The following is a 72,089-nucleotide window of genomic DNA, read 5'->3' as shown; positions in this document are numbered from 1 at the left end:
AGCTTGTGTCCTCCTGCCCCGCCTAGAGCAGTACAGTTCTCAGAGCAGGCAGGGATAATTAAAGTTGGAGCACCTGGGTGGCTTAATCAGTTAAGCATCTGCCTTCAGCTCAGGTCATGATCTTGGGGTTCTGGGATTGAGTCCCATGTCAGGCTTCCTGATTAGTGGGGAGCCTGTTTCTCCCTTCCCCTGTTCCTCCCCGGGCTGATATGCGCTCTCTCTCTTTCTCAAATAAGTAAATAAAATCCTAAAAAAAAAAAAAAAAATAGGTAGGGGTAGAGGTATACAGTCCCAGTTTGAAAATGAAGAGGGTTGCAGTGGCAGAGAGGCAAGCCAGGATCTCATTTCCTTATTTCACTCTTTCTGGAATTTTCATCCTGTCTCGGCAGTTGGTTAATTCTTGCCCATGTTTCCATAATGGTGGTGCTAGGCCAAAGGCTGGTGTGTGTCTGAGGGGCAACACTTGTTAGGTGGGTGCCCTGCAGGGCTGAGGTCTTCCACAGGGGCTGGACAAGCCGAACAACACTGAGCTCTCCAATTGAACTCACACCCACAAGAAGTCTTGGGATGGATGGACTCACCAGGCTTAATAGCATGGGGCTGGGATAACAAGAGCTCCTGGGAGCTGGGGACAGCCCTTTACCTAGTAACCCTTACTTCATTTAACTTGATCTACTTGTTGAGCCGAAATGAAGATTGTACTTGGAAAATTGTTCAAAGCTGCAGAGCTAGGATTCAAACCAGAACCGGTCTCACTTGAAAGTCTGTGATCTTTTCCTATGTTGTCCTGTATTGGGTCTCACTTAGCTCTGCCACTCGCTTGTCCATGTCACCTAGTCTTTACATTTCCGTGTTCTCATTCAGTGAGAGGAACAGACTGGATAAATTATCAAGATCCCAAGCCCTAGAACTAGAAGTTGAAACCTTATGCCTACCCGATCACCCCATCTGGTATTGTGCTGCTCTCTAGAGAGCTTAGGAAGAACTTCTCTCTAGTCATGTATGGGATATTGCTTGTTTCAGTAAATCTGTTGTCATGAAACAAACTTCCCCTAACTTGAGGATGGAAAGCAACATTCTATCATCTTAGGTATATGTATGCTGTGGTCCAGGATAAGGACACAGGCACAGTGAGAAGACTTGTCTCCATTGGACAATGTTTGCCTCCACCTGGAGAGTGCAGCACTATCCGTGCCCTCCCTGTGGGGTTTCTTCTTGCAGGGTGGTGATGGGCTTCAAGAGGGAGTGTCCCAGTGGGTCGCAAGAGAGTCAGACAAAGTGGTGTGGCTTCTTCTGACCCAGCCTTGGAAGCCACAACTCACCTTCCCATGCTCTGTTGGCCAAATAGTTACAACCCACCCAGATTCAAGTCGAGGGACACAGATCCCACCCCTTGTTGGGAGGAATGTCAAAGAATTGCAGGGCCCCATTTTATGCTGTAATATAAAGTGGTAAAGGCACACACTACACTCATGTACTCATGTCACTGTGATCTTAGTCGTTGACTTGCAGGGGGCAAGGACATCAAATGGACTTCATGTAAGTTTAGTCATGTTGTCTCTCACTTGGTCCTGAGCAATCCTGCAGGTACGTGAACTTGGTATTGGGTTTGCTGGAGAGGTGCTTCAGCATCCCCTAGAAGGCTTATTGACGCACAGATTCCTGATCTCACCTCCAGAATTTCTGACTCAATGGGTCTGAGATGGAGCTTGAGAATGTCCACTTCTGAGATGTTTCCAGGAGAGGCTGATCCTGCTGGTCTCGGGACAGCCCTGAGAACTACTGAGAACCAGCTATCGATGACCACCCAGGCCTCAGGACTTTGGAGGCTCCAATGATTAGAACAATGGTCTGCATGCATATTAACCATGCCCCATCAGTTAAAGAAATTGAGAACAACCCAGATATATACATTTTTAAAGTTACACCTGAGCGTAATCACATATTAAATATGATATTTACATATCACATATTTACATTTATATATTGCATTTACATATTACATCTACAGTTACATATTAAATATTAAATTATTAATATAATTAATCACATATTAAATATTAATGAAACCTAATACACATATCTTATGTTATCAGTTTAAAATATATGTGAATAAAAAAGTTCTAGTATTTTCTTCCTGTATTCTAGGGCATGGCTTGGGAGCCTGCTGAGTGTCACAGCCTATACTGGAATCTCTTGGGCAGAGCACAGTAAGTGTCTTCAAGGCCCGAAGGTTCTTAGTGCTCAAGCACAGAATTTGTCATTGTAGCTCATGAATATTCATTGAACACTGCATCTATGGAAGGCAGTAGGTCAGCACAATAAAACATTCAAAGGAAGCAAAAAATTAATCTCACAACCTAGTTGCTACTTTTGAGTATTTTTTGTCTTGTTTCAAAGCAGACTTAAGGCAGCAGAACAAACTAGTTAGAAAGCTTATTAGTCCATAGACAGATAAGCTATAAGATCGCATGAATGGTTCAAATGCCAATTCAGCATTTATAAGCTGCATGGCTTAGTGAGCTGTTATGGGCTGGACCATGTGCCCGCCAAGTTCCTAGGTTGAGGGCCTAACCCTCAGGACCTCAGAATGTGAGGTCTTCAAAGAGGTGACTAAGTTTAAACGAGATCACTAGGGTGGGCTGTTGTCAGATCTGACTGGTGTCCTTTAAGAAGATGAGATGAAGGAAGTGCCTGGTTAGCTTAGTCAGTTACATATCCAACTCCTGATTTCAGCCTAGATCATGATCTCAGGGTCCTGGGATCGAGCCCCACGGGGCTGTGCACTCAGTAGGGAGTCTGCTTGAGATTCTCTCTCTCCCTCTGCCTCTGGCCCCCTTCCTGCCCACTGCCCACATGTGCATGTACTCTTTCTCTTTATCAAACAAATAAATAAACCTTAAAAAGAAAAAAAAGAAGAAGAAGAAGAAGAAGAAGAGATTAGGACAGAGACACACACAGAAGGAAGACCACGTAGAGACACAGGGAGAAGGAGGCCATCCGCAAGCCAGGGAGAGAGGCTTCAGGAGAAACTAGCCCCGCCAACACCTTCAGCGTGGACTTGTGGCCTCTAGAAGTGTGAGGAAATTAATTTCCATTGTTTAAGCTCCTCCATCTCTTGTACTTTGTTATGGCAGGCTGAGCAGACTCACACCCATTCACATCCATTTAGGCATAGAAAGCATTTTCATTGTTCTTGTGACTGGGAGGCTCAGGACTGGGTCTGGAGGTCACAGCATCCACTGCAAGGATGTTGTCAGGCTCTGTCTTGCCCTCTCTCTACCCAGGCTTCTTCTCGGTCTGGCTGCTTCCCCACCTGCTATGGCTGCCACACATTTCCCAAGAGTCTGTTCCCACCTTCCACGTGGCTGTGCTGTGAAGGATCTGATGGCCGCCCCTGGAGGCAGAGCCCCCTACAGACCCACGACTGTGTGCCCCTGCAGGTTGTGAGGGCCCATGTCTGTGTGCAGCCGCTGCAAGGGTGGGGCGCTGCTGAGTGAGGGATGGAGGCCACAGACCAAGCTACAGTCATGTGGCCAGACAACAGAATCTGGGAAATAGTTTATATTATTTGCTAATTAAATGTTACTTAGTGATTAGGAGTGTAATATATCACAGTGCAGAGCAACCCTAAATTATCCAACGAAGGGTTTAATATTCCAGGTTGATTTTCAGTACTTTGGGGAGATTTTAACAAGTGCCACCCACACCAAAAGGTCCCATAGGGGCGCCTGGGCGGCTCAGTCATTAAGCATCTGGCTTCAAGCTCAGGTCATGATCCCAGGGTTCTGGGATGGAGCCCCACAGCGGGCTCCCTGCTCATCAGAGAGCCTGCTTCTCCCACTCCCACTCACCCCTGCTTGTGTTCCCTCTCTCACTGCGTCACTCTCTGTCAAATAAAGAAATAAAATCTTAAACAAAAAAATTTAAAAAAGAAAAAAAAAGTGTCTTGTAGTTAAATATGTTTGGAAAATCATCATCAACCTCCTTCCTGAAAATTCAAAATGAATATTCCCGAATTGAAGGCCCTGAGAATTCCACTTTGAAAGAAAACTCTTTTACACAGTTTCAGCCCAAGTTTCCCATGTTCCTCACCCTCCCCTACCTGCTTCTAGAAAGCAACAGCCTGAAGGATGGAACTAGTGCTCCTGGAAGCTTTCTTCCAGAGGAACACAGGCTCGCACACACCTGCAGATCTCTGCAGTCATGGGTGGCAAGGGGGTCTCTATTTCAGAGCTATGGAAACCAAGGCTGATGGAAAAAGCCATGTGCCTAAGATTTCCCAGTGGGTGAGGCCTGTGGCCAACTTCAACTCCAGGAGTCCTACTGCCAACCTTGTTCTCTTTCCACTAAGTCCTGCAGGAGCTACAGCTTCCATTATGCCTGCTTCCTTCCCCAACTCACACACAGTGCAGGGAGAAGGAGTTGGGGCTGGTACTTCAGTGAGAGGTTGTCTCCCTGTCCCTCTCCTTGTGGCCTTTGGTGTCTTCTTCCAGCTTGAAGTTTCCTCCTGAAGTGCTGCCTGGCAGTGCTGACCACAGCCACATCCGGCTCCTGACTGCCTCTGAGGTGAGGTCCCTGGTGAAGAAACATGGTGTTGAGCCAGAGGTCCTCAGTCCCAGCCCTGCGTCCCAATCAAGATGTCATGGGAGACAGAATCCTTTCTTCCCTTTTAAATCCTCACAACTGTTTAGAAAGGCTTTCAGACATTTCAGGATGCCTGCTATGCAGATCCTTCTGCTTCTACAGGCCCCTTTGGCCTTCGGGTGTCCCCGCTGCACAAACTGAGTGGGGGGTGGCGGGCGCGGGGGCAGCCCTGGTCTTTTGCAGTCCTAGGGCGGTTGTTCCCGACAGCCTGCCCAGTGTCTCCCAGGCCCTGGGGTGGTTCTCTCTCTCCGCTTTCAGAAATGATTTCTCACTTCCCACTGGTCGCATGCCATCCCAGTTTCACAAAGCCCTTTAGTTTTACATCTGAGGGGGAGATCTAAGCATCTGGAGTCAGTGGCAGGTAGAAGAGGTGAAGCAGGCTAGGTGGAAAACGCGTCATGTTGAGCAACTCCTTCACCTGTGAAAGGAGCGGATTCCCTGAAAGCATCCGCTCCGATGATGATAGCCCTCAGAAATGACCCCCTGGCATCCGCCGCGGAAGTACAATACTTCTAGAAGGATGGGCGCAGCAGCCACTCTCCTCTGTCTACAGAGTCATCCCCACATGTCCTGCCACCCCAGCCACAGCCTCTCACACCTCAGGACCCTGGCCTCTAATTTCAAAGCGAGAGTGGGCTCCAGCCTTGTAGCTTTTGGGTTTCTGCCTGAACCTGGAGCCAACAGCAAATCACACAGGGTAGTTATTAATGGACAAGGCTGTGGAGATAGGGATATCAACTAAATGAAAGCTAGCTCTGCCGTACACTGAGGTCATTAGTTCTGTCAGTGACATGCTTCTGTTCCAGGCCTGCTTCTGGTTCAGGAGCTGGCTCTCAGACGCTCAGTGTCTTTGATTTCCCAGAGTTGAGCCGATTTGGAAGTGCTCACTCACACTGGCAAAACTCATGTGAGATAGATGTATAAATCAGAGGGTCAGTTTGCTAATTTTCCAGGTGAAGTGAGAAATTCTCAGTAGACCAAATTTCTTTGTCTGCCAACACCTTCTCCCATGGCAAGTGATGTAGGAAACTGAAGTTTGAGTTGAAGCCTTTTTGATGAGCATAAAAACAGCACAGGGAGCGATTATATGTTTTGAATGTTCACTAACAGTAAGCCGTTGTCATTCATCCTGATGTATCCATCTACACAGCAAGTTCAGCTCATTAGGAAGTAAGACCATAACACTTGAAATGTATTGCTTGAGATCTCTAGGCTGAAAGTATAGAACACCCCCACACGATACTCCATTTTCTGTGTTGTGTGGCTGAGTCCCTCCCCAGCTACACATGTGACAAACAGCTACCATCCATTTTCCCCATCTTCCTTTTAATAATGGAAGCCCTGAGTTTTTGTCCAGTGTGTAACCACCCATTAAATATTGGTCCTGTGACCTGCTTCCCACCAACAAGATGTGAGCAGGTGTGCAAAGCTTCAGTCATTGGCATTTAAAATGGAATTCCGTGTGCCCCACTTTTCTTCCCTTCTCACCAGCTCAGATGTGGCTAAAACGGCATAAGGCAGCTTTGTCATGCCATATCATGAAGACAACACTGAGAAGCAATGTTTGTGTTCTTGGTACTCTAACGTGCACACACTTTCACTACACAGCTGTGTACATCACTTCCTCACCACCAACTTGTAGACTTCTATCCCGCCTAAGAAGCCCATGTTCCATTTCCATGACATTTTTTGAAAACCTCTCCTATTCTTTTGATGCAGGAACATCTTTCTCTACTTCTTTACTCTGGGCCAATTTTATGCCTTTATTCTCTTTTTCTCCCCCAAATATGTCTGCTTGTGTTTGGGGCAGATGGGGGACAGGACATGCAGGGGACACTATGGTTGGAACAACCTTTGGCCCTGGCCTGGTCCTCTTTCCCAGGACAGACCCTGGCAGATATGGGTGAGCCCTGGGGTGAACGTGTTCCAGGAGAGTCTCTCCTGTGGCAGAGCCTGGCGACTGCTGGCATCTCTTGTGGACATCAGTCAATGCCCAGGGCTCCTCCCAATCCCCACCGGACTAGCCTACCCACTCAGCTCAGTTGGCTTCCCCTGGCCCTGGGAGAGGCTTGCTCTCTACCTAGGCCCCTTCCCCAAGGAACTAGAGGGAAGAAAGGTTTTAGATAATTACCTTTTACACACAAGATAGTTCCTGTTTGTCAGAATCTTAGTTGGTCACCAAAGCAGTAACTCATGGAGACAGGAGTTTCTGTCCCCTGGTTCTGAGATGAGCTGGGGGTTGGTTCCCTGTCCTTGTCTCTGGGTAATTTAGGCCAACAGCCTGAGGGTGGGAGAGAGAAAGCCATAAAGACTGTGTAATTAGTTTTCTTTATCTTTGTAAAGGCCCAGCTCATCACAAATCTTTCTTGGCCTCTCAACTTCAAAGCCAGATCCTATCACCATTCTTCCTTACCTTTATTTTTTCCTTATTCCTTTATACCAGGTCAAGTTCAGGCTTTGAAAAAAGGAGCAAAGCTGGGTATGCTTCCTAGTTTCATAAATAAGAAGTAAAACCAGGCCACTCACTTTTCAAATTCCCTTATGTGAGACAAAAGTGTCCCTGAAAACTGGCAGGATAATAAAAAAAGAAAATGTTGGTTTAACTTTTATTTATTTATTTATTTATTTATTTTAATATTCTGGTGGGCAGGTGGAGTTGGAGTGGACGGCAAGCCATACTTGACCTCTGTCTGGTGTTGGGCCGGGACATGGCAAAGGGGCCCTAATTCTTAAGAACTGTAAAGTGCTCACAGCCCTGTGGGGTCAGCTTCCTCATCCCTAATCTCAGTTGCAGTTAAGTCACTCACCTCAAATCCTCCTGCAGAGACTCAGGTTGACCTGGCCCACACCCACTGAGGGCCAAGGGACAGCTTCAGACCTGGAACCATTTTATGGTGCCTCCTTTGCTTTTACTGAGGAAGGCATGGACCCCCGAGCTCAGGGATGTGGTAGGACTTCGGGCTCTCCAGAGGACAGGCTCTTGTGGCTCAGGGCTCTGGTGGTGTTCTGCCTGAGACTCTGTGCCCTGCACGTCACCCCCTAGGGTCCTCCTCTGCTGCGGGATGGGAGAACCCTGTGAGTCCACAGCCCTCCCCCCCTGCTCTGTCTCTTTCCAATGCTGGGGGGCCTACCCCGTGTGGGGTCATATGTCAGAGCTGGTGCACCCAGCAGAAGTGTGGGTGTACTCCCTGCTCTATGGCATTTGGAAAATTGCATTTCCATCTGTAAAATAGTGAAGTTGTACTCTTAATTTATACCATATGCAATAAACTAAAAAGGAACCAATTACCTTTAACAAAAAAGCAAAATAACATAACTGTTATTTAAGCAATCTACTGTCTCCCGTCTGTGTCTGGTCCCTGGGAGGCTCTGTGGTCCTTGAAGGGACACCTCCTCTCACCCCTCCACCCCTACCCCCTGGTTTTAACCACACTGGTCTCTTCTCACTGAGTTCTGACTCTTCCAGAAAGGTTGGCTTAGAATCAAGGGGTGTGAAGTACACCAAAGATAGTGAGAGGGATTCCTTTGAGAACATTAAAGGGGACTTGAGCTTGCAACTGAATTTAATTTCAATCCATTAAAACCAGGATGAGGTGGGGGTTTTGCTGCTTAGATTTTGTTCTTAATGCACAGGGAGGCGAGTGGTCTTGTCTCTTTATCTGAAGCACTGCAGAAAGTTTCCTGGAACGCAAACAAATGTGAATGAAAAACGGATGTTCCCATGGTTGATCCAGCAGAGCCTTTGATCAGTTTGCTGCAAGGGACAGAGGGAAGGAGAAGGGGAAGCAGGATCCATCCCAGGCTGCTTGCAAGCACACCAGGGTAAGCAGAGATGGATGGCCGTGCTGTGGCCTCCAGGGAGGTCCTACTCTGGCTCATCAGAAAGATTCAGGGCTATGCTGCTGTCCGCATGATGGTTCTTATGAACATGTGGTCATTACCACCTTCCCCCTCTTTGCCCAATTTTATACTGTAGGCATCGATTGGCTGATGGATTTGTATTTTTCCAAAGATTCTGTTTCCCTCTGCTCAGTGTTGATTCCACCTGGAACAGTGGTGGTTCCAGGTTCCACGGGCACCGGGCTTTTGGTGGGGGGATGTTCACTTCACCATATGTCTGGCCTGCTAGGGAGCCATGTGGGTGATTATTTAGGGTCCAGAAGAAGAGAAGAGAAGACATGCTGTGAGGTGTGGGGAGAGGGAAGGGAATGGAGGATTTGGCAGGGGAGGTTTGAGGGAGGTGTCTCTGCCAACATGGAGACTCTGGGCAGCACCAAAACTTGCTTTCACTCTCTTGTTTGAAAAGGGTGTAGCCTGGAGCCAAGGCATTAGAGTGTGTTTGCAAGTAAGGAGAACCCAGAGGCTCTATGGTGGCCATTGCCCTCAAAGTGTTGGGTCTCTTTCCTTATCTATGAAAGGAGGATATATATTCTTACTTCACAGAGATTTAAAGTAACTGTGTCATATCTACTTTAATATTTATTCCCCTTGAAACTGTTGGATAGCAGGTCGGGAGAGGGGCTGTCCCTGAAACAGGCAGAGGCACTTGCCCAGTCTGCGGGTCCCCCATCTCGATTCCAGGCACAGGATTGTTATTGCCTGAGTAGCTGCCCACCCCAGGGGGCATTAACTGTTCCCCAGCAGAGGGCATCCAGCTGCCCTTTCTGGCTGACTTGTCCCACACAGCCTTCTTGGGGCATTTCAGTTATCGAAGTGGGAATTATCTGCAGTTACGGTGCAGGGAGTGCCCTTGGCCGCCCAGTGTCAGCATCTGACAAAGCAGGCAAAGGTGCCTGTCACCGTTTGGACTCGGGTGTGTGTGTGGGGAGGTCCTCAGAGCCTCCTTCCACTCACTTCTCTATGGGGTGTGACTTTGGGGGCTCAGGAGGCTGCAACGTGACCCCAGGACAGCCCTCTCCACAGGAGTTCCATGGGGTCTTCTTTCCTATTCTTTTTCTTTCTTTCTTTCTTTCTTTCTTTCTTTCTTTCTTTCTTTCTTTCTTTCTTTCACTGGAAGAGGTTCTACTGATGCTCAGCAGTCAGGTGGCAGGGTGGGTGGCACACAGCAGAGGTGAGAGAAAAAGAAATAAGGATGGAATAACTGGCATGCCCACGCATTGAATATTCAGGAAGGGCATGTTGATCACTGAGCTGCTGATGGAATCACTTGCAGATAACTAAGCAGACCCATGGGTAGGGGATGGACAGATGGGCTTAAATGCCCCCTCCCACTATGGTGACTCTTCCCTCTTGCCCTCTAGAGAAGCACTGTTCAAAGAGGGATATGGCAGCTAACTCTGTGGGGGAGCTACCAGTCGCCCTCCTGCCTCCCCTGTGGCTCCTTTTCCAGACGGTTCCTGCTGCTTGTCATCCCCACAGGGATCTGCCTGAGTGCTAAGGAAGCAATGGGAACTGTCCTGGGAGGTGTCTGGCCACCTGGGCTTGGGTGGGAGCCAGGATCTCAGGAACATGTGGGTGGACTCCTTTTGGTCTGTTTAATTGTCCTGCCCCTAAGTGACATTTGATCCTGTAGGAGAGGTCTGGCTGTAGCTTTAGGCTGGAGCAAAGGTGGGACTTTCATGGAGACTGTAGTGGGGAGAAACAGGCCAGGATATACAGAGCCACGGCCTGTTCCCCCAAACCCTTCAATGTTCAAGGAGACTCCTCCTCTTTAGGGAGAAGCAGTAGGTACATTAGGGAAGCATTAGGGGCTGCAGAAAGTTTTATTTGGATGGGTCAACAGTTCCAATAAAATAAGCAGAGGAGTTTAGCACTTGGGTGCCAGAATAGTTGGAAATTCCTTTAACAAGAAGCAGTCAGTTGAAAAGTCAACACAAATTCAATGTGGCAGGTGAGAGCCTTACCCGAGAACCGCCAGCCACAGCTGCCATGAAATTCTGGGGGGAGGAGACAGTGCTGACCAGGAGGTAGCAGCTGGGCGAGGTGCTGCCCTGCCCCAAGGTCTGGGAAGCCTGGGGTACTGAGCTTGTGGGAAGGGACCCAATGAATACTGCAGAATTCATGAGATGAGACAGGCCTCCTGGGGACACAGGGCTCTGCAGGACACACCTGCTTTCTGTCTGGTTGACTCCCTAACTTCTCCATGACACACTGCTACGCAACAAGGTTGCGTCAGTGGACGGCCGCACCCTGGGGTCCAGCTCAGGATGACCCAGGTGCTCCCTTTGCAGCTCGTACTGTGCTGTTGGTGGGTGCTCACATCAGGCATGAGCCTGAAACCCCACAATGCTCAAAGCAAACCCAAAGCTGGCTCCCCAGCTCTCCCAGGAGATGCTGTTCAGGAATGTCCTCCTGGATTCTAAGAAAAAGAGGAAGCTATGAGTGACCTGGCTGCGTGGGTCCTGTTTTGGGGGTACCCAGACTCAGATCCCCAGATGGCCTTGCCTATGGACTGCTGTCTTTAGTCTTTCTGCGAGCTCATGGGAGCCTTGAGCCCCTTGTTGGCTCTGGCTTCACGGACCCCATTTTCCTACCTGTGGTTTCTCTTTGGCAGCCAGGGATGTGCTCCCCATGTCTCTTTATTCCCTCGAGGCGAGACACCACACCTCTTCCGTCCACAACTTCATGGATCAGAAGTCACACACACCTCACACTTTGCTGCTACATTTAAGACAGAGTTGCTATTTTCTCTCTTGCAAAGGTGCATGTGGAATCTGTGGGTTTCTATGCCGGGGACTTGCCCTAGGAGCAGGTTGGCACAGCCCTCCTCCTGTGTGGCCATTGGTGTGAGGACCCTCATCCAAAGATGGGGGAGACAATGGTCAAAAGTGAGGATGGGCAAGAGAGAGTCCTGGGGCTGCAGAGCTCAGGATGGCTGCGTTGTTTACAGGAGAAGGAGCAAAACGGCCTTCAGTCAAGAAGGTCTGGAGTGCAGGCAGTGAGAGAGTCATGTGTGCAAGAAAGTGACACACCCCAGCCTTGGAAATGCAGCTGCTTGGGTTCCCAAGTAAGAAAGGGCACTTATAGACATATGTAGGGTACATAATTAATTATGTAACTAGAATAATGATCGGATCAGGATTCGTCTTGTAAGGTGCTGGAAGAAGCAGGAAGTGCCACAGACTTGTCAAAGTCACCCCAGTGGGCACAGGGACTATGGGCTTGTTTCTGCTTCCCACTTTCCAGAGCTCAGCTTGACCTTAGGCGCTTTGGCCAGTTCCTGCCCTCGGCTCTCTGCCCCCGGTTTTCCGTGAACATGTGTTCCTGCTGTCCCCAGACTCCCACCCCCATCTCCAGGCATCCTGCTTGTTCAGAGCCTCCCACACAGAATCTGTACTAGCTCCTTTCTGAAAGGCGAACATGGATACAGACAGAGCACCTGACTCCCTTTAGGACATGGTCTTCCCTGGGAAGCTGTGATGACCCCCACTCTGCTCTGGCCCTCTGAAACAGGTCTGGTCCAGGGGGTTCAGCCAGCCTGTACCCTGAGCTTCCAGGCATTCTTGAATCTGTCCTGCCCTGCCTTTGTGTTCCACGGTGCCCCCAACAGGCTTTGCACACATATGTGGATTGAATGCACACAGTAAAGAGTGAATGATGGTCTAGGGTGAGGAGGGCCTCAGAAACTGGCAGGATCTCAAGTTGGGGGAAACCTTGTAATGTGCTCCCTGGAATCCCTCTGCACGATGGGGTCCCTCTGCCCACATTTGCTCTGAGGATGGGGCTGAGCGTATGCCTAGTGTCAGCTGGCGTGTAGGGCAGACAGGCATGTGGGTGGGGCAGACAGACATCTTGCTGACTGCAGACATTCAGCGGCGCCTCAACCCCCACTGACTGGAGGGCCTCGCTGCTCCCCCATGTCCTCAGCCTGTCACTCCGTCTTCCCAGATCCACATAACGGATGACTAATAGGCTCATTTCTCATCTCTTCTTCCGGAAATGGTTTCAGACCTGGGGGGAGGGTTGGGGTGGATCCCACGGGCACAAATGTGCGTTGCTTTCCTTCCACGTGTGCTGCTGGCTGTGTCTGAGGCTGCCCATTTCTAGTACCAAGACAGACGGCAGAGAGTCAGACATTTCCCTTGGCAAGTGTTGTGGTTGTTTGGAATTTAGTTCTACACTGGGTGGTGTGTCTGGCCAACTGTTCAGAACTCTAAGACCTTCAAGGCCCTACACTAGATCAATCAGCAGAGCCTTCTGGAAGCTTGGGGGCTGAAGTCACTTTACGCACCCTTTCTCTTGGAAATCTGAGAGCCAGAGAGTTGGAGCTCTCCATGGGGCCTGTTTGTATGTTTGGCCACTTGCAAATTTAGTGAATGGTGTGAACTGGAATATTTCATTTAATAAACTGTAGGATTGTTTATTTCTGTGCCATTCTGAGCCCAAAATATCGAAAACTCATGTGTACAGGGTTTAAGGGGATTAAAACATAATTCTATAGATAGAACGTTGCAAACACGGAGCCAGGTATTTTTGCTGTCTAGATCCAGGGAGCAGGAAATCAGGGGATGTGTGTATCCTCCACTCAGTGTCATGGAGCTTCTGGGGGTGGCGGCAGGAACCGGCTAGAGTCCCTTCCCCTAAAGTCACATCTCTGCCCCTCCTTTGCCCCGTTGGCCCTATCAATCACTGTGCCACCTCCTTGCCTGCTTTCGTCATGTCTGAGATATCAGAAAATATTGCCAAGGCAGAGTGCTCTGAAGGTGGCATCCTCCCTCGGCCCAGGGGAGGCCCTCCAGGCTGGAGCAAAGTCCCGGAGAGTGGGAGTTTGCATCTTTCTTTGGAAACTGTGCCATGTCTCTCTCTGCTTTTACACTCTCCTTATCACAGCAGCTTCCAAAATCACACAGTGAGCTTCTAAAATCTTGGGTCAGAGAGGTCATTCTCCTGCTCATCCCTGCAATGGGCCCCCATTTCATTCTGCGTAAGAGCCACAGTACCTCCCAAGGGCCAGTGGGACCTGCCTCCATCTTCCAATCTCACCTTCCCCAACTTCCTCTCGTCCCTCTAGCCTGGCCTCTTGGCTGTTCTTCCAGCACACGGAGCATGGCCATGTCTTGGGGCCTTTTCATGGCTGTTCCTTCTGTCCCAACATTTTTGCCCAAACATTTGCTCAGCCAATGTCCTTTGGGACTTTCTTTTTTCATCTAACCATTGTATTTGACCTTGTAGAGCCTCCCCTCCTCTCACTCCATGCTTCCTTCCCACAACACTTACAGTCTTGGAACATAACTGGTTTTTAAGTTATTTATTATGCTTATTCTTCATCGATCCTTGTCAGTTTTTGCTCAGCAGCACATCCTGAGCACTGAGCAGCGTCTGGCCTGTGTTTGTTCAGGTGCGGAAACTTGATGTTTGCATTTGGCTTTGTTGTATCTTATTAGTTCAAATAAAACCAACCCATGGCAAGTGCTTCAGCAGATGTCTGATATAACTTTATTGAGATTATTTCATGCATTTCTACATCTCTCTTTATTCTGCCTTCTACTTTCCTGAGTTTATTCCTTTTTTCTTTAACTTTTGTGATAAGTTGGCTGATAAGCTCGTTCTTTCTCAGACTTCATCCCTTTCCAACGTAATACTAATGCTTGGAAACTTTTCTATTGTATCTGGTAAGTTCTGGTATGTACTGTTAATTATTGTTCAGTGTTAGGTATTGTCACCCTATAGATTATTTAGAAATGTGTTCTGACCAACCCATTTCCCCTTTTATTAATTTGGAATTTATACACTCTATTCGTGTCTTTTCGTTCACACTAGAGATTACAATCCGTGTCCCTCACTTATCAAAGCCTAACATTAATTGATAACTTTACAGAGCGTTTTATTTTCCAAATATATGCTTCAAGTCTTTTTATCATTGATATCTACCTTAATTGCATTGTTCAGAAAATATGACATATGATGCTGACTTTTCGAGTCCCTTTTGAGACTGTCATATGACCCAATACATGAGCAATTTTTGTTAATATTCTCTGTGATCCTGCAAAAAATTCATTCTGCCAGTTAATGGGTATATGTTCCATATATACTCCTTTGTTCATATTTGGTACTTGTGTTGTTATATATCCTTGCTGATTTATCTGTTTTTTTATATCTCTTTTTAAAATTTTTATTAAAGTCTTTCATCATGATGGTAACATTTTGTTTTTAATCCAGACTGAATATGTTTGTATCTTTACTGAAAAGTTTAATCCACTTACCTTTATTATGATTATTGATATGTTTAGGCTTTTTTCGGCCCTCTTATTTTATAGACTTATTTGTTCTGCTCTCCACTTCCGCATTCTTTCCTTGTTTTGAATGAATGACAAAGACCGTGTTTGATCTTCCCAAAACCAAAGGCTATATTCTAAAACTCATCTATTCCGAGACTATGAAAAGTCCAAAGTGGCATTTCTATTTCAAATCTCAATTTCACACTAAAGATTGATGGATTTGTTTTTGTTTTGTTTTGTTTTGTTTTTAAGATTTTATTTTGAAGTGGTGTCTACATCCCACATGGGGCTTGAACTCACAACACTGAGATCAAGAGTCACATGCTGCACTGACTGAGCCAGCCATTAGCATTTTTCTATTTCCCACTTCTTTCTCTACTTGTTCAGAATGATATTTATGTAATTTACTGGACTGGCTTCCTTGCTGCTTCTCAGGCATCTCTGGGTGCCCTCCCCCTACCACAGAGCCTGTTATGCTTCTCTCTCAGGTACCGTAAGGCTACTCCTTCTCCCCTTGTGTTTTTTCTTAAATGTTCCCTTTTTAACAAAGCTTCCCCGACCATCCTAATTAAAATATCAGAAACCTCCACCCCTGCCCTTCTTATCCCTGCCTTGTTTTCCCCCACTCCACTGTACATCCTATACATTTTACTTAATTACTTTTTTAATGTCTGTCTCTCCCACTAGGATGTAGGCTCTAGAAGGGTGAAAATGTGGGCTATTATCTCCTGCCCCATCCCAAGTGCCTGGGTCAACCTGGCTCATGTCCATGGCTGGCGAATGTTTGTTGAATGAATCCATGAAGGATCAAGTGGATATAAAACACCATTCAATGGTCTTGGAGTCAACCAGAGGCTCAATCAGAGTTCTGTATCCCCTTCCCCATGTTGAATTTCTTCAGGATGGTGCCTTTGCCTCAACCACATAGGGAGTGACCATCTTCAATCAATACCAAAGATCACTCCCACCACATCTGCTGGGCAAATACTGCTTTTCAGGTGTGACTCAACCTCTCTTCAGTGCATATGGCTGTTTTACAGGCTAACATTGTCCTCCTTTTGTTCTCTGCCTTCCATCCTTTTTGCTTGTCAATCAGCACTCATGAGCTTTAGTTACGTGATGGTACTTCTATCTCTGTGCCCAGCTCCACACTCCCTCTGGGTGAAATATCTGAGTTCAATGGCCTGTCCTCTTTACCAAAGACAGCCCCAGAATTTGCTGTCTTTGCCAAATAAGAAAATGGCTAGGCAATGTTCCTTCCCTTAATGATTTCGAGAGAGTTTTGCTACCATTTTCAAGATTAGTGCTACCAGTCAGGTTAGGAGCTAGAAATGGACCCACCCATAGCTTGTTGGGAAGACACTAGGGATGTGATCATTGCAGGGCTGGGGATGCCAGAGACCAACAGATACTTGGTGTGCTTGTCACGTGTCATGCAGACTTGGGACCACTGCAACTGGATGGATCTGAGGGTTGTTGACAGGTATCCAGAAGACCCCTTCCCTCTGCCGACCCCTCAAACCAGTCACTACAGATTCTAATAAATGCCACAGGTCACATTAGACCTGGCCTCAGTGTGGGGTTAGCACATGGTGAGTGTCTGTTTTAGTAAAATGTCATCCATCCATTTCTGATGCATTATCCTGAAATGCCTCCTAAATTTGCAGTCCAAAATGTGGTGTGGTGTCTCAAGGCCCCTAAGAAATAAATGGACTCAGGGTCTATATTCTCTCTTTTAAAGAAGCAAGTCATGTTTTACTGGCAGACACCTGTGGTTTGTCTCAAAAGAGGACTTTCATGCTCTAGGCTGAAGCAAATGAAGCGAATTACAAACCTATAAGGCTTTCCCCAAGCTTTCTTGCATCTGGATGGAAAAGCACAAGTGAATTTTTGAAAAGGTGCTCAGAGCCAGATTGTGGGGTTTCTCATAGTTCTGAGTTATTCCTGCATTTGGTTCTGAATGTGATCAGAGCCCAGAATCACCATGGTGTAGCCCACTCCAGGGTAATTCTGTAAAACAATTTTGACAATGGTCCCTGGCATCCTGTCATGTGGCATCCTATCTGAGCTATGTGTTGGGTTTCTTCACTGAACCAGAGTGGGAACTGGGCCTTGGAGGGGGTGGCAACAACTCCCCCCAACCAGGGATTTATACTGTCTGCTGTTGGGAGATCACAGAGAGAAAATGATTGAGATTTTCATGGACGGGAGTTGAAACTTTAATCACTAGGAAGTCTGTCTAAATAATCTCATGGGGAAAAGCAACATGCAGGGTTTACAGGGCCTCTGGTTTACTCAGTAACATAGCTAGGACCATGACCTTGAATAAGGTACCTAAGTTTGGGGCCGCTTGCATCCTCTGTGAAATTAGGATCATGGTCCTCATTGTTGTATGGATGTAGCGGGGTCTTTACAGGCAAAACTCTTGGCACTCTCTGCCTTGTGGTGGATACTGTGCGCTTAAATTCCTTGCATTCTTGGGGACACAGAGTTGGCATTTCTTTCTTCTCTTGGAAAGCACCCAAAGCAACAGAGAGAAAGAAAAGCTGAAATGAGCCTCCTGTTGATGATTTAGGAACATGTGTCCCCCTCTCTTCCCCCTAACTAACACAGCTTCTTTCTGTCTTTGAACCAGCCACTTTGTTCCTGCCCCAGGGCTTTGGCACCTGCCATTTCTTCTCTCTGTGTTACACTCCTTCCAGTTATTTATGTCCTCAGCCCTTTCTTGTCCATTATGCTTTATTCCTCAGAGATGTCATCCATCACTGTGCTAGCTATATAGGGTCACTCCCTCACACCATCCTCTCTGGGTTTCTTCAGAGCCTTCATCAGTATAAAGAACTGTTACTTTTCAGTTGTTTACTGTTTCAATGCTTAAGAAGTGCTTAGAGCAGTGCATAAACACCTGCTATTGTGATTGCACCTCTGTGGGGTGGCAGGGGCTGGAGGGCACAGTGCAGGGCTGAGCAAACAGAGAATGCTCCCGGCCCAGATGCCCTGCCTTGTTTGAATCGTTCTTGTGGATACTTTCAAGCTCATTCTCTTGGCAGGGCATTGAAGGGGTTCTTTTCTCTGTCCTGATGAATTGTAACAGATGTGAGATCCATTATGCCTTGTATGTATGGTGTCAACGGAGCAAATGTATAGACTTTTTGATACAGACCCAGGCACTAATGAGGTCAGAGTAAGCACCCCCCCCCCCACACACACAGAGGACTCAGAGAGAGAATGTCTAGGTCCCACAGACAAGCTTTGAAAAGTCTTAGGCAAAATGCCACTGCCTCTCCTCTGCGCCCCCGACCTCTGCACTGAGGGGCCTCCCAGGGAGCCCAGCCTTCGAGTTGAGCTGAGCAGCTTCACACTGACACCTGTTGCAGCCCCTGTCCTGGCTCTGAGTCTTGCTTATGAAAGGAAACTTTAGATGGTGTGGTCTGAAAACCAAGTTCTTATGATCTCAGGAACGGGCCTGACTTCATTTGCTGTGGCCCACACATCCTCCTTTTCTTGGCAGGGTTCCCGGCACCAGGGTATGGTGGAGCATTGCCCTGGCCACCCAGGTTTGCTCACCTTTGCAGGGTGGGGGTGGGGGGTGGGGAGCTCTTGAAAGCCACCATTTGTCATGTCCATGTAACTAACACCTTGTGAGGGGTACTTCCACTTCTGTTTTCTGTTTTACCCTTACTAAACCGAGGCTCAGCCAGGTTAGTTAACCTGCTTGTGATCACATACCTTACACACTGAGATGTGAGATATGCTCGTCTGTCCAATTTTATGCTCTTAGCCTCTTTGCTAATACTTCCAAGTTGATAGAAATAAAGCATGTGAAACACAGTGGGTTGGAGAGTCAGTGAGGTTTTGTAGAGAAGGTTTGGGGTCACATCCTGTCACCTTCCATTCACGTGAAGACAGAGGGTCACTCTATTCTGTAGCCCTTTGGCTTATTACCTATAACGTAGGGAACGACACCTGCTGTGGTTGTCCAAGGGGTGTCGGGCTGGTCAATTAGGATGGAAGCAGATGTGGTCTGAAAGTTGCTAAGCATCATATAAATATTAATCACTATTATCCTTAGTGGGAATGAAATGTGTCAGCATTGCACACTTAAGAAAATGTTTAGGAAATTCATTGAAATGATATGTTCTTCCATGAGATGAATAGTTGAAAATCTGTTTTATAAACACATTTTTTTCTTTTTCAAATAGGACTCCCTGGAATTAGGGCCTTCACTTTGGCTGCACTTCCCGTGTCCTCAGGCTGTGCTGAGACAGGAAATGGGACTGATGCTGCTTGGGGGTATCACCACAGCTCGGAACTGGGCTCCCAGGTGCAGTGAGGGCACCTGGCCACGGCAGGTTGGATCCTCTTCACTCAAGGAATAAGGAAATGGGATTTGCCTTTGAGACTCAGCCCACTTCCAAAAGATCTGAGCTAGAGTAACACCACTGAGGAGGAAACAGAGGATATTCTGCAACTAGAAGGAAGGGGGAAGAAATATGTGAGGGGCACCTGGGTGGCTCAGTGGGTTAAAGCCTCTGCCTTCAGCTCAGGTCATGGTCTCAGGGTCGTGGGATTGGGCCCCACATCGGGCTCTCTGCTCAGCGGGGAGTCTGCTTCCCCTTCTCTCTCTGCCTACTTCTCTGCCTACTTGTGATCTCTCTCTGTCAAATAAATAAATAAAATTTTAAAAAAAGAAAAAGAAAGAAATATCTGAAAATCTAGGCTCTAGACAACAACTCTGTATGATCCTGCATTTTCCTGTGAGTGTCCCCACAGGAAAACCCAAAACATGATGCTTCTCCCCAGACTGCTTTCTGGCTACACGTGCCCCAGGGTACCATGGAGGGCAAGGGAGCCCCTAACAGGGATGTACTTGATGGGCCCCATGCTGTGGATGAGGACAAGATCATGGAGTTAACATCGATAGAAGTTTACCTAACAAGACAAAAATAAACTCACACGCCATTTTGTTGTTTAAACCCCTGAGAAAAGCCAAAGATGCGGTATAAAAACCCACCCGGGTTCATGAGGCCCAGGGAGGAGGTTCTTGGTTGAACTAACTTAGCTCCACATTTATACCTGTTCACTGGAAATGTCCCTATAAAGTCCCAGGGTGAGTCTTAAACTCACCACTTCTAAAGAAGAAGCCAGTTTGGACCAGAGGAACAATTCAGTCTCCCAGTCTATGTCTGTGAAAGGGGTCCATTCTGCCTCCCATGTCCCCGTTGAGAAGCAGGGACAGTGACGGCCTCTCCTATGGCCCCACCCTGCAGCACGCATCTCTAGAGCTGTGTGCACCTTTCACACACACCCGTTTCCCACCCACCTGGGTCTGGCCTGTGCTGTGATCACAGTGTTTTAATAGGTACCCCCTCCACTTCCCTTGTCCTTCACCTCCTAGCTTCCCCAGGCTCAGCCAGCAGAGCCACCCACCGGGACTCTTCTGCTCAGCAGCTTCTATGGCTCCTTTCTCAGCCAAGGCCTCCCCTTGGCCTGTCATGTCCCACTGGTACAGGTGTGCCAGCCTGACACATTGATGCCCAGAGCCTCTGAAGATCTGAAGGTGACTCAAGTGACCATACTCTGCTGTCCTGGGTTGGGGGTGGCTATCCAACTGAGGGCCTCTGTCCATGGGGCTACCTGCCATGGAGGCTCCAGCCAGACAAGGCAATGGGGACAATTTATCCAGACTTTACAGACAGGACTCCAAGAGTGGGTCAGAGGTAGCAGAGGGGATACAGAAGGAAGAGGAGATGTGGGGCAAGAGACTGGGGTGCTGCTCTGCCCTTATTTAAGGAGGCTTGTCTGAACCTCCCTTCTACAACCAGGGGAATCTGAGAGCCTGATGGAACCCATTCTGGAACCTTCTGGTTTGGACTGCTGGTCCACGTTGCTGGAGAGTGCCAGCAGGGAGCCTTTATCTAGAATCTGGGGTAGGTGTTCTCCGGGCAGTGGAAGTGCTAGGGAGGGAGTGGTGTTACAGAATGAACATGAAACCCACCCACCGCATGCAATTTTTGTGACATGGGTCATTCCTGAATCTCCCTGGACTTTTCCCCATCGGTGAAACAGGGGTAGCTTGACCTCCCCTGGGGTGGTTGGGAAGATTAATGACAAACTATGAGAGGGATGTGGCATGTGCTCATGGAATCCTTGCCAACAGACTGCATGTAGTGTCCCTCAATGTGTGCTATCCCTCAATGCCACCACCAGGTTGCCCCTGAACACCTGGGGAGTTTTCTTCCTGCTGACCACACCTGCAGTCAGCTTGGTGCCATGGGAGGGCAGTCAGACGATCAGAGCAGCTATTTGCAGGGGCACTGGATTCTTCACGTTGACTGTAGTCTGGCTATTGTATGGACCCAGCTCAGGAATTGTACTCCATGTTCCCTCATTTCAAAGAGTCCTGGCATCTACTAGGCTGACAATTTCCACTGTTTCAGAGGGTTGCATTCAGAGAGGAAAGATGCCTTGATGAACCCCATGTTCTAGGTGACATTTCCTATTTTGGACTGATGGGGCTGTCCAGAGCTTTGAACAATATCTGATTCCCACTCTCCACTCAAGTACTGGATGCTGTAAGAGTGCTTGGGAGCAGGGAGAGCAGGCAATTGGAGGGTAAAAGAGAAGAGCCACTGCAGACACTCCATATATTTTAGCAGCCAGCAGCACAGACTTGTAGTTACTGGGTGAGATATGCACATTCTGAAAAATGCACAATGGTCTTAAGTGTGCGAGTTTCTTGATAATTAGAATTTCTGTTTCAAGGTAATTTATTTGAATTTCCCGTCTGTGGGAAGTGCACTGACTTATTTGGAAAATTTAGGCCTCCAAGCAAAAATCCACTAAATGACCCCCTTAGACTTAGCTAATTATAATTTAAGGAGTTCCCTCTGGCAGGACTTTGGCAGTATTTATGCCTTTGGGAAGAGCAAGGGAAGGAGGGAAAGGCAGATAGGAAACTGGGCTGTCTGCAATTCACAGATTCCTCCTTGCACTCCTAGGGGCCATGGTCTCCCTCCCCCAGCTGGCTCCAACTCCACAGACTAAGGGACTGGCTTGGAGATAAGGGGCCCCTCCTGTGGTTTTACTGGGAGTGGATGCAAACACATGTTTCCTGGGTTCCTGCAGGAGTTATTAGCATTGAACACATATTGCTGGATGGGAAAAGGCTGTTAGGACCACTGAGTGCAGAGCTCCTCCTGCTCCCCACCATCCGTGGATTATAGGGAGTCCCTGAGGCTCATCTCTGCATGGAAGGTGTCTGGAGTAAGGGGCAGGTGGGGTCAATCCTGATAGACATGAGTGACAGCCGTCAGTGAGTAGTTGCTGATGTTGGGGGGGCTCTTATGCAAAGGGGCAGCAGGTTCCCACAGGAGGTAACAGATAATAGAAATGGGTGATCCTGGTGGGGAGCCCCAGAACTTCAGGCCATGAGGCAGCTTTGGGAATGCTGGTTCATATATATTCACTCACTGTAAGGGGGCAAAACTAGCTACCATCAAGCAGGCACAGATGGGCACTGGTGTTGGTCTTGATGCTGAAGTTGAGCATGACGGTCTGTTATCAGGGATTCAGTGATGTCACTTCTAATGTGTCCCTGCTTTGCTCAGATGCCCACACTGGGGCATCAGAGACAACATGCTCAGGAGGGTGAGGCCCTCATCCAGGGTTCCTGGGAAGATGAGTGGCAGGGACAGGGTTTGGACACAGGTCTGGCTGATGCTTTCTCCTTTGCCTCCTTGAACTGTTGGACAGGACTTGCAGATTCCACAGGTACAGGGGCAAGGAAGCCAGGGCCCTGGTCACCTGGGCTATCGGAGTCTTTGGTGTGAAGGTGATTTTATGCTCTGTGACTCTCTGGGACAACAGGGGCCCAGTCTCAAAGTTCTGGATGATATGCCTTACTTCCCATTCTTCCACATGCTAGTCAGGCCCAAAAAGCTGATAAGGGCTGAGCCTACTGGGTCAAGCTCTCCCAGCTATGGAGAGAGGTGAGGTCAAGCCCATGGCACCCCTCTCACTAAGTGCCCACCCATCCAGCCAAAAGATGGAAGCCCAGATGAAACTTTTCTTTGAATTCTGCAACCCATTGTTTTGGCTAGACAGTTCTATTTGCTCATAGTGAGGGGACTCGAGGTTCTGTTTTGGGGTTTCATAGTCCCAGACTTGTGGCCAAGGCTATAATTCAAGTGAATGACCCAGTGATCAGTAAAGTGGATGGAAGCATTTGTCTGAGTGCCTGGAAACAGCCCCTCCACCCCCAAGTGCTCTATCTCTAAGATCCCAAACAGGTGATTAGAGAATGAATTTCAGCTCCGGGAAAGCATGAGAGAGGTTTTCCAAAAGCACTTGACAGTAGGCAGGCCTCCTGGTACAGGGTGAGTGCAAAGCTGGTGGCTCTAAGACCCAGATGAAGCCCCTCTCAAGCTCACTGGCCAAGAGGCCAGTTGTCACTAATGTCCATTTTCCACAAGAATAGAACCCTACCTTTTAGTTTTGATTTTAGAAGTTCACCTAGGGTAAAGAAGGTGTTTCTCAGCCTGCTTTATGGCTGTGCACAGTCTATGTGACTAGTTCAAGGCCAAGGGATGTAAGTTAAAGTGTCATATGGTGGCTTCCAAATGCCTTGCTTAGAAGACAGTTGGCTTTCAACCTACGTCTATTCTTCCCTATCTCTTGGCTGGAATGTAGAGGAGGTGGCAGGAGCTGGAGCAGTCGTCTTGGATCAGAGGCTGCCTACAGAGAAGAAATGGGAGAAGGAGCTGGGTCTCTGGACTGCTTGGACTTGTCTTCTCTCCACTAGTCCTGCCTTCTACCATGTTGGTTCATTCTCAGCTCCATGGAGTTTTCTCTAAGGACTCCAGCCTCACCTTGTGGTCACCTCCAATCCAGACAAGAGAGTCTAGCTCTAGGTGTTCAAACTCCAGAGTGAGTCTCATTGCCCCTGTGTGGCCCAAGTGGGATTGTGGGTCTGTCCTTGATCTACTCGCTATAAGGTATTAAAAGCTTTGCATGCTGTGCTTATTATAAGGAAGACAATTCAAGGTGGTTCGCAAAAGCAACTCCTATTTGTATCTTTTAAGCCACCATGTGTCATAGCGAGTGATTCATCACTTCCTTTGTTTGACGTTAAGGGATTTGAGGTCCAGGACAAATAGGTGGCCTGCCCCAGGATATGTGCCTGTAGGGCATGTGTCACTTTCCTGGCATCCGGCCCCCTTTCTGCTTCAGAGAAACTTGCTGGTGGCCAAGGTGGCCAGGGACACCCTCTTTTTACCCCCTGACATCTGGCACTTTAGGTGTGGGCCTTGGCCAGGGCATGGCTGATGTGGGGCTTACTCTTGGTGGTGATGGCTGGCAGGGACAGCAGCAGGGCTCCAGGGAGACCATTGTCCCCCTGTGTCCCTGTGCTGCTCTGAGCCTGTTTCTGCAGCCTCTCAGCACTTTCTGGCATCCCCCTTTCTCTGCTTGACTCAGCCAAGTCTGTTTCTGGGGTCGGGAACCAAGGATCCGACAGACCGGGTTACTGCAGACAAACACCCTGATATTGGTAGAGACTGGACCTCACCCAGCACAGAGGCTGGCTCAGGGTGGACACTGAGGAAGCCCCAGAGATACAGGAGGGGGTAGGCCTCCTGTTAGTGGCTCTTTCTGGCTTGAGTTGGCATTGCTGATCCAAACATGGGCAAGATCTACAAGGAGCCCAGGGCTGCTGCTGGGCCCAAGGACAGCTGGGCGACTGGCAGACTCAGCTGCAGAATCCCAGGGAAGTCAGGCAAGAAGGTTACCTGGGCCCGCAAATCAGGAAATGTCAAGAGGGGACTGAAGTGAGGCCAGACTCAGGGAACTGCAGCCCCCACACTGTGGACAGGGAACTTTGGGGTATCCTGGAACAGCTGACTGAGCAGCTGTTTTCCCTGAAGATTTCTTTTAAATTTGTCCAGGAAGACCCTGTTGCAGCCAAGCAATCTGACCAAAATTAGAGAAAATATCAAGCTTGGGAGATGGGTATGGTTTTTCCCATGAAGGCCGGGGTGCTTGAGATGCAAATAAAACCAGGGTCTGTGTGCATGTGTGTTGTATATGCATGTGCACACATGCATGCTTGTCTTCTCCTGTACCTGTGTAAGGCCTATAGCCAGTCCCATCCCCTTAGTTCCTTCTTCCATGTTTACACAGCAGGATCTGGGGTGGAGAGGGCCAGGGTTGGATTGGAGAAGGAGGCTGGAGCTGAGGCACGAGCAGCCTGGTGTTAGGGAGCTGCCTTCTGGAAGCACATCCTTTCCCTCCCAGGCCTTGGCTGCCTTGGAGATGGAGGTGACACGTGGCTGAGAAAGGCTTAAATGGCTGTCCCACCTGGAATTCTAACAAGTATTCCCTGGGCAGCTGACACCAGCCAAGTGATGCCAGTGATATTACCAGGAGGAAGCTGGGGGGGTTCTGCTGGCCTCTCCCATGATAACAGCAACATTTAGAACTGGATCCAAAGTGAGTGATGGGTAAAGGACATTGTCCTAATCACTGTTCTCATCCTTTATCATCAGCAGAGTCCAGGGCTCTGGCTTGGGGCTCAGTGACCGGGGGGCGGGGGTGGTGGCACAGCTGAAGAGCATTCCTGAAAAAGGAAAATCAGATGAGGAATTACGTGAGGTTTCTGCCCGAAAGGCCCAGAATAACCTCGGGACACCTGAAGGTTGAGCTGCTACACCAAGAAAACACTCCTGCCACCTTAAGACTGACATGAGCTCTCCACGACTTGGAGAGTTTCCCAGATCTGCTATCTCCTAGAATCTCTTGGGGAGCTGATGGAACCCACCCCAGAGGCTCTGATTTATTTGGCTAGTGTGGCCTGGGCAATGGGATGTCCAAAGTGCCCGTGGGATTCTGGGGGTGGTGGCCAGGCTGGGAACCAGTGGTTAGGCTGTTTGCCTTCCTTGGGCCAGGCATGCAATTCTGAACCTTGACCTCCTGTTAGAGTCACCTGGGTTGTCTTCCAAGAAATTCTGTAGCTGGCTCAGCCTGAAAGTTCTCACTCAACCTACCTTATCTGGGGTCTGGCACTGCCTGGGGTAAGGCCCACTGGGTTCCAGGATTTGTGATCTTCCTCCTTTGGTAGGTTGATTTGTCACACAATTGAATGAAAGTGCCTCCTTTGATCTCTGGTTGAACTAGAGGCCAACGGCCTCGGGCTGAGCACTTAGAGATGCTGGAATGACATGGAAAGAGGCACCATCAGTATGCCCCCTCACCTATGCCTTTGCTTCTTCTTTATAACACCTCTCCCAGACTCTGGGCTGGCCTCAGGACCAGTTTTGGTCAACAGGATGTGGCAAAAGTGGGACTCAAGTGGCCCATGTCCTTTTGTTCCCTCTTTGAGCCCGATGGGCGATGTGCTACATGAGCAAGACTGAGGTGGGGGTGGGGGGGTGGGGAGCTGCTGGAGGATGAGTGCTCCATGGCAGAGAGCAGCCCCAGCCTGCCAGCAGGAGAGCCCGGATGAGGCTGGTGCCACCTACCCAATTGCCAACCACAGAATCGTGAGACAGATACACATAGGTGCTTGTTTCAAGACCCTGATTTTGGGTGGTTTGCTAGGTAGTGAAAGGACAGCAGCTTGGGGAGGGCTTGGGTGCCGGCCTCTACCTCGTTGCACACAGGTCAGTGCAGGGGTCATTGCCATTTCCGCAAAGGCTGAGTGCTGCTGTCCACCACCACCCAGCTGGCTTGGTCCCAAGTCCTTCTGAAGCAGCTCTGGGGCCAGGTGTGCCTGGGATGGACTTGGGTCTGCTCTGGGTGAGTCACAGGGGGAGCTCACACTCCACTTCTCTCTGTCATTCTGCAGTTAAACTGGTGCCAGGCAAGGGTCAACAGGGGAGGGTCTCTAGGCAAGACCTTCATTTTACAATCAATCAGGCAGGCATTTTCCCAATTCCAGTGCCAGCAGATGCTGTGGGACTCTCATAATAAAGGACAATAGTTAAGAAGTGGAATAACCCTGGACTTCTATTCGGCATGTTTTTCCCAGTGAAAACCTAAACAGACATTTGATGTCTGGCATTGTCTTTTCAGAGAAATTCTTCAGGCATGGTGCTCTGGATGGCTGTACTTGGCCCTAGGCACCAGGTGCACCTGAGTACAGTGGGAGGCAATCCAGCTGAGCCAGGGATTTGCAGTGGCCTATGAACTTGGTTCTGAATGCTGCAGGGAAAGCTGCTGCTGTTGGAACACAGTGTTTCCCAAAGGCCTTTCCACCTGGGGAAACTTTAACTGTCAGCAGCACATGACAATGGAGAGCCTCTTAGTGGAAGGAAAAAGTGCTTTTGGAGTTGTTTTCTTTTTCTTATTGCTGCTTTTGCTCTGTGTGTGAGACACAGACTGCAGGGGAGAAACAGTTATGGGGTTACGGGAACCACAGAGATTCTGCTATTGCTTAGAACATTCTGGAGACCTTCTTCAGGTCTATAGAAACCGTGACATGTTGGGCCATCCGAGTTCCAGCTGCCAGGACCTGAGACTCTGCCTGCTTTTCCTGGCTTGGGGTGGGCAGCCGTGAGTGGGTTAATGCCCTCAACTAGTGCTAATGGGAGGTGGACAGAAGACTTGGCGACCTCACCCTGGGTCACTGAGGCCCAGGCTTCACACACCCCCGTGCTGGACCCTCTCTTTCCTCACCTGTCCCTTCCTCTGCCTGGGCATGTCTGCTAACATAGCTTCTTGCCTTGGATCATATCCATGATTGGCCATGATGGGGTGCGGGGGTGAGCCACACTAAGAGAACTGGCCATCTCATCTGAGTGTTAGATTAGATTTGGGGAAATCATTTCAAAATATTTGGTGCCCATGTTAGGGTTGTGTGAGGATTAGTTTTATGTGTCAATCTGACTGGGATAGGAGACACTCAGATATCTGGTCAAACATTTCTGGGTGTGTCTGTGAAGGTGTTTCCACCTGGGATTAGCATTGGAATCAGTAGGCAGAGTAAAGCAGATTGCCCTCCCTGATGTGGGTGGGCCTCATCCAACCCATTAAGGGCTGGATGAACAAAAAGTGGAGACAGGACAAATGTAGTCTCTGTGCTTGACTGTTCAAGCTGGGACCTCCTTCTACTCTGCCCTTGGAGCAGGACTGGGACTTATCCCATCAGCCCTCCTGGGTCTTGACTTCTCAGCCTCCACAATCACATGAGCTAATTACCTGAGTAATCACATGAGTAATTACTAATTATTTATAAAAAAATCTCTTTTATCTGTAATAAAAATATAATTCCCTTATGTTATATATTATAATTTATATTTATATATTATAACAACTTCTTTATAATAAACGCCCCCCCCCCGCCTTTCTCTACATCTACATCTGCATCTACATGGACACACATATCTCTTATTGGTTCAGTTTCTCTGGAAAATCCTGGCCAGTGATGATGAAGTAGTTCCCTGTTTTCTCCTGTGGTTCAGAAGCTGCTTTTCTTATTGACAAGGGAGGGCTTCTGGGAACTCCAGTCTTGTGTCATCCCACACACTCCACAAGAGCCCTGCTAGCTTCTCAAGCTGGTTGGCTCCTGCCACTCCACCCCCTGTGTCTCTGTGGAGCAGCAGGGGATCGATCTCCTTACACAGAGAGCCTACTGGAAGGTCTTGGTAAGACCAGGGGTCCAAAGACCCCTGGGGAGGGGGGACTTGTCAGGCCCAGAGAGTGGGAACAAATGGAGGAGCTGGGGAAGATCTAAGGTCTCATGGAGAGCAGCTTCTTATTTTGAGTGAGGTGGTAAGTCTGCCCTTCCTGGAATACCCAGCAGAACTGCAAGTCCTTGAAATAAATGGAATTATGTGTGTGTCTCCATTTCGTTGAGCATGGAGTCTATAATCATTACGACTCCCTCCCATCTTTCTCTCTCTTTTCTCCCTTCAATGGCTAAGTTTTCACTTTACCTATAATTATTTATCTATCTAGACATACTATGCACATACATCAAATGCAAACATATGTTTATTTCACTCTCGCATTCATTGTATGTATAGTGCAAACACACATTACATGTTCTATTAGATAGGGGTGTATATACACATACACATAGAGAATGATTATGTCCTGGTCTGATGGGTTGAAAAGACCACTTTTCCATTGAACTTAACCTGCACTTAGCAAGCTGAATGCAAGTATGGATTTCTGTGGCATGTCCTTTCAGAACTCCTTCATTTGGGGCCCTGGCAGATGTCATGCTTGATCTAGGGGTCCAGTAGGAATGGTAAATTTGTATGAGAGAATGCACATGTGTGAGTGAGAACACTGGTGGAAACTGTTCCAGAGATAGTAATTGGATGCTTCTCTCCCAGCTCACTGGAGGAAGTCTGACCAGGAACCTGCCTCCTGCCCTGGCGATGTCTTCCTAAACTCCACCAGAGGCTCTCCTTAGCTGGCCACATGTAGGAGTCTCTGCTATGCTAGGCACTGGAGAAGCAGCTCAATCAGACAGACTGCCCCTGCCTTCATGCAGCTGACCGTCTCAGGAGGAGAATAAAGTGAAGATACTCAGAGGAGGCAGAGTCTTCATAAAGGGTCAAAGTGCTTGGTACTGGCTACTGGACAGGAAGTGAAACTTGAATGTCAGAGCTGGCCTGGGATTGCCCTTCACCTGACTTTCCTGTTCCTTTCTTAATGGCTGCGGTGGGACACAGGACAGACAAACTGGGAAAATATTTTGGAAAGCAGTGTGCACAGAAATCTCTAAGTCACTGAATACCAGTGGAGGCACCTTAACATCCCACCCAGTCAGGTTGATTTAGTTGGGAATAATAACCAGCAGGTTTGCCCGGTGGACTGTTATCACGAATTCATGCTAGTTTGATGCTGAATTGATCCAGAGACACACTTTCTTAAATTTATTTATTTTTAACAGATTTTATGTTTTAGAACAGTTTTAGGTTTATAGCAAAATGATCAGAAGGTACTGAAGTTTCCCATATATCCTATCAAAATCCTCACCAGAGTATTAAATTTGTTATAATAAATGAACTTTTGCTTTTGTGTCATTATCACCAGTCTGTAGTTTGTGTAAAGTTCACTCCTGGCTGTATATTCTCTGGACTTGGACAAATATATAGTAACATACATTTACCATTATAGTATCATATGGAGTAGTCTCACTGCCCTAAAGTTCCTTAATTTATCCCTCTCTCCTCTCCAATTCCTGGCAACCACTGATTTTTCACTGTCTTCATAGCTTTTCCTTGTCCATAATGTCATATAGTTGGAATCATACAGTATGTAGCTTTTCAAACTGGCTTCCTTCACTTATTAATATACATTTTTGGTCCCTCCATGTTTTTTCTTGGCTTCATAACTCATTTCTTTTTAGTGCCGAATACTATTTCCTTATTGGCATGTACCATAGTTTCCCTATCCGTCTACTAAAGGATACATTGGTTCATTCCAAGTTTTGACAATTATGAATAAAGTTGTTTTAAACATCCATGTGTGGTTTTTATGTGGACATTAAGTTTTCAAGTCTTAGAGGATAAATACCAAGGAATGTGATTACTGAATCATATGGCAAGAATGTGTTTTGCTTCATCAGAAACTGACAAGTACATAGTAAAAATAAAGGCCATTTGTACCCCGATGTTCATAGCAGCAATGACCACAGTCACCAAACTGTGGAAAGAACCAAGATGCCCTTCAGCAAATGAATGGATAAAGAAGATATGGTCCATATATACTATGGAGAATTGTGCCTCCATCAGAAAGGATGAATACCCAACTTTTGTATCAACATGGACAGGACTGGAGGAGATCATGCTGAGTGAAATAAGTCAAGGAGAGAGAGTCAATTATCATATAGTTTCACTTACTTGTGGAGCACAAGGAATAACATGGAGGACATTGGGTGAAGGAGAGGAGAAGTGAGTTGGGGGAGATTGGAGGGGGAGACAAACTGTGAGAGACTGTGGACTCTGAGAAACAAATTGAGGGTTTTGGAGGGGAGGGGGTTTGGGGGTATGGGTGAGCCTGGTGGTGGGTATTAAGGAGGGCACAGATTGCATGGAGCACTGGGTGTAGTACATAAATAATGAATCTTGGAACACTGAAAAAATAAAATAAAATTAAGAAAAAAAAAGAAACTGACAAGTAGTCTTTCAGTAGGGCTGTACCCTACCACATTCCTGTTGCTCCATATTATTGCCAGCATTTGATGTTGTCAGTGTTCTGGATTCTGGCCATTCTAAGAAGAGTGTAGTAGTATCTCATTGTTGTTTTAATTTGAAATTCCCTAATGACATATAATGTTGAGCATCTTTACCAATGTTAATTTACCATGGGTATATTTTCTTTGGTGTATAAGTCTCTTTCCCATTTTTTAATTGGATTGCTTGTTTTCTTATTGTTGAATTTTAGGGGTTCTTTGTTTATTTTGGATAACAGTACTTTACCAGATATATCTTTTGCAAATATTTTCTCCTAGTCTGGTTTGTTGTCTCATTCTCTTGACATTGTTTTACATAGAGCAGAAGTTCTTGATCTTAATGCAGTTCATCTTATTTATTTTTTTCATGGACTGTGCCTTTGGTGTCTAAAAAGTCATCACCATACCCAAGGTCATCTGGATTTTCTCCTATGTTATCTTCAAAAAGTTTTGTAGTATTGTATTTTAAACTTAGGTCTGTAATCAATTTTGAGTTAATTTTTGTAAAGAATGCAAGTTTATGTCCAGTTTTTTGGTTTTGTTTTGTTTTTGCCATGTGGATGTTTAGTTGTTCAACATCATTTATTTAAAAATAGTATCTTTGGATCATTTTATTGTCTTTACTCCTCTGTCCAAGATAAGATGACTTTGTGTAGGTCTCTTTCTTGGCTCTCTCTTTTGTTCCACTGATGTATTTGTCTATTTTTTCACCAGTGTCCTTTTGTCTTGATTACTGTAGATTTATAGTAAGCCCTGAATTTGGGGGTGTCAGTCCTTTGATAGTTCTTCTCCTTCAATATTGCATGGGCTATTCTGGGTCTTTTGTTTCTCTCTATAAAATTTAGAATTAATTTTTTGATATGTACCAAATAACTTGCTGAAATTTTAATTGGGAATACATTTGAAAATCAAGGTGGCAAGAACTGCCACCTTGACAATATTGAGTCTTCCTGTCCATGAACATGGACTATCTCCCCACTTACTCAGTTCCTCTTTGGTTTCTTTTATCAGAGTTTTATAGTTTTCCTCATATAAGCTTATACGTATTTTGTTAGAGTTGTATCTAAGTATTTCAGTTTTGGGGTGCTAAAATAAGTAAAGAGTATTGTGTTTTCAATTGCAAATTCCACTTGTTTATTGCTACCATATAAGAAAGCAATTCACTTTTGTATATTAAACTTAAAACCTGCAACCTTGCTATAATTAAGCCTGATGCATTTCTTTTTGAATCTTAGAATTCCCATATCTCTACTTTTATTCTCCATTGGTTCGTGGATGCTGTCTATTTTATTATTAGAACTTTTAGTTATATAATCATAGATGTTTTAGTTCCTGCTCTGATAATTCCAACATTCGTTTCATGTCTGATCCTGATGCTTGCTTTGCCTGTTCTAACTGTATTATTTTTTTTTTTTTTTGCCTTTTAATATGCCTTGTACTTTTTTTCTTGACAGCCAGATGTGATGTACTGTGCAAAATGAACTGTGGTAAATAGGCTTTAGTTATATGGTGGTAATGTATGGGGGAGGGGAAGTGTTCCATAGTCTTAGGGATTCAGTCCTAGTCTTTCAGTGAGCCTGTGTCTCTGGACAGTGAACTTCACCAGTACTTCATGCTTCTCAGTCCTGTCCCAAGGTGGGAAAGGATAGTTAGAGTGAATTAGAGTTGGGTATTTCCCTTCCCCCAGGTCCATTAGGATTTGATAAAAACCCAACTATTTAGGCTCTGGTGAAATAGTTTCTTTCTTTCTTTCTTTCTTTTTTTTTTTTTTTTTTTTTAAAGATTTTATTTATTTATTTGACAGAGAGAGATTACAAGTAGACAGAGAAGCAGGCAGAGAGAGAGAGAGAGAGGGAAGCAGTCTCCCTGCTGAGCAGAGAGCCTGATGCGGGACTTGATCCCAGGACCCTGAGACCATGACCTGAGCCGAAGGCAGTGGCCCAACCCACTGAGCCACCCAGGTGCCCGAAATAGTTTCTTTTGAGGGCAGACCCTGTTAAGGACAGAATGCCCTGGCATAATTCAAAATGGTTCCTTCCTGGTATCTCCCTCACCAGAAGCACAAGATTTTTCTCAGACATTCACTGTGACCACCTGGTGGAACTTCTGAAAGTAAACCATAATATTAGCCACTCCCCCCCACCACACACACAACTGGATCCCTGTGGAGTTTTTCACTCTCAGATTTGTTCCTCCTGAGCCTCCAGCAACTCATCAATTACAGTTCAGGTTCACACACCTGAGTGCTGACCCATCGAGGTTTCTGCTCCTGTAAGCTGTGAATCTCTGAATCTGTGTATCTGTCTCTCCAGTTTGGGGGTTTGCCTTGGAACTACACTTCTCTGATGGATCTAAGAAGAGCTGTTATTTTTTTTTTTTTCAGCTTTTTACTTATCATTAGGATAAAGTGATGACTTCCAAGTTCTTTATGTGCTGAACCAGATATCAGAAGTCGAGGGTGAACTTTTTTTTTTTTGAAGTAGAATTGATATTTATTTATTTTTTTAGTCATTTTTTAAAATTTATTTTCAGCATAACAGTATTCATTGTTTTTGTACCACACCCAGTGCTCCATGCAATCCGTGCCCTCTCTAATACCCACCACCTGGTTCCCCCAACCTCCCACCCCCCCACCTCTTCAAACCCTTCAGATTGTTTTTCAGAGTCCATAGTCTCTCATTGTTCACCTCCCCTTCCAATTTCCCCCAACTCTGAACTTTTTAAAGGACTTGGGTTGATTAATGTTCAAGATGATAATAGAACTTAAAAAAAAAATTAAAAACCAGTTGAACTGAGAGAGAAAATAATCATACTGTTACACTGGGATGGCATGTTGTATTTTTCCAATATCTGAGTCTCTCAATCATCCTTCCTTGTATGTGAGGATTTTTTTGTCCATTTTCAGAAGGGAGAAATTGAGACTCAGAAGATTTCTTGTCCTGCTCAGGGCTATACTAATAACATTAATCCAGGCCCCTTTGCATTTTAGTGGTGGAAAATTGGCTGGCAGATATGTCCATTCTGTCACTGTTAAACATCATGCATTTTCATTGTTATTAATTTGAAGGCTTTAAAGTGGGACACCCAGTCCTAATTCTTTTGCCTCTGCCAACTCTGTGGTCTCTTTCTTGGCCAGATTTGCACATTTATGTAACTGGTTTCCATCCTGTGGGCATTTGAATTTGCCAAAGTCCTGCAAGATCTTATAAAAAAGGTTGCTCAGAGTACAATATCTGTGCTAACTCTTCTAGAAGCCTATGCATTTTAAATGAGAATCCTTGTTAACTCAAAAGGAATGGCTCTCTAATGGCTAACTTTTAGGGAATGCAGTAGGAGCTGAGATTTTCAGCTTGATTATCCTGCTTGGAGTATCTCAGGTCTGGCTTTCCCTCCTGTGTTGAACTGTGTGGTCGTGGGCACTGGTTGGCGTGCTACACAAATGCTGGTTGCAGACAACCCAGGGCTGACGTCCTGTCTCCTCACCATCACACTTCCTGGGGGTTAGAACCTGATAAAAAGCAGACTCAGGGCCAAGGAGCTGGCTATTTTGTTGTTCAGAAGGAACCTGACTTGTTTCCATCTTTGAATTACCGTGTTTATTTCCCCCACTTTCCTGACTTCTGCCTCTCTAGGCTGCCCTGTTGATATAGTGTTGAGCTCCTGCGGGACTGACTCTTTCCAGATACAACATTACAATTCAATCAGTGACTACCCAACCTCAGCCCTGACATCAAATGCACCAGGAAAGGACATCTGGAAAGATAAAAACAAACAAACAAACAAACAAACAACAACAACCAAAATATTTCCCATTTTTCAGAGATTCAAGAGGACGGAAACCGAGGAATCTGTATCTTTTTATAAAAACAGTGGGGAGATTAAATGACCATTTTATTGTGAGAGCTTTCCAATCCAAAAGCAGTGGAGATAATAGTTTATCGGGTTCCTACATACTCACGGCTAGCTGCTCAGTGTCAGGAATCTCTGTGATCCAGCCCCACGCAATACGCTTCACGCTGGATTCTCGTGAAGGCTGTTCCAGGCATCCTACTATGTTCTCAGTCAACATCTCGGTATTTCTAGGAGAGGAGGTTTTTAACATAACCCCTGCAGCATTATCACACCCAAGAATCAATAACAATTCCTTAGCACCCAACACCCTGTCTGTGTGCAGGTATTTACAGTTGGCTGATACAGATCAGGATCCCCAGGAAGACTGCCTACTGAGTTTTATTAGCATGTTTCAAACATCTCTTTCAATCCATGAATTTCTCTCCCTCTCTGTCTCTCTCTTTTGTTTCCTTTGAAATTTATTTGTTAAAGGAATGAGGTCTCTGGTCTCTAGAGCTTCTTGATTTTTTTTTTTTTTCACACGAGCCACCAGCAGATTTTGTTAAAATACAGGTTCTGATTCAGCAGACCTGAGATAGAGCCCGAATTCGGGGCATGTAGCCAGCTCTGGAGCAATGTGGGGCTGCAGGTCCTCGGACAACATCTGAAGAGGAGTCTTCTCAAGGGAAGATTACAGCGATGCCCGCATGATCCTGCTCCATCTTTCCTGCAAACCAGGGGTGATCTCAGGCCCAGGGCAGACCCAGATGGATGCTGGTGAGTCCACTGGAGGGTGCTGTTGTGCATTCCTTCTGATGCCCCATGGATCTGTGCACAGCCAAGCTCAACACTGTGGGGCCAGCTGCCTCAAGCACTCCCAGCCATCATTTTCCGTAGCTGTAGTTGGAAGCTGTGGCCCTGAAGCCAGCTTGAACAACTTTGCACCAACTATATTGTGGTCTGCCAGCGCTGCTCTAACTGTTGCTGCATGGGCCAGGGATGTCTACCGGAGCTATGCTGGCGGGAGGGGTAGAGCATCTCATTAGAGGCCACATGTAAGCAATGCTTCTCAGGATCCATGACCTTGTCTAGTCCTCCCCACATTGACACTGGGCTTGGCCAATAGGACATTTGCAGAAGTTTGATAGGTCTTTTGAATCAGGGTTCGGAATGTCCCCCTTGTCCCATCAGGAAGCCTAGTTAGACCATGAAATGATGAGAGGAGAGAGAGACCCAGCTAACAGCCAGCATCTAGACCCCAGGCATGGGAGTGAGGCCACCTTGTGCCTTCTAGTCTCAGCTGGGTGCCTAGAACCAAGCTCCTGGAGGAGCCTAGCCAACCCATGGACTCATGAGCAATAACAAATTGGTTTTGTTTTAAGCCACTAAGTCTTGGTGTTTTGTCACACAGCACAGCTAACTGAAACGTTACTGTGCAACAGCTTACCGGATATGTGGGAGTTGGTGCTTGGTGAGCCAGGACCTCAAGCTTTCGTTACTGGGGTTTGGCAAACATGAGTTAACTCCCAACATATTTACTTTCAATGTCAAATCATGACTTCTATCCAACCCTTTGGGACACGTGGTGAAGGACTTGGGGACATAGGCTCTGGAGTTGTGAACCCTGAAACAATTCCCCTGGCTGGTGTCCTTGGACATATTGTGGGCACACTCTGTCCTCTCAGCTTCTGTGAATCTATGTTTCAAAGGTGTATATCAACCTCAAAGCATTTGTGAGAACTAAGCAAAATGAAGTATTTAGAGCTGGATTCTGTGCAGAGTGGCTACACAATATTTTATTATTATTATTAAATACCATTCATAAATTTAGTAGACAATCTGCTAGCTGTCTGTCTCCCTCTGTTACTTGGAGTGTTGTCTGCAGACCAGGAGCATCAGCATTGCTTGGGAGCTCAGTTTCATAGCTTTTTCTGTCATAAAATAAGACACAGGTACAGAAAACCCCATTGAATGTATGGTCTAGTAAATGATTTTAGGCAGACACCCTCATAAGTACCATGCAGGTGATGAAACAGATCTGCCAGCACCCGAGAAGCCCACCAGATGCCCACCTGGCATCATCTCATTTCTTGTTTTAGTTTGGCATCCATTTGTGCTCCCTGAACACTATAGTTTCCTCTTCCTCTATTCAAAATGTGGTGTGTCTTAGGGCATGCAGCTGGCTTGGTCAGTGGAACGTGCAACTCTTGGTCTCAGGGTTGTGGGTTCAAGGCATACATTGAGTGTAGAGATTGTTTAAGAATGGCACCTAAGAAAAATGTGATGTGTTTCTCCATACTTCTTTTCTTTTCTGTTGATGGATGTGGCCTAACTGGGCTGAGTTTCCTAAGAAGGGTTTTGCAGGCAGGATGTAAGTGTGTGGGGTAATGGTTCTGCTGTGCTTGGTTTCTGCAGCTGGATCCAGAGCCTGATCAGACCAGACAAGTGTGTTCTTTCATCAGGAGGAATGAGGAGCAACCCTCAAAAGAGTTCTCTTTTCGTAAGGTCAGAGACTACTGATGCTTAGTGCTTGGGACCATTGACTCATTTGGGCTTGCAAAATAATGATCTATGGTTTTTCACTGATCAGCTGCAATAGTTTTATAAAGAGACACTTCTCCTCATCTACTGTGGATTATCCAGAGGTATGGTTTGTATAAGGAAAGGAGGGTAAAATGGTTGATGCTTTCCCTTTATTTAAAGACACTGCATCGATTTTACATATCTTTGAAAAGTGACCAATAAATTTACAAAATCATTATGAATTCATGAATTTATATTTTATGGGTTTCAATATATTGCAATTATTCTCTGTTTTGAGGCTCAATTTATCTTATAATGGGAGTCTCTTCCTGTTGGTTTTGGAGTCCTTTTGATGTGACTCAGTGGTCTTTCAGAGTGTCCTTGCTGTCTGCTGAGACAAGTGGTTCCAGGCTCACCTTAAACATTCAAGACCCTATTCTTGAAACTAAATACATTCATTGCTACTGGGTTGCTTATTGTCTCTATCATCTATCTATTGTCTATTATCTATCTGTCATGTACCATCTTAAAGGTAAAATACCTAATGAGCCCAAACGGCCATTGTCAATCCAAATTTAGGACTTACAGAGTTTTACTTCCCTCTTTTCTATTCCAGTTGTATCTCATTTCTCCCACGGCAAAAATCCTGATTCTCAAAGCTACAGGAGTTGACAGAATTAGAGTATGGCACGATTATTGCTTTATTCCACATTATCAGTCTACAAAATAGGAATAACAACAGGTCAGACTATTGCTGCTCCCAATATGATTGCTAGCGCAGGTAAAATTGTCTTCCCCATGCACTCTGCGCTGTTTTCCCACCCTTTGTGACCGCAAGAAATCTGCCCTGGCTCTGCCCATCTCCCCCTCCCCCATGGCCCTGTGGATAATGTGCATTCTGTGTTCACCACCAGCACTTAGATGCATAACCCCACAGTCAACCTGGTCGTCTGAAGCTCCCTCAGTAGATCATGTAGAAATGTCCCAGGGAACATTAGTTCCTGAGTCGGTGCGTATCGATAACTATATGTGGTTCTCTTCTCTGGCCCGGCAATCTGCTTCCTCCCACTTTCCTCCTATAGGTTCAGGGCAGGTCATTGTGGGTGTTTGTCCCCCACTTGTTAGGTGTGGGGGCAGCTTGCCTTTAAGCTTTGTTGTAAGTGTTGTGCACAGTGTTTGGTCCTTCTGCCAAGGTGCCCAGTGTGTGAGTGTTGCAGGGGCAGGGACAGCAGTGACAGAGTAGCTCTTGTGAGGGGCTTAAGTGCCGATATTTATCTCTCACAGTTCTGAACCTAGAAGGTCAAGATCCCATGTCTCCTGTGCTTGTAGACAGCAGTCTTCTTGCTTTGCCCTCATACAGCCTTTCCTCTCCTATCTCTGTGTGTCCGGATCACTTCTGATAAGCTCCCTGGCCATGCTGGCCTCCTTTCAACCCAGTCACCCCCTTAAAGGCCCAACCTCCAAATACAGTTACATTCTGAGGTCCTGGGGGTCAAGGCTCCAACATGGATTTTAGGGGACACAATTCAGCCCGTAAAACATTTTGTGTTGGGATTTGGGGAGACTAGACCCTCTTCTATTGTCTCATCTTCCCAGGGTTTCCCTTTCATGGTTGGTTGATGTTTCTCATGACTGCGTGAGCCTGAGAAGCAGCCCCCAACCCATTCCTTGTATGTGGTCCTATTTCTAGTGCCCACCCCTCCAGCTGACACATCTGAGGGGCTGTCTGCCCTGCCAGCACGCAAGCCTGGTGGCAGTAGTGTCAGGCCTGCCCAGCTGTCCCCGTTGCCACAGCCACACTGCCCTGCCCACTGCACTGTCCCCACCCCCACAGTGGCAGTGCCGGGCCTGTAAGAAGTGCTCAGTAAACAGCTATTCAGTAAATGTGTAGGAAGCAGCATTGGGCAGTGGGTTCAAGTCCAGGCCCTGCTTCGACCTGGCATTGTACCTTTGAGCAAATGGCACAAGCCCTCACAAGGGACTGACCAGGTACCCTCTCAGGCCTGTCTTGGTTCCCTGTTCCTCACCTGGGGAAGGCTAAATGTGTACACTGCCTTATATAAAATGGACTTCACAGGTAACATTTAACCCTGCAGCAAAATCAGGCTCACCTCTTTGTTTACCTTCCCTGCAATCAGTGTGACAGCAGGAGTTGACCAGAACCTAGAAGGTTAAGAGGGTCACTGTTTTCTGGCATCAACCTGAGAATGAGGTGGTGGCTGTGTTAAGTGCTTTGGGGACATTTTATAGAAGCAGTTTGCCAAAGAGATTGGAGATCTTGTCTGAAGCAGATCATGGGGAGGCAGCTGAGGGGTAAAAACACTGGCTGGTCAGATGGGACAATGGGGCTTGGCCTCTCCCAGGACACTTGTCTTTGCTGTGTTTATGCCCAGCATTCAAGTATTTGTTCATTCATTCAAACAGCTCTCTTCTGGGCTTCCCTGGGTAAGAGCTTCATTGCCTTCACAACTCAATTTGTGCAAAATTCATATCTGATTCATAAAAATAAAACAAAAAAAAAAACCCCTTAAATTGGGATAATCTGACTTCCAGTTCATTTTACATTACTCTGTTAAAAAAGAAAGGGATCTGAACTGTGGCTATATTAGGAACTGAGTCAGAGCACTTTTAGCCAAAGTTCAGAGGTAACACACGAGCTCAGGCAGAGATGGCAGGACCTCGGCCCCAGCCCTCAGACATCTGATCTGGACCACAGGACGGAGCCCGTGCCTCACACATTTGCTTACTTATTCGGCCACGACCTACAGAGCACCTGTCTGTCAAGCTGCCAGGTGACCAAGCTGCCAATTAGGACAATGAACCAAACTGAAAGTAACGGTCAAGCCTCCCTTCACTCACTGGGACTGGGCAGGCAAAGGGCAATGAAGAAAGCCCTTGCCCTCCAGCCTCTCCTTTACCCATGGAACATCACTGGGTGAAGGTCAGACCATACACAGTGTAGGCCAGGGGGTGGGCAACATCACTGGGTGAAGGTCAGACCACACACAATGTACGCTGGGGGTGGGGGCTGAGGGCAGGGGTCATCTTCTTGAGAAGCAGCCTTGAACAAAAGTCTCCTGCCTTTTTATAGACCTTGGGGGCCTGGGATGGTGCAGGAGTGAAAGTGTATTGAGTTGAGAGAAGTGCCTTAGCCAAAGCCCCAGATAATGGGCACAGAGAGGAGGTGCTGGGGCTAGTAATGCAGATGTCCACCATATGTACATAGAAGCACAGCCAGCTGGGGAGGGTGGGCTGAGTCCTGACCATAGCTCCCTCCAGACACCACAGTGCCCTGGTCCTGCAGAAGTCTTCTCTGGGGAGGGCAGTTGGCCCGTGAGGCCTGCCAGGGATTTCCTGTGGGCACATATTAAGGAGCACACAGCATCATGACCTAGACCCAAGCTCCTCTCTGCACTTGGCCCTGGCCCAGGTGTGGGGGCTGGTATAGTGAAGACACAGACACCATTGACCCAGGCTGTGCTGGTGCCTGGAGGACAGTGAACCCTGATCCTACTGTATAAGAACCAGTAACCACAATTGAGTTGCGGAAAGCTGCCTTGACAGGTTTCATTTCCTGTCCCACCATGCCACCTACCCTCCTTGCTTCATTTGTATTTTTCTCAGCCATGATCAGTTTGGCCCTTGACAGTTTCCAAAACATTTTGTTTTTCTCAGCCTTCAAATCCTAATGCTAGGGGCCCCTGGGTGGCTCAGCGGGTTAAGCCTCTGCCTTCGGCTCAGGTCATTATCTCAGGATCCTGGATCGAGCCCTGCATCGGGCTCCCTGCTCAGCAGGGAGCCTGTTTCCCCCCGCCCCTCCTCTGCCTGCCTCTCTTGTCTACTTGTGATCTCTGTCTGTCAAATAAACAAATAAACTCTTAAAAAAAAAAATCCTAATGTTAGGTTTTCAAGCCTTCCTGCACATGAGAATAATGGGGGAGCTTTTAAAAGCATTCAGTCCCCAGTTCCCTTCCCTGAAGGTGCTGATGTGATGCTCTGCCTGCATCCCCCAGGTGAGCTGCTGTGTAGCCAGCATGGCTCCTCTGCCCTGAAGGAAGGCATGGTCATCACTGGGTTCAGAGTTAGCAAAGGGGAACTGAAAATGGGATCAAAGCACTCACTTTGGGGATTTAAGGCATAAAACATTTGTCTCTCCTACCAAAAGCACAGTTAGAAACTGGAAGAAGTATGGCCCCAAATATGACTAAGAAGCTTTAAAAATGGGACAGTTTCCTCTCTTTCAGGACATCCTATATGTGTCCTACATAAAGGTCGCTGGGGGGTTTGTGTTGTGTGGTTTTCCTGCAACACATACACTTGGCTCTGTATCAGTTCTTTGTGATGGGGGGCTGCCAATGGAAAGACAAAGTAAAATAAACTTGCAAAGAAAAATAAGACTAATAAGGAACCTGAAGTAGATATAGCTGATGGATATGGTTTGAAGGATACTGTTACACTGGGCACTTTGGTCTAGTAGCAATTGTCAAGCATCAGTAGTCACCTGGAAAGCTTGCTAACACAGACAGCTGGTCCTCAACCAGGGGCTTCTGACTCACTGCTTTGGGGAGGAGCCCAAGATTCTGCATTTCCAGTGAGTTCCCAGGTGGTGTCTATGCTTGGCTCTGCAGGGCACACTTTGAGAATGCTGGTCAAAGTAAAGAAGGTGTTCTCAGAAAGTGAATGGGAAGAAAGTGTAATCAGAAAACTTCTTGGCAGGGGACACTGGGGTAGCTCAGTTGGCTAAGCATCAGCTTCTTGATCTCAGCTCATGTCTTGACCTCAGGGTTATGAGTTCAAGCCCTGCATTGGGCTTCAAGCTGGGGGGTGGGGAGTCTACTTAAAACAACAACAACAACAACAACAAAAACAAAACTTCTTGCCTGAAATCTGTCCATACTGGATATTAGATTCCTTTCATTATAATTCTGGACTGGCGTTTGTTAGGACCAAGACCCAAGGTTTCCGGTGTGGGTCCCAGCATGCACATTTAAGAGAATCTGTCATTTTCTCGAATCTGGGAAGCACTATGCAAATGCTGTTTTCCTCTAGCCAGGGCCGGAGCTTCCAATGTGAGAATCTGGCAGCCTGGGCTCAGGTGACTGGCCTGCTGCACCAGTGGGCCCTGGGATAGAACTGTGACTTTCATCAAGGCGTTCATCAAAGGCTTAACTCTGGCCAAGGCAGTCTTTCCAAGTTACATCCTGGGGAAGAGTCTTCTGGGAGCTCTTACTAAGAATTGCTTGAAAAAGTCTGGAAAAGTTCTGCATTGCATCTTCTTCTTGAACTTTAGCATTTTAAAATCTCTGGAAGTTCCAAAATGAAGCAGCTTGCCTAATAACTGAATCTAGTGTTTTCTTTAACTAGTTTTACCACAGGGCACTGTCTTCTCGGCTTCTCAGCATTTCTATTAGGATCTCTGGGAACTCAATTTTTATGGGGCAGCAGAGTGAGAAATGAGCATGAACCCTGCAGTCTGGGCATAGGAAGAGGGCACCAAGTCTTCGTGGTTTCAGAAAGCACCTCAGAGGCTCTGTGTGCCTGTATGGAGTCACCATCTGCTCCAGGACACAGAGGTGTTCCTCGGGAGTGGTTCTTTCCCTGAAGCTTCTGAAATGTTTTAAGAACCCACAGGGTTGGGTTCGAGAATGTAAATCAAACTGAGACAGAGACACACCTGCTTAATTGTTATTTACAGTGCAGCTCCTTTATCCACCCCTGCTTCTCTACAGAGCATCAGAGGTTTAAACCCCCTACCACGTGGCCTCAACATCTGGTCCTGGAGCATGCCAACCTTGGAAGAGCTGCCAGAGAAAGTTGCCATTAAAGCCAAATGAGACACTAGAGTTCAGAGCCACGTGACCCAACGCAGGGTTTGCAGCTGGCAGCATTGGTACCACCTAGGATCCTCTTAGCCATGCAGGACCCCGGGCATTGCTCTAGACCTGCTGCATCACGCCTGCCCTGAATGAGATCCCTGAGAGTCACAGGCACATTAGAGTTTCAAAAACCCTGTTTTAAAAATAAATAAAAATTTGAAATACAGGCAATGTGCAAAAGCCTAGGTTTCTCAAGCTTGGTTGCTCATTGTAATCATTGGCAGCTTTTGAAATACTTACCCTCCCCTATCCCCATTTTAATTTGATTGGAATGGAGAGCATTCTGGGTTTTAAAAGTTCTGTGGGTGATTCTAAAATGCAGCACCCTGGTTGCAGGGCTCCAGACCTGTAGTGGTGGAGGGTTTCTCCCTGGATTGTTCTCCCAGCCCCTGGACCAGTGCCTGGCATGGGGTAGTTGCAAAACTCATCACAGAATAACATTTCATTCCTCAACTAAAGTTATCCTGGGACTCCAGATCAGGGGGTGTCTTGCCAGGGGTCTGTGTGCATGAAGGATAGAGAAAGCTTCCAAAAACAATTCATTCTAAGGAAGGAATTTGGGTCAAGACCAGAGTCTGAATAAGAGATCTGGGGCCTGTGTCCCTAACACCACTGTGACCTGCACAGCCCTCCCCTTGAAGCTGAGCTAGTGGGCAGGGCCGTGGGATGGGCTGTCATATTTTGAGGTCTTGTTATTCTAACCCCTAGACTGTAGCACAGGTTATAGATGAATGGGAGGCAATAATTTCAAGATAGGAATGTCAAGTGTCACTTGGTCCCCATGTAACCCTCTGTGTCTTTTCAAGGGTGTGAGCAGAATGCTTTGAAGTTCTTAGGAGCAGAGGACTGCAGCCTCCAGAGTGCCTTCTTTGAAGAGTGTTCTCCACGCAGTGTTCTGTGTGAGCTGTGGGCTGTGGGTGACAGGTTGGAGGCAGCAGTGGACAGAGCCCTCCGCAGCCCTCACCAGCAGGCTGCCCCCTAGCACTCAGGCCCAAGTGACTTTAAAAAAATCAAGAAGGAACAGTAGCCCAAGGCATATTGAGATCAGCTTTCAGCCAGCTTCCCCACGTAACTGGGAAGTGGGACAGATAAATGACTCCATTGCGGGGAACTGAGTGTCCTGCCTTTGAAGCACCCCTTTGATAAAAGGGTTGACAGAAAACAAAAATACGCTTTCTGTTCAGAAAATGTCCGAGGCGAATGGCCCCAAAGTCCTGCGTCCTTGTCAGGCCCGAGAGTGTGGGTATGCACATGGCTGCCTGCTGGGGAGAAGGCCGGTTCACCTACCTGGGTACTTAAAGCGCCTGCCGATGGGAACTCAGCCCAGCTGTGTCTGGAGTAGAGCTGTCCTGGAAGCTGCAGCAGGGGAAGGGTTGGTAGGAGTGGACTCCATCTGAGGGGACTCTGGTGACCGATCTCCATCCAAATATGATAGGGATGCTCTCAGCTTCTTTCTTTCTGGGGTCCTAAGGCTGGGAGGTTTCTTCAGCAAGCCCAGACTGTGATCTCTAGCTCTCCATCCTCAGCAGATGAAGGTCATTCTCTATTATTATTGTGCATTAAATGTTACTGTTTCTCTGTTCTTCTCAGGCACAGAGAGGCTTGGGGCTGGGGCTGGGGCTGGGGCAAGATGGAGGCAAAGCCACTGGAGGTTGGGATGCCTGAGCCTGTCCTCTGCAGAGTGGTCGTGCCCCTCCTGCCCCGCTGGTCCCCACTGGGTTGGGGCTGGCACCTCCAGCTGAGCGCTCGGCCTGCAGGCTGAGCCGGCTGGCCCCTGCCCCACATACTTGCTACCCGGCATACCCTCCACCCCGACCCCTGCATGTCCCACCCCTGCATGTCCCCCCCAACCCTACATGCCCTGCCTGACACCTTTCCTTGGCTCCAGGACCTGCTCTCGAAACCAACGTGACCTAATTCTGGGCCCACATAGAGAAGCAAGAACTGATAAAAAGAAGGTTCTCAAACTCAAGAGAATTATTTCCATAAATACAAACTGGAGGCTTAAACTGTGTTTAGGCATTGGATGGACGTGATAAAAGGTCTGTACGGAAGAGAAAAAGGATATATGTAACTGGAAATGTGACCAACTAAGAATAGAAATCAGGATTGTGACAGAATATCCAGGTCTAGAAAAGCTTCCAGGATGGGAACTGGGACATGCACAATGTGATAAGAAAGCAAGGCTGAATAAAGGACTATTTCCCACATAGTCAAGGTAGAATCCACCGTGGTGTGGGCTATGACCCCCCCAGTGTGTCCATGGGGGTGGACAGGCCTCTGCTCCTGTCCTGTGTCCTTCATGGGCTGGGAGGTCTGTGTTGGAATGCAGCTACGAGCTACATTCCCTCCAGTCCTCCTGTGTGTGCTGGTTGGGAGGTGAAGTTGGTGTTTGAAAAAGCTGCAAAGTGTTTCAGGGAAGTGGTTACCCAAACACGCAGTAGTTGAGGCTGAGATTTCTGCTTTTGTTTGCAAATGAAGTGATGACTTACAGGGAAGTGGTTTAAATAAAGTGGACTGGTATGGGGCTAGGGGAAAGCACTTGCTGGAAGGACTGTCTGAGTGACTGGGGGATGGGGAAGCTCTAGGCCCCCTGGGGTAGCTGAGCTGAACCACAAGTCCCTTTGTAACCTCCCAGCCTCCCTGCACCCTCCTGCTGCCTCTGAACTTGTGTGGTGTGCCTGGTGGGCTGACCCCTTTCCTCAAGACCTCTCTGCACCTCTCTGCACCCAGGCCCCATACCCAGCTGCTGAATCCAAATTCCTGCAGATGGGGAAGGATCCTCCTGGCCGGCCCCCTTCTGACCTCTGCCCTACACACCCTGCTGAATCCATTAAGAATCCACACTTTGTTTTTAAGCACACTGTGTCTCCCAAGTTCAGACTTCACAAGACATCAGTTGTGGAACAGCCCGCATCCCTGTGCCCTAGCGCTTCATGTCCTGCTCCAAAGAAGGGCAGCACATTGGAATTGTGGCTGCAGGTGTTGCCCCTGGGATTGAGGCAGGAGTACTTCCTTCCCACAGTGGCATCCTGGGCCCCCTGGCTGGGGCAGGGGAGGGTAGGAGGGGCTGCTGCTTCCTGGTACCTATCCGCCCCCCCCCACCGCCCACTGCACCCTGAATTAGGTGAGCTGGGCAGCACTGCCCCTTCCCACAGATCTGCATCAGGGACGCTGAGGCAGAGTTGGGTACAGGCTCCTAAAGGGGAAGCATAAGAGAAATGTACTTGGCATGAAAAGGCAAATAGGGAGAACCAGGTGGTGGGTATTGGAGAGGGCACGGATTGCTTGGAGCACTGGGTGTGGTGCAAAAACAATGAATACTGTTACACGGAAAAGAAATAAAAAATTAAAAAAAAAAAGAAAAAAGAAAAAAAAAAAAAGAAAAGGCAAATAGGCCCCTCCTCCTCGCCCATAGCCCCAGGGAAGGTCAAAGGGCAAAACCCTGACCATCCACAGGCACATTGGAATGAAGAGGCCACAGACTGTTATGCTGGGACAGGGAGGAGCCAAGGAGCACTATTCAGAGGGGCTCTGTCCTCTTCAAGGGTAGGGGAGCCAGCAGAGCCCGGTGGAGGGGAACCGGAAGAGAAATGTCGGCAGCATTTACATTTCCTATGTGAAGGCAATTCTCCACGTGCTGAGTTACACACATCCCGCTGTGTTGTGTTCCTGGAGCTGCTATTACAAATTGCCAGATTTCAGGGCTCAAAGTGACAGAGGGAGGCCAGAATTTGGAATCAGCATCTCTAGCCCTAACCAGGGGTCAGCAGGGTGCCCCTCCAGAGGCTCTAGGGGAGAGCCTGTGCCTGCTTCTTTAAGGCTGCTGCAGGGTTCCTTGGCTTGTGTGGGTATCCCTGTCCTCTCTGCCTCTGTCTTCACATGTCCCCGCACCCCCTCCTCTGGGTTGGGTCTCCCTCTAGTAAGAAGGACTCATGTGAAAGCATTTAGAGCCCACCAAAAAATCCAGGACCATCTCCTCATCTCAAGATCCTTGACCTAACCACACCCACAAAGTCCTTTTCTGATGCAGGGGTTAGGATCCGGATACCTTTGGGGGCCACTTTTCCCACTCCCCTCCTTCCCTTCTCAGATCTTTCTACTTTTAGTTTTCTAGTGAGGATGATTTTCAGGGAAACAAGAAGGCATTTCCAGTTGGCTGAAACACCTCTATTCTGACTCTGTAATTCTTCCAGCTTTATGACATGCTTTCCCCAGATGCATTTTCTGTCCTTCTAGGGGTACCATAGGAAACACAGGGCTGGAAGTCAGCTGTGCACAGGACCTAGGCCTCTAAAACACCCAACAGTCCAGGACTCTGGAGGGCTTTGGGCCCTTGGGCCCCTCTCTGGGGTCCTGAGAGACAGGCTGTGTTTCCGGGTGGCTGAGGCTGCTCCTTTCAAGGTCTCCAGGGATCCCCAGGGCGCGGTGTCACCTTCCTCAACTGCAGAGTAGAGTAAGAACAGTACTTTGCCTGTGGGATGTCAGGTGAGACTGCTGACCTGTACTGAGCCGAGAGGTTTAATATTAAACCAGGTGGGACAGTGGTGAGTGGTAGAGGCAAGTAACACCATTCTGGAACTCCCTCCTGCCTTCAGTTTGGGCAGCAGAGCCTGGAGGCCAGCCGGCTTCACGCGGAGCCACTCTAATTCCTGGAGCATAGTTTCTTTCCACAGTGTTCCTGCCCATCCCAACATCCTTCCTCTTCCAGCTCCCTTGGCCCTAGCAGACCTGGGTTTATGTCTCGTGGGTGGATATTCTGTGAAAGATGTCAGTTCTGGGCTCATGATGTCTCTGATCACTCCATTTGGCACATGCCGATTGTGTCTGCTGGGCCAGGCCCTATCTGGGGCACTTGGGGTACAACAGTGAGCAGAGTGGCTGGTGACCCTGCCATCAGGGTCATCAGGAAGCCCATTTTCTCACAGTAGTGAGTAATAAACACTGTGGCATGACAGAGTCAGTTAGCGGTGGTCACTGTTGTAGATCAAAAGGAAGACGAAGGCAGATAAAAAGGAGCAGGAGCATAGGGCCAGGGTGGGTGGAAGCATGGGCTAGGTTGCCATTTTCTTAAGATTTTATTTTTTTAAGTGATCTCTACACCCAGTGTGGTGCTTGAACTCATAACCCCTGAGATCAAGAATCACAAACTTCACTGACTGAGCCAGCCAGGATCCCTAGGCCACCATTTTGAATGAGGTGGTTGTGGTAGTATTGCAGGATTTCTCAGCCTTTAGTGTCCGCAGTTCTTGGTCATGCTGCTTCAAAGAATGAAGAGGTGGACCAGACAAAGAGCGGTGGGCAGCAAAGCAGAGTTTATTGAGCAATAGTACAAAGAAGCTCCCAGAGAGGAGGGGACCCAAGAGTGTTACCACTGGAGTTTCTAAGCTTAGGAGGGGGTTTTATGAGCTCTTTTGTGGAACTATTATAAACAATCAGGTTGTGCTGAGTCACGCCAATCAGGGCTTCCATCAAGTATCTGTCAACTTATTAGGTTAATGTCTATGTGCTGATGGTCTTTTTTGGCTGACATCTGGGGGCTTAGGTCTTAACTGCTCCTTGCCTGTGATATTGACAAGTACTTTGTGGTTAGTCATCTTATTTTAGGACATTTTGCAAAAGTCATTTATGCAAAGATTGCAAAACAGAATGCTAGTGCAGTCTTGTCTAAGCTACAAAACAGGATGTTAGTGCTGTTTTGTTTTAGCTGTCCCAACTCCATATCTTCTTACTGGGGACCCTGGCCCTGACTACCAAACTGTCCAACTAACGCCTAACAGTAGGTCACATTGAGAAGGTGACATTGGAACAAAGATTTGAAGGAGGTAAAGGAGGTAGCCATGTGGCTATCTAAGGGAAGAGCCTTCCAAGGAAAGGGCACAGCCTGTGCAATGGCCCTGAGGTTAGAGGCACATTGAGGAACAGCAAGGAGGCAAGTGATTCTGGAGTGAGTGAGTCAGAAGGAAAATGTGATAGCAGATGGGATGCAGGAGTTGGGGGCTGGGAATGGGGGGGTCTCTGTGTTGGATCACTGCCAAGACTTTACAGAGATGATCACACACAGTGCTGGTGCCATTAGGGCTCATGGTCCTAAAGCCTTCCCTTGTTTTGTGCTGGAGGGAGGATCCTGGAGAATGGACCACCCCAGCTTTAGCAGGTAGAGGAGCTAGAGATGGTGCGTTGCTCCTCACAGATGTTCTAGCCTTCCAGGGCCATTGAAATTTCGCTGGTCACCATGAACCGGTGTTGTCATTTCCAGATGCCCAGGATCCCCAGGACAAGTAGGTCATGAACTGTCCTAACAGGGGTAACATGAGGCCACCATGTGAATTCTGAGCACCATGCCAGCCACCACAATAAAAGCCACACACTCTTACCCAATGATTAGGGCCTCCACTCTGCTGCTTCAAATCCCCGTGCTGACTCCTTTCACCTCACCTCAGACACTGTTGGACTTTCTTCTGGAATATCCCGTGGAGACCTCACATACACCTTGCCCTATTATGTCATTAATCTTGGCCACATTAGGCTCTTCTCACTCACATCCTGCCTCCACAGCAGACTCCCTAGCCTGGTCCCCGATTCCTTTTTATCCCTTCTCTTTTCATCTGGACTGCAAATACCATGACTTCTGCTTTTGGAATGACTCTGGAGTCTGCCCAAAGTGCCCATGCCCACGGTGCAGTCCCCGGGCTCATCATTCCACTGCAGGAAGACATCCATGTGGCCATCCTGCAGCTCCCAGAATGGACCTCTGAGAGCCCCAGACAGGGAGCCCGCATCTCCTCATGCTCACACACAGAAGCTCCATGGCCCCTGGTAGGTTTCTCTTTTCATTTCACCCCCTTGTATCCATCTTTCATATGTGACCAGTTATTATCATGAAAAATAAAATTAACTTTGTTATTATGAGGTTTATAAAAATAACTTCCCTTATGCTTACATTATGAAAAATGAGAAGCTTTTCCATTGGAGGAAGGAACAAACAAGGACATGCACCCTGTCTACTCTAGTCTGGTTCTGGAAGACTAGGCATTACAATCAGGTAAAAGTCCAGAAGTAAGATTAAGGTGTTGGGAAATCAAGGCAAATTGTTACCGTTCGGGAATGGTATGATTGTATGCTTAGGAAAATCAGGAGAATTGGCTGAGAACCTACTGAAGGGAAAAACTCAGGGAGGAAAATTATTATACTTCTTCAATAACTTTTCCATGTATAAATAACTAATTAAAATATTATGAAAAATATTTCACTTAAGATTGCAATTAGCTGAGGGGCACCTGAGTGGCTCAGTTTTTTAAGCATCAGCCTTTGGCTCAGGTTATGATCCTAGGGTCCTGGTATAGAGCACCAAATAGGGCTCCCTGCTCATCAGGGAGTCTGCTTCTCTTTCTCTCTCTGCCCCTTCCCACCACTCATCCACTCGTGCTCTCTCTCTCAAATAAGTAAAAAAATAAAATCTTTTAAAAAAGACAGCAATTAGGTGAGACATTAACAAGATATACATAAAAAAAAGATTTTATTTATTTACTTATCAGAGAAAGAGACCACGAGCAGGGGGAATGGCAGGCAGAGGGAGAAGCAGGCTCCCCGCTGAGCAAGAAGCCCTATGTGGGACTCGATCCCAGGACCCTGGGATTATGACCTGAGCCGAAGGCAGATACTTAAGCGACTGGGCCCCCCAGGTGCCCCTGTGTAACTTTAAAAGGGAAGTCATAAGGCTTACAGAAGGGAAAGTTGGCAATTCTGTGAAGAGATTAAATCTAGTCTAAGGAGAGAGAAACTGATCCCTACTGGAATGGCTCAGTATTGTAAAGTGGACCACTACCTCAGAGTGACTCATAAGATCAGTCTAATTCCAATGCAAATACTGACATGATACATGGGGGGAAGTTGACATGGGGAATGGAATAGGGAAACTGGGGGAAAAGATGAATAATGAGGAGGGAAGAGCTCTGTTCCGTATAAAATGAATCGCAAAGTTTCAGTAACTAAGCCAGGTTCATACTGAAAGTTTTCATGGATTAACAGAGGGTTCTAAAATATTTACAAACAAATATTCAAATTTAGTCCATGTGGTAGATGACCTTTCAAATAAGAGATAAAGGAGACATTATTCAATAGATGGTTTAGAAAAAATTAGCCATTTGGGGAAAAAAAGTGCTGAATTCTGACCCCGTGCTTTATTGCTCCAAAAGAAATTGCAGATAAAGCATAACTAAAACTAAAACATTCTGAAAGAAAAAAGGTGGATTTGTTTGTAATTATGAATGGGGAATGCCTTTCTAAGCAAAATATATATCTGGAAGATTTGATCGGTAATACTGATCTACCTGACTAGAAATATTTTTTAAAAATCACCAGTGATGTAAAAGTAAAGAAAGCAAAACAAACAAACAAACAAACAAAAACCAGAAATAAACAAAACAAAACAAACAAACAAAAACAACAAAAAACAAAAAACAAAAAACCAGAAAACATTTGCAGCCCAACTGGCATAAGGCTTACATACTTCTTTGAGCAACACATTTTACAAAACGTTCTCATCAATCAGTAAGAAGAATGTTTAGGAGCTCAGCTGAAAAGGGGGAGGTTCACAGAAATATAAATGAAATTGATCAATAAGCATATAAAAGAGAGGCTTGCTCAATTTCATTCAGAATTAAAGACCTACAAGTAGGAAGAACAAAGAGATAACAACTTCTCTGCAAAGAAGCAAAACTCACTGATGGTGTGGGCCTAGCAGAAAGGGCGGGCTCCTCAACTGTTGGTGGGACACATGCCAAGAGCTGGCGCTATTCATCGTAGTAAACGATGCCCCTCACGTTTGATTAGGCAGTCCCCCTGCCTCCTGTTCTCACACAAGTCAGCAGGAAGCAGGTGTACATACTGTGGTGGTAATGAAAACCAGAAAAAAAAAATCAAGCTGTCTATGATTAAGAAATGAACTAATGAGATTCTGACAGCTGTCCGGATAGATTGTAATAGAATGATCCGTGCACATTCCTTTAAGTGTGTACTTGCATCAAAGAATCAACAGAAGGAGGTGACTCTGTCTCTGCTAATAAGGGAGTATTTCCAAGACATACTATGGAGGGAATAGCAAAAAGGGTATAAAAATAGAATAACACATAAATAATTAAGCCTTTTGGAAACTTTCTGTTCTTCTACCATTTTCTTTATGTTTTACTTTTGCTTTTGGATTTTCTTCCTTCCTCATTACCCGGTGCGAATAAGGATCACTTCAATCCAGGGCTGGGTGCACACAGACTGACATGCCTTCAGCTTTTTGTCCTGTTAACTGTTGGATCCATCCTGTTTCTCCCAAGTTGGCTGACCCATGTGGTAGAGCATTGTCATCTGGGGGTGATTGGAAGTGGCTGCCCCTAGGCAGTCTGCTTTCCTTCTTGCACAATGAATAGATGCTCCCCTGATTTCCCTGTTCAGTGCTTCTCCAACACCAGCCCCCCACGCACACACCTGGAGGACCTGCGTGGAACATGGTGGCCCCTCCTCAGAATTTCTGACTTGGGAGGCCTGGGGGTTGGCTAAGAGTGTCATCTCCAAGAAGTTTCCAGGAGACACTTGTGTTCCTGGTCCTGGGCCCCACGTTGACAGCCACTGCCTGAGTCAGTTCCCTGAGCTGGAAAGCTGGCCTTTTCCTGGATCTCTCCAGAGCACCTTTCAGGGTCTCTCCCAAGTGCAGGAAAGCCAGTGCCCCATGAAGGAGGGTTGGTACTAGCTCACCCTCCTAGCTTTTTGGGGGAGTATCCCCCAGGCACATGCCTTGAAGGCCCCAGACTTCCCAGTGGGTCAGAGCCCCCATTGGCCTCCATGTTACTGATGCTCTGTCCTGTCTTGTCCCACTACCCACCTCCTCTTCCTGCTTCCCAGAATTGCCTTCCAAATAAACCAGATCCCTGTGTCAGGGCCTGCTTCTGAGGACAGGCCCTTACCCCAGTTGCCAGGTGACCATCTTCTTTCTGGCCTTCTCAGCTTGACCTTGATACTCAGAGACTCAGTGCAGAGCAGGTTCTGCACTGCACAGGGGCTTGTGAGCTGGCCATCTGGGGCCATAGGCACCTGCTATTGCTGGTGGAGCAGTAAGCAGACTGGACCCATAGCAAATTATCCCTCAGGTTACTTGGCCTTTGTGCAAGTCCAGAGACAAGTGCTCCAGAGAGAGCTGCTCTTTGGCCCTGCTCCTGGGGGGTATCTCCTGAATGTCTGCAGAGAAGGGTAGAAAGGAGGGGACTTTTGGTCTGGCAGGTGGCTCCTGCACAAGGGCAGGGCTATCTTATAACCAGGGGCATCTGAGGGACGCCCATCCTCTGTGCATGGCAGCAACTGCCTCCTTTCCTGGGTGGAAGGATTTGCTTCTCCATGTCAAAGGTTAAAACAGTTGTGTTTTCCCCTTGCCCACTGCCCCTCATCCCCCCAGAAGCCTCCTTTTCAAGGGGTCAATTCACTTACTGACTGCATGGAAAAGTAGGCAGTGTTAGTGGGAAATTGGTGGGTGGTTTGGGTGAGTTCCCCCAGAGGTAGAAATGGAGGGAAGGGGTTTGAGTATGGTAGGTGAACTCAGGGGCTCCAGGAGGGGAAGAAGGCTGAGATGGGGGAAGAACTAGCTTGTGCAAAGCTGTGGGCATAAAGGCTTGGCCCACTGGGGCCCTCTGAATGACAGTGTGTAGTGACCCCACAGCTGTTTTGGCCAAAACACTGTGAAGCTGGTTTCTCGCTCTCCAGCTCCCGTTTCTAATCAGCTAAGGGCTGCTTCTGGGACATTAAGTCAATGTCCCTTGTGGTCTGATCCTACCATGCCAGGAAAAGCCCTTAGGCAGAGTCTCCAAGGCCTACAGGGAGGCATTGGCAGGAAAGGAACCACAAGAACTGGGGTTTTATGGACAGGTCACCCACAGTAGTGACTCTGTCAAAGACCACAGGCCCACTATTTTTTATTGAAATATTTGGGAATATAGTAACTAATAAAAAATCTCTCAGAGTTAATGTGGAACAGAGTTTATTTAAATGAGAACAAAAGTGTATTATCTGGGCTTCCAGCTAATTGGACTTCTTGGGAACTAGAGGATGGCATACAGCCCCTGTGATCTGGATTTCTGTTTAACAGAACCAGCATAAGCCAGCATCTTGCAAAGTCACTAGGCAGCATTATTATCTTTAACTGCTAAATACATGTGGTCACTGAAAATCTAAAATAATACATTATAAACTCTGTATTTAAAGCAATAAAAGAATTGGTGCTATTAGGAGCTGGGAGAAAATTAGCAATGTTTAAAGATCTTTGTAAACAAAGACTGCATTGCACTTTTTAAGCACAAAAATTTCTGGGACATATTTATTCATGTCAGAGGAGAGAATACCCCACACTCAATGTTGTTTGGTGACAAGATTTTAGATACAGTGGCATTGCATCACTGGGCAGATAAATCCAATCTCCACATGGAGAGGCAGTCTGGGCCTGGCTTTTGTGAGGTGACCGTGTGCCTGGTAGAAAAGAACAGGGTTTGCAATTAAAAGATAATTCTTCCACCTCTCACCGTTCCGTGAATTTGCTATTGTCAGCCAGCATTTATCATCCAGTCCTGCCCACACCCTGATTTCCTTTTAGGGAATGATGTTTTTACCTTTGGATTTGGTCTGTTGGGACCAGGCTGTCCCCATGCCAAGGGGTAGGCATGTGAGCGGACTCAGGCCAATGCATCTTTGTGTCTGCATCTCAGGGAAAGTGACAGAGTCAACAGTGGTTGGATTCATTCACCCCAGGGATGGCAGCCTGAAGAGCCCATTTATTATGATTCTCTCTTTTCAGTTCTCTCTGGTGGTCTACAGGGGAACCTGCTTCCAGCCTGGGAGTCCAGCCATGCCATTTCAGTATACAGGCTTCTGAGATCCTTCCTTTGAATTTTCTTTTTCCATTTTTTTCCTATTTTTTTTAATTGAGGGAAAATTGGTATATAACATTACATAAATTTCAGGTGTATAAGATTGTAATTTGACATCTGTATACACTACAAAGTGATCATCACCAAATATCTAGTTACCATGTGTCACCCTTCAGTTGACCTACTTCCTCCACTGCCCACCTCTGAACCCTTCCCCTCTGGTAACCAACAATCTGTTCTCCATATCCCTGAGTTTGTTTTGTATTGTTCAACTTTTTCATTTGTTCTGTTCTTTAGATTTGAAATATGAGTGAAATCATGCAGTATTTGTCTTTCCAGATCTGACTTATTTCATTTAGCATAATGCCCTCAAGGTCCATCCAAGTCATCTCAAATGACAAGATCCCGTTCTTTATGGCTGAGTAGTATTCTATTGTGTATGTATACCACATCTTCTTCATTCATTCATGTATCAGTGGACACTTAGGTTTTTTCCCCTAACTTGGCTATTATAAGTAATGTTACAGAGAACATGGGGGTGCATGTATTTTTTAGAACTAGTGTTTTCATATTCTTTGGATAAATGCCCAGAAGTGCAATGGTTGAGTCATATGGTAGATCTATTCTCCCTCTCCCTGATTTAATAATTAACCCATTAATTAATTAACTTAGAGAGTAAGTGCAAGTGAGGGGAATGGCACAGGGAGAGGGAGCGAGAATCTCGAGCAGACTCCACGCTGAGTGTGGAGCAGGTCATGAGGCCTGTTATCATGACCCTGAGATCATGATTGGAGCCAAAATCGAGAGTTAGATGCTTAACCAACTGAGCCACCCAGGCACCCCAGTTCTTAAGTGAGGAATCCTCATAGTGTTTTCCATAGTGGCTGCAGCAACTTATATTCTCACCGACTTGCAAGAGGGTTCCTTTTTCTCCACATCCTCTCTAATACTCTATTTCTTTTCTTTTTGATAATTGCCATTCTAACACGTGTGAGGTGATATCTCATGATGGTTTTGATTTCCCTAATAACTAGCGAGGTAGGACATCTTTTCATGTGCCTGCTAGCCATCTGTAAGTTTTCCTCAAAAAATATCTATTCAGATCCTCTTCCTATTTTTTAATTGGGCTGTTTTTTAAAATTTTTTTTAATGGCTGAGATCTATGAATTTCAGTTATAAACACCTTGTCAGATATACGATTTACAAATACCTTCTCCTATTCAGTGGGTTGCCTTTTCATTTTGAGATGGTTGTCTTCCTTGCACAGAGAATTTTAGTTTGATGTAATGCCATTTGTTTTTGCTTTTGTTTCCTTTGCTTTTGGTGTTAGGTCCATGAACAGATCACTAAGAAAAATGTCAAGGAATTTGCCACCTATGTCTTCTTCTGAGACTGTTATGGTTTCAGGTCTTACGTTCAAGTCTTTAGTCCATATTCGGTTAATTTTTGTGTATGGTGTAATAATTCAATTTCATTCTTTTGCATGTGGCTGTCCAGTTTTCACAACATCATTTATTGAAGAGACTGTCCTTTCTCTATTGTGTGTTCTTGGCTCCTTTGTCAGAAATTAATTGCCCATTATGTGTAGGTTTATTTCTGGACTCTCTATTCTGTTTTCTTGATCTGTATGTCTGTTTTTATGCCAATACCATAGTGTTTTGATAACTATGGTTATGAGCCTGCATTTCCCTCTCCCACTCCCCCTGCTTGTGTTCCCTCTCTTGCTGTCTCTCTCTGTCAAATCAATCAATCAATCAATCAATAAAAAAGTTTTGATAAGGGTTGCATTGAATCTTTAAATTGCTTTGGGAACTATGGACATTTTAATAATATTAATTCTTCCAATCCATGATCATAGACTATCTTTCTGTTTATTTGTGTCTTCTTTAGTTTCTTTCATCTAGATCTTACAGTTTTTTTTAATTTTGTTTTTATAATTTTTAATTTTTTACAGCTAAAAAAATTTTATTTTCAATACAGTTAATTTACTCATAAAAACATTCTAAAAATGTACAATTTTTACTTTTTAACAAAAATGTAATAGAACATAAAAACTTCAAAAACAATACTTAACATTTATAATTCAAAATCAAATTAGCAGAATATTAAATATTTACAAAACTATATCTTTTAAAATATTTATAAAATTACATGCAATTTTATAGAATTGACATAAAAGAATGGCTCAAAAAATGGGAGAATTTTCCTTCATTCTGTCCAGTATAAACTGTGAAGATTCTTGAGTACATGAGGTCTTTGGTTTCAATGTCAAAGGCTTCATTTTTGTCTATGTAAGAACTTAAATGAATGTGAGAGCCTTGTTACAATCCCTGGGATTGACTGTGGAAGAGCACTGAGCTCCCCTTCCCCCAGAACAGTGTAGTCAAGTTGACCTTTGTCCTCAACCAGCAAGTACGTGGTTTCAAAAGTGTTGATTAAAAGATTTTTTTCTTTCTTTTTCTTTTTTTTTTTTTCCAAGATTTTATTTATTTGACAGAGAGAGACCACAAGCAGGAGGAGCAACAGAGGGAGAGGCATAAGCAGGCTCCCCACTGAGCACGGAGGGATCATGACCTGAGCTGAATGCAGATGCTTAACCTATTGAGCCACCAAGTTACCCCTAAAATGTTTTTTCATTCAGAACCTCAGGACTTTGCAGATTGAACTTTTTCAGAACCCTCGGCTAAAGATCTTATTTATTTGACAGAGTTAGAGATAGACAGATGGAGAGAAAGAGAGAGAGCATGCAAGAGTGGGATTTGTAGGCAGAGGAAGAGGGAGAAACAGATTCCTTGCTAAGCAGGAAGCCTGATGCAGGATTCAGTCCTAGGACCCTGGGATCATGACGTGAGCCAAAAGCAAACTCTTAACTGACTGAGCCACCCAAGCACCTTAGTTTTTAATTTATATATATCTATATATACATATATATATATATATCTATATATACATATATATATATTTCTTTGAGAGAGTGAGAGAGCAATAGAGAGAGCACAATTCGGGGGGCAGAGGGAGAGGGAGATGCAGGCTCCCTGCTGAGCAAGGAGCCTGACACCAGGCTTGATCCCAGGATCAAGACCTGAGCCAAAGGCAGATGCTTAACTAACTGAAGCATCCAGGTGCCACTCAGTGCTTTATAGTTTTAAATCTTTCACCTCCTTTGTTAAATTTATTCCTAGGTCTTTTATTCTTTTTAATGAAATTATAAATTGCTTTCTTACTTTCACTTTCTTATAGTTATTAGAGTAATAGATATACCACAGATTTATGTATTTGATTTTGTATTCTGCAAGTTTATGGAATTTATCAGTTATAACAGATTTTTTGGAGGAGACTATAGTATTATCTATAGTAGTATCATGTTATCTACAAATAGTGATGGTTTTACCTCTTCTTTTCTGATTTGGATGACTTTGTTTCTTTGTCTTGCCTTATTTCTGTGACTAGAATTTCCAGTACCATGTAGAAGTGGGTTCATCTATTTGGAACTCTTGGGCTTCCTGGACCTTGATGTGTGTTTGCTTCCCCAGATTAGGGAAGTTTTCAGCCATTATTTCTCTAAATATGTTTTCTGGCCCATTCTCTTCTCTACTCCTGGGATTCCGATTATGTGAATATTATTCTGCTTGACATTGTCCCTCAGGTGCCTTCACTTTTTAAAATTATTTTTTGTTTTGCTGCTCTGTCTGGGTGAATTCTACTGTTTTGTTTTCCAGTCTTCTGGTCCATTCTTTTGTTTTTATCTATTCTACTGTTGAATAGCTCCAGTGTATTTTTTTTTTCAGTTCAGTTATTGTATTTGTTAGCTAACTTCTGTTTAGTACTTTCTTATATTTTCTATTCTTTTTACTGAAGTTCTCATTCATTCTTTTCCTGAGTCTTGCAAGTATTTTAGGACCCTTATTTATCTCTGTGTAAGGTCTTTTTTCTGGGGTTTTGTCTTATTCTTTTGTTTGGAACATATTCTTCTGTCTCTTCATTTTGTCTGACTCTCTGTGTTTGTTCCTATGGACTTAGGATATTGGTTACCTCTTCTAGTCTTGAAGGAGTTGCCTTGTGTAAGAGATGTCCCACAGGGGTCAGAAGCACTATTACCCATGGAGACCATAGCCAGGCACTCAAGGGACATCCTGTGTGTCTGCATAAGCCTGCCTTCTGTAGTGGCCTGTGGCAGCAGAACAGGGTGGGTAGGACTCCTGCCCAGCCTGATTGTGCTCACAATAGTTGTGAGTTAGGTTCTCAGCGGGGCGTGCCCTCTAGTGCTAACAGGTTTGAGGGAGAGTTCCAAAATGGCACTAACCAGCTCCTGTGTTAGCGAGTTAGAATAAGATCACAAAATGGTGCCAGCCATTATCTGTATCTCTGGAGAGTGTCATTACTACAAGACCCTGCCTTCTTGGTGGATGCCATAAGATTATTAAGTGAGTCACCTTCACATATGCTCTAGGTGTCTTCACATATGTTCTAGGTGCTTTTGTGCTGGGTCCTGGAGCAGATAAGTCTGCGCATGAACCCTTTAAGGACAGGATCTCCATTTTCTATAGTTCTGTGATTATCCTGGATATAATCCCTGTTGGTTTCCAAAGCCAGTCATTCTGGGATCTTTCCTCTCCTATGCAGGATCAAGGGGTTGGCTTGTCTGATGTGGAGCATAGACTCTTTGCCTCTCAGAGAAGAGTTCTGTATTTTGGAGAAGCCCTGATTGTGGGTTACTGCATCTGGGTGAGTTTTGTGTTTTCTTTCTTTCTATTTTTTTTTTAAGATTTATTTATTTGAGAGAGAGAGAGAGAGAGAAGAAGAAGAACAGAGAGAGTGAGTGGGAAAGGTGTAGAGGGAGATGGAAAGGGAGAATCTCCAGCAGATTCCCCACTGAGCAGAGAGCCCAACATAGGTCTTGATTTCACAACCCTGAGATCATAACCTGAGCTGAAACCAAGAGTTAGACACTTAACCAAATGAGCCATCCAGGCACCCCTGGGGTGTTGTATTGCTTTGTTTTGTTTTGTTTGTTTGTTTTTTCATAAGCATTTGTCTCTTTGTTGTGGAAAATCTAGTTTTCAGAGGAAATTATTCCATATATAGTTTTAAATTTGTTGTGTCCAACATAACAGGAGGAGGTAATTTCAGGACCTTTCTACTCACCATTTTGAACCACCCCCCAGTGAATTCTCTTAAAGCAAAAAGGATTTCGCTTGCTTAAAGCCACACTCTCCTGACTGATATACTTTACCACAGACAAATGCCTTATAATTTGTGGCCATGACATTGGCTATGGCATTCTTTCCCAGACTTTTCATGTTTTGTTAATGTAATGCACATTGTCTTTAATGTAGTTTTGGGGACCACATTATGACCTACATTGCCAGTGGCCTGCCCTTACCTCTGTAGTGCAGACTCACACATGCCAACACCTGCATTCCTCTGACTCCTGAACCTGGAGCCCCAGACTTTGTAGGGCAGAGACAACTGTCCTTGTTAAACGTTTTCTGAAGTCCTGACCCACAGAGTCTGTGAGCATAATGAAACCGTGCTTCACATCATTAATTTTGGGATGATTTACTGTGCTGCACTAGTAACTGGAACATGTGGAGTAAGACCTGGGAGCAGGAAGAAAATCCCTGTTGGATGGCCTATAATGAGCAGTCACAGAGTAGCAAGACCAAGGAAACATTGGGACAGAGCAAAGGTCCCTGGGTAGGAAGTGTCACAGCTTAAAAAAACACAATCTGTGGCCAGGCTGGGCTAGTGCTCAGTAGTCACCCCACAGAGTCTAGACCTTTTCAAATATTTTCTTCAATGAGGGATGGGAGTTGCAGCACCAAGCTAGCCTGTGTGGCTGAACTACATTCTTTATTACGAGAATGCTAACATAAACAGCTGATTGCAAGGAGCCTGTGGTTTGCTGTAACCCCTGAAGCAATTTAATTCCTTAGGTTCAAAACCAAAAGTGACATACAAATTACTCTTTCTCATATCTTTCCCTTTATTGAAATGGAAGTTGTACATCTAATTCTGATGTTTTTTTCTGGTATCTCAAAGCAAGGATTTTGTCCAGCAGTAGCTGATGGGAGAAACCATAATCTAATGATATGTGCCTGGCTTTCCTGCGTGGGTGGGATGCTCTACAGAAGCCTTATTTAAAGCTGGATGGGTGCATACTGCTTTCCTTGCACAGGCAGAGGTAAAGGGAGAAACCCATCCATTCATTCCCCTAGAATTGCTTCAGGAGTTACACCAAACAGCAGAGGTCCCAGATACTGCGATTTGTCTGAGGCAGAGTAGGAAATGACCCCAGAGCAGAGTCCCTGGTAGGGGTGGTTCCACAGACCAGTCAAGGGCCCTGTAGGACATGCAGGTTTCTGATGGTTATAGTCATAATCCCTCGTGATCAAGAGGAGTGGGTGCAAAGCCAGGTTTCCCTGCTTTTGGTAAGTAAGCCTCTTGAGGCCTCAGTTCTCATGAACAAATGTCTCTGAGCCACAGCGTTGTTGTGGGGACTAAGTGAGATGTATATAAAATTCTTTAATGTTCACAGGATATTTAATAGATGCCAGTCACATCCAACTCCCTGTTTCCTTTTTAACATGTGAGGGCTGAGTGCAGACTATCAAGACTGTATCCCTCCCCCTGCCCACGGTGGATGCACCATAAAACTCCAGGGCACTTGGAAAACAGTTTGCAGAACCATGGCCCTTCCTAACTTCCCAGTTGTTGAAAGTGAAAGCTGGAGCTCAGATGGCAAAGTGATTGTTCTTCCAACACATTTGAGAGTCACCTGGCTAGGTAATGTTGGACTCACACTTGACACACCCGTCGCTGGGCTGGGACTGGCATTGAGACACATCCCTAAAATCTCCTTTGGGCTAACAACTTGGCTTTGATCATGTGCACATTAAGCTGCCTTTTTCATTTATGTATAATGTATCCATTTATTTTATAAATATATATTAGCTAGCTCCTATGTGCTAGGAACTTTTCTGGATGCTTAGGGACAAAGTGGTAAGATAAATGAACAATAATCCCTGTCATGAAGGGTTTCATTCCAGTGAAAAAGGAGAAAGTCTGTAGACAAGACAAATCAGTAAAATGTGCAGGATGTTAGGTGCTGAGAATAACTAGGGAAAAGGGAAGGGAGTGATGATGGAGGAGGGAGAGTTGGAGGAGGGAACACTGAAGTCATCTAGAGGAAGAGCATTCCAGGCAAAGCAACAAAAAATGCAGATAGATACCTACATGGCTTCAAGTATTATTTAATGGCTCTTGGTCACATTATTGTGGTGGTCATGGGTATGAGAAGATAAGCAATTGAGTGTTAAGGGAAGAAGATAGGAGGATGGGGCTCCAGGAGGCTGGTAAGAGGAGTATTAAAGACTGATGAGATGGGCCTTGGCCCTGTGGCCACTGTGCCCTTGGCCACTGTGCAGGCAGTAGAGAGTGGTAGCTTTGCCCTGGAGGTGAGTGTGATAGTGTCTAGCCTTCCCAGTAGAATGGGTGCAAAGAAGCACAAGGTGACTGCTGCAGATGTGCAGGTTGCCACCCAGAAGCCCTCCCCTGACCACCGCAGTGCTCACAGCCTGACTGTTGATGTACCGTTAGGTAGGGGTCACCTCTAGACCCTGAAGTCTGCCTCTGCTAGGGCACAGAATTGGGAAGTCCCTATTTCCACGCACCTTGGCTACACTGTTCAAGATCAGCTGTATCGGGTATAAGCAGATATTTGGTTTCTGATGACATGGATGGGTTGGTATGTCACATTTGGCATTTGATAGATCTCGAATGGTTTTGAAATTGGTAATTAGCATATCTCTATATGTTCTGAACTTGAGTATGAAACAGAGGGGGCATGATCTACAGACCTCCTTCAAAACAACCTATAAGAACTATGGCTTCTTTTCCAGCTTTTCTTGTGGCTAGTGGTGTGTGGTGTTGGCCTGGCTGGCTTCTGAGACAGGTCAGCCTGTGACTGGAGAACAGAGCAGAGCAGATGATGCCAGCCCAGGAGCTGTGACCTTCATTTCCACTGGCAACCTGCATGGAGACAGAACCTAGCAGCAGTATGTCCAGCTCTGCCAGGCTCCTGGGACCATCACCCAATGACCAGGCTCTGCCCCTCCAGCAGCTGCAGGAACCTCTGCTCCACAGGTCTGTGGGGAGAGCAGGGCCTTACTGACTTTCTGGAAACTTTTCTAAGAAAGTTCTCTAAGGAATGGATGATTTTTTTTTCCCCATTCAAGGTGGATGGACAGCCCCCAGCAAGTAGATGGTAGATGGTGCACGAGACATAAGTCACCAGTGGCATCCTTGTCTCGCCTAGCTTACCTGAGATTATACTATAACAACAGGGACAGAGTTTCACCAAAAGCAGTCACAATTTGATATAAATGCCATTTTGGAGAACTGATTAATATGTCAAAATATTCAGCTCCCAAGGTATGATAAAAATAACTTGAGTTCTCTCTAATTTTATGATTTAGCATTCAAATGACTGATCTAAATTCTTTTTCATAAAATCCAATTTAAACCTGTCCCCTTCAACCAGTGGTTTTGGATGGTATCTTTGCTGAGCCATGAATTTGTATGGGCCAGAATTCATGGAGGAAGCCACATGTTTTGGAAGACTGGAGGCTCATGGGTTATCCTCATAATGGCACTTGCATCTGTATATTAACTGTCATTTTTATAACATCAAAGAAAGCAGGAAGTCGGGTACATATTTGCTGGGCAGTCAGCTCCTGCTGTATGCTTTACTGGATGTGCTCTTTCCATACCCAGGCAGAAGTTTCGTTGGGTACCCTATTGCTCATTTCCTCTGTCCCATGGTGGTGACCTTCAGTGTGAATTCACCCTCCCGGTTCTGATATTACTTCTACTCAGCTCTCAGTGGAATTTAGCTTATCCTGGCCTCCTCAGAAAACAGAGCCTGAGACATATAGAGTGAGTGCGATCCTTTTATTGTGAGTGTGATCCTTAGGAAGTGAGGGAATTGGGAGGGGTGAGGCAGGAAAAGTGGGGAGGGAATAGGAGGTATGCCAGCTGATTCTTGGGTGTGCCTGCCATATTCAGAGAGGCCTTACGAAGTTTCTGTGCCTCTTCATTGTTGACTCTGGAGAAGGATAGGAGAAGAATGTAACTGTACCTCCTATCATCCATGGGTAAAAGTCCCCCTGCCCAGCCCTGACCACCCCCCCCATGCATTATCACTCCAAACTTTCAAAGAACCATGTGTGATTCAGATGCCCTAATGCTTCATTGACAACTGGGAAATCCTGGAGTGAGTTTAGAGGGGCAAGGTGTGGGTAGAGGTGTGGTGCTGCCCCTTTGTGTTCCCAGGCAAGGAAGGGACAGAAGCCATTGGTGCAGCCTGCAGCAGCAGGACCCAGCTCTAGACACAGGTTTCCACAGTCTGGGACCAGTTCCTGAGATGGGGACTAGAGGGGGATGATCTGGCTCAGCATTGTTTTGACACAAGGCTTCGTAAAGACAACACTGAGCACGAGTTGGGAAGTAGTCAACCCACATGATGGAATACACTACTAAAAATCTATCATTAATGGACATGGCAAACAGAAACATTATTCAGATCTAGTTAATATGGTCCTGGTGTGAACTTGACCGCTCCTTGAACATGGAGATACTGGAACTGTGAGTGTGGGACAGTCAAGAGAAGTGTCTTCACTGTGGCCCTTTTATTTTTATTTTTTCATTTCTCCCACCTATTAAATAATAATTGAACAATATAATTGTATATATTTGAAGTGGTCACTGTGGTCCTTCTATGGCTCTGTTTCTGGGAAGTCCATGGGCTACAAAACCTCACAGGGTCTATTTCCACTCATCTGAGATGAGGGATGAGTTGTGAGAACACGAACACACAACCTACACATGCACACACACTCACACATTCTTACTTATACTCTCACACACTCATACACACTCACACAGGAGTGTTAGACTGAATTCCTTATTTTCCTCTAGAGTAGTTTCTCAGTCTTTGTCTTTCATCACTTTGACATTTTTGAGGAGAACAGTCCAGTTATTTGAACAATATCCTTATGTTTAGATCACATGTGAGTCAGGGACATCCTGGAAGCCCAGCAAATCAGGAAGGACAGCCCAATGGGTGTAGCATTCACCAGGAGACTCTATGCTAAATGACCATGCATGTGAGAGTTTGGGATAGTTTACCAACGGTTCACCTTCACAGTTCTAGAACCATGGTCAATATCTGGAAGATTGTATCTAGTGGGAGGTGGGACTGGGGAGAAAGCACAGCCAGCAGACAGGAGCCCTGATGATTGTCTCTTCATCCTGCCTTCTACCCTTGCATAAGGCCCACCCCGTCACATCACCCCTTCAAAATCTACTTGCCTCAGACTTCATTCCTCTAAGCAATTATGAAACAGAATTCACTCTAATGGCTGCTGTGAAAATCTGATCCCTTGTAGCATCATGGTTGCTCACAGGTTGCTGTCCTGGGTCATTTCTGACAAACTAAGAATCCCCTTTCCACCACTGTTCTTGGTTCAGACTGTAAAATGCTGAACCTTCTGCAGCTATCTGCAGAGTTCTAGATATTCCCACTCCCATTTGCCATTGTGGAGTGCTGTGCAAATACAGACACTGTGGTGGCAAGCTATTCTCCATGAGATCTATGAAATCACTTTCCTTTGGAAGGAGAATGACCTTTCTTGGTCTGGACGTGTTGTCAAAATATCTTTCTTCTTCGTATTTGGATGCCATTCATTTGGTGTACAGTTTTGTGATATCATGTCCTCTCCCAAATGCCAGGGACACAGGAGGATTAAGACCAGAACACTGCTACCTCAGCAGGTTTCCTGCTTGACCTCTTAGTGCCCATTTGTACTTATGTCTTTCTTCCCCATGTCTTGATTTTCTATATTCTAGCTCTGCTTTACTGAATATCTCCTTGATACACCATTAGTTTTTTTTTGTAAGCTTTTATTTGTTTATTTGACAGAGATCACAAGTAGTCAGAGAGGCAGGCAGAGAGAGGGAGAGGGAAGCAGGCTCCCCGCTGAGCAGAGAGCCCGATGTGGGACTCGATCCCAGGACCCTGAGATCATGACCTGAGCCGAAGGCAGCGGCTTAACCCACTGAGCCACCCAGGTGCCCCGATACACCATTAGTTTTAAGTGATCTTAGTCTTTTGGGAAGGATAGTGCACTTTATAAGGTTTTCCACTAGTTACGTGCATGGATTTTCTCAGTTCCCCAGGAAACGGACATTCTCACTCTTATTTTCTGGAGAGAAAACCAGTGGGAGAAGACAATATGAGCCCAATTTCACAGGGTAGGTTGAAAGGAGAACCAATCTCACCCAAAAGTAGAGTCTTTTCCTCCTCATGTAAGTCACTATTACAAATAAAGCTAAGAGCCTAAGGAAGCAACTAGTAAATGACCATAAAGGTTTGATAGCTGATGTGCTGACTGATCACCTCTGTGTAGGCTTCCCACTTAAGCCATTGCATTTCATGGAATCAGTTAGAGCTTTTGCTTCTCCTTCTATAGGCCACGGCTTTCTGTCATGCTCACTACAGTATCCCTAGCACATTAGAGTCCAAGGCTGTCAGGTGATGTTGAACAAACATCTGTGATCAGCATGTGTGCTCACTTTCCTTGAACTCTTGGCTGAATATTCTCCATGATGTAAACTTATCTCTACAGGAGACACTGCCCAAGCCAGGTGGAGTGGCTCTCTGTGGTCACATGCTTTTATCTGAATCCATACACGTCACTGTCTGCATTCTGTTGCAAAGACCAAGAAGCATTGTTTTCATGGTGAAGCCCCAGATACTTCACGCATCAGAGTTGTGTGAAGGTTGTCACTTGGTAGTGTATGCTTGTGGCTGGGTCCATTTCAGAGCCTCCAAACTTCCAGTGGTTTTGAAACAGAAAGGGACCTGGAAAATCATTGTAACTTGGTTGGAAAATCTCTCTCTCAGGTTTTTGTGGTGGCATGGAATGCTATGTTGTGTTGTTTGGTCAGTTGGAGAAATGAGTGTTGTGATTGGTAAGTGATGTCTGCCCTGAGGCAGTGGCAGTGTGGGGGAGGTGGAGGTGGAAAATGGGTATAATGTAATAGGTAGCTCTAACCTGATTGCAAACACTTCATAGTAAAACTAGAGAATTATCACCTGGAGAGATACCTTTCTTCCTTTAGAAATATTCAACAGACACCAGTTGAGACAGCATTGAACAAAGCAAAGTCCCTCTCTCATGATGCTTGCATTGTCATGGGGTGCCCAATGTGGTCAACTTCAGATCTATCCAGTGTTTGTTCCCATGTAGGTGTCTGGGCCACACTGTCTAGACATTCTGACTGAGCTTGTCTTGGACATGTTCTGCCATCTTCACTTTTGCAGTAACTCAAGTGCTCCTCAAACAGTCTGAGAGGGGCAGCGAGGGGGTGACTTGTGAGTGGAAGTCCAAAGGTTGAATGAGGTCACAGTTATGGAGGCCTTTGAATTCCCAGATAAAGGCACTGGTCTTGCCCTTTGGACCCAGGCTAACAGACACCCTCATGTGGGCACCTCACCCAACTTATGGTCTGAAGATTTCTACTTTATCACTCTATTTCCTCTTGCCACACTGCCTGCCTCAGAACCCTTCCCAATGGTGTTCCAGGCAGCTGCTTCCTGTTGGCTGGTGTTGGTGTGGGAATGTTGTCATGTGCCTGCCCTACTGTTGCTCAGGGGGGAGCCCATGTTGGTTTCTCTGCTGAAAAAAAAAAAGAAAAGAAAAAGCATCCATGAGCCAGAAATAGAAATGGTAGCCATTAAGCAAATGTCCAATTATCTTTCTCGATGGTGCCTAAATGTGCAGTTTGCTTGCTTATTTGCTGCCTTTCTGAGCAGCAGGCTGCCTGCCTTCAGAGGTTCACTGTATAAGGATGGCCAGTACAGAGTACATGAGGGCTTTATTTTGCTGTCATGAGACTTTAATTTTTAGTATGTTAATATGAATAAAGGACACTTGCTTCCATGTACAGCCAAAGCTATTTTATCAGGCATCTTTATTTTCCTGGACAGGAAAATCCTGGTGTTTCATTGCATCCCAGCCCCTCCAGCCTGAATGTCACTGTGACATAATTTGGCAAGAGAGCTGGGTAGAATTCTGCCTGAAATGCCTAGAACCCTTCCAGGGCCCTGTCCTCTCCCAGCCTGATGGCTACTTCTCTCCTTTAGATACAGTCATTAAATTGCTTTTTACAGTGAGGAAGGTCTCTCTCAGGAAGATTAACAGCAGAAAAGTAGGCAGCATTATCCTCACTATATTTATGAGATGGGAAATGGTGGAACAATGTGGGCAGGTGCGGGCAAGAGGAGTAGCTACACAGAGACTCAGGAAAATCAGTGCGTTTCATTAAAGGACAATGACACTGAGGCCCTGGCCCATGGCTGGCCTTACAGCATCGATGACCTGGGTTTCAGTGCCTTCCTCATTAGGGTCATCCATGCTGCCGGCTGTGCTATGTCGTCACCTGCTCAGCACACAGCCAGGCCTGCTTTGGCTGTCTAGCACTGTGGACACTGCCAACAGCAACAGACAGTCACTCAGCAGCACCAGCCACCTTGAGGAATGCAGATCTTCTTCTGTGCTCCTCATGCAAACATTGGCACATGTCTTACAGAGGGATTTTATGTTGTTTCAAGACAGTTCACAGACCTGTCTGAAAGATGATATTTGGATCTCAAAATATTGGGTTAAAATTTCTGGGACAGCAGAAATTTTATTTGACATGCGTGTGTTTAAAAGTTTGGGCTGATTGCTGCTGTAGAGGCATGATCCCTGTCATCTTAGTTGCTACAAATAATTGGTCAAGTGAATAGCCAATCCTTATGAGGCACACATGGGCCAACTGGGGTCACATAACTGGCTGAGGTGACCTCATCTGGCTTCACTAGGCAGCTCTGTGAGCAAGGTATGTTACTCCTGCTGCATGGATGGTGAGTTCGAGGCTCAGAGATGTCAAGCCACCATTCAAGTTGGAATGGATGGAAGAGGACAATCTGGAATTTAAATCAGATTTCTAGGGGTGCCCCTCTGGCTCAGCCTGTGGAGCACACGACTCTTGATCACAGGGTCGTGAGTTCAAGTCCCACATTGGGTGTGGAGCCTACTTAAAAAAAAAAAATTAAAGCAAGTCTCTCGCTCTCATTCCTGACTTACTCACTTCATTGTATGCCACCCCTTCCCCTTCAAGAGCTAACTGCCTACTAGTTTCTTTATCTCTGGTTTTCCCTTTGTTCTTTCAGTTCTAGAGCAAACAGAGCTTTGTTTTGTTTTGCTTTTGTAAATAATTTAATTGAAAAATAAACCACTGGATGCCAGAGGCAGCGTGTATCAGCTCCTGAGGCTTGATTGTTACATTTTTAGGAATCTTGGGACTGGCTGTTAACACAGCCATTATTAAAAAATTAATTATATTAAATTTACAATTAAATTTTATATTAAAAACAGTGGTAATAAACACTCAAAACTTATCATTTCCTATTTGTTTTGCTACATTTCACAGTATCTGTGTTCTTGAGGGCATTTACATCTGTTGTATCTACCACTCCTCCTGTGTTGGTGAACATCTCATTGGGAGCTTGAAAGTGGCCTTGGTTGGGAATATTTATACCACAGAATTTTTGGCAAATATTGCAGAGAAGAGCTTTTCTGCCTAGACAGCTGGTTGTTGAACATTTGCCAACACACCACGGGAGATGACAAACATGAAGGGTGCAGAACTTGAGTGTTGTACCCCCGTGTAACGAAAAGCCAGCTCAAGATGTAGAAAGTTTGCAGGCCCCAGGAGAACCCCTCATGTCCCTTCCCAGCCTGCACCATCTACTTCCCACAAGGTAAATGCTGTTCTTGTGTTTCTCACCATAGTGTAGGTTTTCCGGGTTTGATCTTCATATAAACAGAATAATACAGTATATTCTCTTTAGTGTACAACTTAGTTTGCTTTACGAGTGTTGGTGAGATCCGTCATGTTGCAGTGTGTAGATTGGTTTATTCCTTTTTATTACTGGACAGTACTCCATTATATAATTATCCCGTAATGTATTTGTCCATTCCCCTGTAGGTGGATATTTGAGTTGGTTCTAGTTTGCGGTGCTTACGACTTCTGTGGAAATTTTTGTCCATGGCTTTTAGCAAACTGTACGGGACTGGTTGGCCAGAGTGAGCCCTTTTGTTGTGGGCTTGGATTGACCCGGCCCCTCCCGGAGGAACTTGCTTGCAGGCCCCGGATGTAGGGGCAGGCCAGCCGGATGGAGATATCCAATCAGTGGGGCACGCATGTATTTGCTGTGGTGGGTTGGAATTCAATTGGCCGCCCGTATTGCTGACGGAGCGTGACTGTGCAGTTTTCCCTGTGTGTTGCAATTTCATTGGCCACCTGTGGGTAGGGCGGGCTCAACCACCTCTATAAAGGTTAGTCTGTGAGGCATGGTAGGGTAGTGTAGTAGGGGTAGCACCGGGAGCGGGAGTCTTGGCATAGTCGGGGTCGGGGTCGGGGTCGGGTTGTCGGGAGCAGCATCGTCAGAGCACCATCGTCCATCGTTGGAGCAGCCTTTCTAGGAGCGTTATGAGCATCGCCAGGGAGCGGCCTCGCCACCAGGAGGGTTGTCGTTGGGGTTGGTGTCCTGGTCGTCGTCGCCTCCTTATAAGAGATGGCCCCGACTGGTTGGTTTGATTTTTGATGCTTGGCGCAGTTTGTTGAATGCCTACTATATTAATGCTCTGGGATTGAGACTGTAGTTGATAGAAGAATAGTTTAGAGACATACCCTGTCCTCAAGGCTTATCACCATCTGGGGAAGATAGACCTGTGTGTGCATGATCTACAGCAATAGCATTTTGAGAGTTCAGTGAAGAAAGAAGATGCATCTTTTGGGCGATGAGAGGGTATTGAGGGGGAGCGGCAAGATTGGGGAAGGGTACCAGTACAGGGATTACAAGGAAGTGCACTTGAGTGAGTCCTTGTGTGATGGGATAGGCTAGCCTTGGAGAACATGGGGACACCATGATTGAAGCCACAGGGCCAATGTGTGCAGCACTGCAGCGAGCTTTACATCCATTCATACTTGGGGTCTGTGTCTGGACTAATGTGCTTTGGTCACTATCCTTTGGGAAAAAAAGGAGATGATATTTCTCAGGACGGTGGGCATGTCTTGATTGGTATACAAGGGCCACCAAAAGAAATTCTGATTCAAAACTTGCTTCAGTGAGAGATTCTTTGACCAAATCTAATGCACGGTTTGATAAACCTAAGTGACAAGAAGCTAGACTCATTTCCTTGGTAAATCCTCTCCTTACTCTCTAGTTGTCTTCCTATATCCAGTTCCCGTTTTACCTCCCATCCTTCTGATCTCTGTCCCTCTGCATTTCTCCTGCTAGTCCCCCCACTTCCTTTGTCTAGGCTCCTTGATTTGTCTTGGCTGCTCTCCTAAGACTTCAGAATGCTTATTGCCTCTAAAGATCCATCCCACCCATAAGGCAGGTATGCAGGTAAATGCAGTTTAAATTTTGGACCCAGGCTGAATTAAGTGCTATAATTAAAGATTTCATAAATCCAGACAAGGCTAGTTATTCATAGAAGAATTTAGTATTCTTTTGGATATATATGACCCAGGATTACTGTGGTTTTATGTGTCAACCTGACTAGCCTGAATTGCCCAGATATGTGGTTAAACATTACTCTGGATGTGTCTATGAGAGTGTTTATAGGTGAGCTTAACATTTAAGTTGGAGGATGTTAAATAAAGCAGATTGCTGATTGCCCACCTTAATGAGCCTCACACAATAAGTTCTGGCCCTGAATAGAATGCAAAATCTACCTGCTCCCATCAAGAGGGAATGCTACAGCACATGGTCTTGAAGTACAGCATGTGTTCTTCTCTGGGTCTCCAGTGTGCTGGCCCTCCCTGAAGATTT

Source organism: Enhydra lutris, unplaced genomic scaffold (assembly GCF_002288905.1).
Source record: "Enhydra lutris kenyoni isolate GAN:26980312 unplaced genomic scaffold, ASM228890v2 scaffoldscaffold6, whole genome shotgun sequence".
Taxonomy (NCBI): domain Eukaryota; kingdom Metazoa; phylum Chordata; class Mammalia; order Carnivora; family Mustelidae; genus Enhydra; species Enhydra lutris.
This window is presented reverse-complemented; position numbering follows the sequence as displayed.